We start from the raw sequence: 71,053 nt of genomic DNA, 5'->3' as shown, positions 1-71,053 counted from the left end.
ACAAGTAACCAATACTTACCGAGCCTGTAGAATCTCATTCGGGTGCCACATGGTAACGAGGCTGAAGTAATTCTGCTTTAATTTTCGTTGTTTGGCGGTGCTGCGTACGTGACCATTACGTACAAATATACTCAAGGTGCACAACCGCTTGCAGCCCTGATCATTGAAACGTTGTGACGCAGGCGATGCATATAATTAGTCTCCCGCTGACCGCCGGGTCGTTACGCAGCTGCAATCTTGCGTCGATGCAAGCATAAAAGTACTCGGCTCTTTGACTCCACGTGTGTTGGATAACAATAGGACTTGGGGCTAGCATTTTGATTCTACCCAAGCCACAGAGCTGACTAAGAAAATTGGGTGCATCATTTCTGTATGCAGCGGGGGACACTTTCCAAGTAGACCAAGCCTGTGAACATAACCTGCAGCGTTTTCGTTGATGCATTGGCTTCCACCAACGCGGAGTTACGGCAACGACAAGCCTATCTTACATGGACTCCCCAAAATGGGTAGTTCTGAACTATTAAAAAGCACAAATTAACATTCCTTTATAACAAGTATAACGCCAAACAAGCATCACACAGCATTCCGCTTTTGAATCATACTAAGCTAGTTCCCCGCACATGCTCCTCTGTGTCGCCGGAAAGATGCTTAGGGTTGCGTCAAACATTTAGAAAACAATTTAGAAAACGTTTCGAAAAGGACAAAAGAAAACGATGTGGAGTCAACTCTTCTGAAGAAATATCGTTCGCCAGGTAATACTGGATCGGAAATGTACCCGTTATAGCATTTCCCCAAGAAGTGAATTTGCTGATAAGTTCTTCCTGAAAAGATAAATTTGGGTTGTCGCTTTTAAGTGCGGAGCACATTAGGGGCCCGTCTTGTCGTGGTAGCTCGTCCGAGGTCATGGAATCTAGTCACTGCAGTAATGCGTAACGCGGCTTCCCGCACCCAAACAGGGGTTTCGAAAAGATCATCGCTTCCCCAGGTCGGGATCCGACCTGGGTCCCACACGTTACGAAGCCGAAGTCAATCTTGTTGGGCCGCAGAGGCACACGTTCCTCATATGTAAAGTGTTGGGTGTGATCTTCGCGCTCCGCAGTTTCCACAGAGGCAGCCGTTGCCTGGCACCAAATAACTTCACAGTAGCTTAAAACAAGAAAAAATTCATGAATTAACGCATTAATTCCTCCAAATTAATGAAAACTCAATCCGGTGTCTTTTTATAAGAATTTTCAGGGGCTGCAACGGCCTCTCTTGACTATTTTCGGTGCCAACGCCTGGCTGATACCGCAACAAGCCAAAAGAAGGCGCGACAGCCCCATTGGCTGCATCACTGGGCTGCATTTGACAGCTTTCACGTTGAGTGCAGCGTGTTAAAATTTTGAATCGCATCTGCATCGAACGTGAAGAGTGGAATCTATGAGAAAGTAAGACATTTGAAATTTATTTATTTATTTATTTATTTATTTATTTATTTATTTTTATTTTTTTATTTATTTATTGAGGTGCTCACCACAGCGCAAGGACTTTCGCTGAGGGTGCACTGGATGCATGAATACAAGCCATACACAAGACAACATATAGGAAAAGATATATATCCAAAATAGGTAAGAATAACAGCGTAGATATGTATAGAAGAGAAGAGCGATCAAAGAAGACACAAAATTTTCTGAATATCAAGAGCTCGGGCGTCCTCTGTAGAGTATGCACTAAAGAACACATACAAGTATGAACACATACAAGTACAACCAACCTGGTGTATTTGACGCAGAAACACAAGAGCAGAGGGAAAAGTGCAGGTGCGTCCTCTCCGCAACAGATGCATTCAAAATGTCTAATTTTTCAAGGAGAGTTTAAAAACGACCATGTCATTGCAAAACAAATGGCAATAGGACATAAAAAAAACTGTGAAAAGCATGTCGGTATCGCCTAGCAGGCGCCAGGCTCAGTGTTCTGTCAACAGGAAAGCAGCCATGCGGCCGCTGTGGACTGCTTGGCACTCGCAGGTGAACAGAACTTACAGTGCAAGGACAGTCAAACTTGGAATGAATACAGTTAAGAGAATAACCAGGCCATGCCTGGAGCGACTAATACATAGCTCATCAAGATTGAGAAGCTTGAGAAGCCGACCGTGCCCATAATGGCTTTTTGTTAAGTAACGATAAAATACGGTTCTAGTGAAGCGCTTCTGAATCCTTTCTTATCTAAGGGACGACGAAGGCTTAAACAATTAAAATCGTACTGACAAAGTCAAGCTTCAGTAAAATTAGGGCGCGGTAGTGTGAGACATAGCATGATCGGTCGGTGAATTCACTGGTGGCCCGGGAAATCACCCCAAGCGTTCGGAGACAGGACTTGGTCAGGCAGTTCACATGTGAGTTGGAGAGTTTTACGCCAGACACTACATCCAGATCGAGCACTACAATAGCGCGTTTTACGGGTACACCAAGCAGAGAGTGCGTACAAATGAGCGGGGCAGTATCAAGAGTGTATGATATCGCGATAGTTTTGAATAGATTAAGCTTGAAATAGTTGCTGTCACACCATTCCGAAATTGCGTTGATGTCACTTTGCAGCAGGAGACCATCCCCCGGTGAAGAAACTGCGTGATAGAGCTTGATATCATCAGCATACCGAGAGAGTGAACAGTGCCTAATATCAGGGTGGATGCCATTAATGTGAAAGAGAAGAGAACCGAGTGTTGAGCCTTGACGTAACCCTGTAATCATCGCGAAAGGCCAGGAGGTGACGCCTTAATAACAAATACAGTTAGACCTGCTTTTCAAATAACTGCCGAATTACTGACAGAACTCGCTGGATAGGCCGTGGGCGGATAATTTGCGAAGCAGGAAATCATGGTTAACAGCGTCGAAGGCCTTGCTACATTTGAAGTATACTGTATCTACTGGTGGCGAGAGAGCAATAGAGGGCCGATGTCGTTTAGAAAAGATGCGAGATTTGATTCTGCTTACCTTCCTGGCATGAATCCATGTTGGTTAGAATGAATAAATGGACGCACTGCTGCTAGAAGGTGACGATGCATAACTTTTCGAAGACTTTGGTGAAGTAACACAATAGGGAGATTGGCCTATATTCTCCTGGGATAGCGGTTCTTCCAGATTTGTGCAAAGGGAAGATAGCGAACAATTACCAGTCTGTTGGAAAATATTGCTCAACAAGTGACGTACGTATGATATGACAAAGAAGAGGTGCAAAGACAACACAACAGGCTTTGACGATGAAACCATGGATGCTTTCGCACCCCGCCGACTATATCGAGGGGACTTTGTAAATAGCAGACACGACATCATTCTCGTAAATGTTTGGGATTTACAATACTGCCCTACGAGATTAGAAACCCAGTTCGCTGCAGCTGTCGGAAAACGCCGAGTTGGTCGAAGAAAAATAGCGTGCAAAAAGTTCACATTCGCCTCCCGGGTCAGACACAAACTTGTCACCGTCCTCGAGGGTTATGCTAGTGCGTCCGTGAGGTGTATGGGACTTAATATATCGCCAGAACTAACGAGGGGACTGGTGAGCAATGATTCAGTGCAGTTGGTAAACGCCTTTTTGTCCCGGGCAAGAAGCTTCTTCGTTAATGATCACCATTCCTTGAAGCTTGCAAAAGAAGATGGGTCATTGTGGACTTTAAACAATCGGTGGAATAGACATTTACGAAGCGCGCCTCGCAGCTCCTAACTAAACCGAAATGGAAACTTAGTGGAATGATTTCACCGCTTTGGGATGTGCTGGTCCATAGTGTTTCGCACAATTTTGGTTAGCTCTTGGACGGCCGCATCCACACAGGGCGCGTCGTACCCAGAGGACCAGCCACCGTTGTCGAGAGATTGGTAAAGAAACATGTAATCACCGCGAACAAAGTCGTCTCGTGGAATGGCCATGCTCATGTCGCGCGCCATGGAAATGTGAGCCGTAACTCCAAAAGAAGGGTGCCACGCATCAACGGCCACAATGGGAACAGGGATTGATAAATAACGAGGAAGCTGAAGTTTCTAAATGCGGTGTCTCGAACGTTTCCCGCAGGGTTTTTACGCATGGCAGCAGCAGGATGTCATTGAAAGAAAAATATTATACAAGTGAGCTGCTTTGCACGCTCCGGTGATAGTTTCTGGGGCCCCACCAAGCGCCTGGGACATTAAAGTTGCCAAATAGAAGGATTTTATAGCTTTCGGTATTAGATTCTCGTATATGCAGAAAATTGTAAAGTGCTGGATGTAAATAGTAAACCCCCCAAAAAATGTTTCGCACCTCAAAGTTTCCACTCAACCCATAGGCATTCATTAAACAGCTCAAGATGAGACCGCCCGACCGCACAGAAAGATATTTTCAAAGCAATAAGGACTCCGCCGCCATACTTTTGCCCTGTCGCAACTAAATTTCGCCCATTACGAAAAACGGTGTATTCATCCGTAAAGTAGACGGCAGAAACAATTTGAAGAGGTAAGCAGGTCTCCGTGATGCAGTACACATCGTAATTATTCAAGAGGATGTTGTCATGGCAGGGTTTAGATTTTGTGCGTAACCCACGAACATTTTCATAGTAGATTGCGAAGCTCATTCCAAATGGGTGTTAATAACGCTTATCACTCGGTCCTCGCTTAGAAACCCCAAAAAAGGGTGGAACAAGCATCCGTTTGGCCAGAACGTAGCGTCATTAACTGCAGCGAAAGAATCGGCAGTGACGCTAATGTGAAAGGATGCGTATGTTAGGTACCTGCTTTTTAATTGCTTGCACGCAGCGCTATTGTCCGGAACAACAAAGTTCACAGGCTTCATAACGTCGGGTGCAGAGAGGTCAAGGTGCAAGCGCGACACCAACACGACTTTCCTGCCGGGTCGCGGGAGACACTGAGGGTGTCCGAGCTGTTGTTCACTGTGCCGGGCTATATCACGAACACGTCCGTGCTTGTCGTCGGGGCGCTCTTTACACAAGGAGGGCCAGTTCGTTGCGGCCGGAAGAAGAGAGGTAGGGTACGAGACACCTTCAGAAGCGCTGTTGTCTTCATTGTCTTTCTTGCCGGGTGCATCAGGAGGTTGTTGTGGCATTCTCTTCTTCAGCTCTGAGCGCAGCACATGTTCCTCGTCTTGAAGACAGGAAATTACCGCCGCCTGCAGATCGGAGTTCTTGGCGGTCTCCTCATGCACACGGTCGTTCTACTGGCTCAGTGCGTTAACCTCGTCGGTTAGGAGAGAAATACCCTGCAGGGCGTTCGATAGGAGCTCGCCTAACTCGCCGAACTGGTTCTCAAGATCGCCCGGTTGGGGAGCGAGCGTTTCCCCATCGCGGGGTAGCCGACGCGAGGCAGCCTAAATAGCCCCTTTGGCCGGGACGTCTTCGGTGGGCTTGCGTTTTTCTTCGCACACATAACATGTGAACGGAAGTTGGCCGGACACCAAGAGCTGTAGCTCCTCCCCGGGCGAAGCAATGCAATTGGAGTGTGCTCATTTGCCACATGGCGTACACCGAAGGAGCTGCTGTTCGCTGGTAAACGTCCGTGAGCAAACGACGCAGGTAATTTTGTCGGCCACCATCTTACGGGAGCTCCGTCGCAGGGTAGTTTCGATGCTTCGAAGGCCATCAATTAACTGGGCTCACCTAGTTGGTGGAGGTATCGGCGAGCACCATATGTCCCGTTTTTTCGATGGAGAGGTTCGCTGCGGAATCCGGGGTCGAATTTTGACTTCGTTGCCGTCTTGGGACGGTGCTGTCGGAATGTGCGTGCGTCCCCTTTGGTCCCTTAGTGGCCGAGCCCCCTAGGGGGACCCCCTGCAACTGCACAGCGGAAGAAACTATTCGATTTATATCTCGTAAACTATTTTATGAGCAAGAAAGCTGAAGGCCATTATTCCTGTATTTATCCTGTAAAGGGCAGGTGCAGGTACCCACGCGCAATGCAATTGGCGTACCACAAAACCTCCAATCAAGCGCAGTCATTTCTTGCGGAGGCCGAAGCGATCATGAAATATTTTTGTGTGTGTGTGACGAGAGCTTTTAAACTAAAGCAACTAGGGTTTTTCAAAGTACACTGCCTCCATGGTGCGCCAACCTTGTGACGCCATGCATTTTGAATGTTAATATATTTCTTTCAACCTGCCTTTCGTGCTGTACTGGGTATACCTAGCTGTCATTGTCTACTTTTACTACACTATGTTTGTTGCAATTTGAGCTTGTGTTCTATTTGTAAACATGTTGTGCCCCAACAAGGTAATGCCTAAACAAATGAATGAATATTTTAAAAAAAGTACATGATTGCAATGATTAATTGCGCCAACTCCCTCCAATTTGCATTTTCCCGCCATCCGGCCAGTACAGGGTTGGTCCGTTTTCATGTTTCATGGTATTTTATTCGTTTCTCCCCTTGTCCTTGGGGGGTTCTATTATTTTGGGGTTCATTTCGTGAGGGCGGTATACTTGTAGCTCCAGGCAGTCAACAGTACGCGCAATCCCTTGTTCGTGCCGCGCCGCCTTACTTTGAACATGGGGCTTCGCAGAATATTCGGTTATTTTCGGTTACCGGCGTTCACTCCACCATCCTGAGTTCCAACGTCCTCACCAAACACGGCCTCTTAGTCGACGCCGTGTGACGGCGACTCCTCTACGCGGCAACCATCCTCTTGGTCCAAGACGTCGTAGCGACAGCAGCTGCTGACATAGCGCCTCCGTGTGCCACCCTTCCTGGATGACCGTTTGCCGCCCTCCCGAAGGAGCTCCCCGCCTTCGCTTCTCCCCCCGGCCAGGCTTCGCGCATGGCGCATGACGACCGTCGTCATATTGATGCAAACCATGCCTTACGTTTTGCTTAATTTTCTGTTTCGTCGCCAGCGTCTACCCGCGCCCGGCTGTCTTATTTGTTTTTGAAGCCAGCCACGTGTTCCCTTTTCTTTCTTTTGTATTGCGCACACGTAACTTATTTGATAAAGAGTGTGTTTCACTCTATCTTCACGTAACTCAAATGTTTGCCTTTGATCGCAACTGTGCCGGGTCTAATTCGACGGTTCCAGAAAAAAAAATCTCTTCCCAAAAAAAGTTGAGAGAAGCGCGAAATCTATAAGTCAGTCCAACCTTTGCGGAAAGTGAGTCCAAGCAATCGTCAAACCTTCAGAGACTCAAATCACAGCTAGGTCATCTGGTATACCCCCTCAGGTAACCGAGAATTGCGTCACTAGCACCAATTCGTTCCCGCAGGCTTGGTAGGCCACACTTTCAAGCCAAATAACCACAAAAAATCACTGATGATCCGATGACCATAGAGTTTCTCAATATCACCTAGAGCGGAAAGTGTCGCTGCGATCGCGCGCCGACACGGGAATTGTGGGTAGTGTGCGAATAGGATTGGCAGCAAGTGGCTAGTACAAAGGGCTATGGATTAGGCTTCTGGGCTCGGAAGTGCTTGTTAGTTCTGTTTTCGGTATGCTTTTCCGTTTTCGGGATGTCACTTTCTGGCATTCAATGGCTATCACAGATATGTCTAAATAACAACGTGATTAGCACTTAACGCATGTGATCGCGTTAGCGGCGAGTTTATTAAGATGAAGGAGTGACCACATGCAGTGATGGCGACAAGCGACGCCGACAAAGGAAACTCAAAAGGTACAACAGCAGAGTGCACTGGGTGACAGCGACAAGCGAAAAAATTCCCGCGCCTTCCCGCGAGGGGAACACGAGTAAATGCAGAGCATTGTGGCCTAGGTACTGGTTGAAGGCAGTGTTGCTTCCATCGCTTCTTCCATGATGCTGGAGTAGCAGACACGAGTAAACGTGGGAGCGAGCGTCAACCAAGGAAGGAAGGAGCAACGCAGTGACTGAAGCACGAGCGACCGCTAGCCGCTTTATATTTGCACTGCGCGCGCGCAGTAGAGGGAGAGCAGTACGGGGGGGGGGGAGCGCACATGCGCAAGCAGCGCGCGCCCTTCCACGCCCCACCGCGCTGCTATCACGCACCTGTTACGCCGAGACCGCGACGGAGCGAACGGGCTGACTACGACGCATGCGCGTGCCAGCTGCTGTTGAGAGAGAGGAGGGAAGGAGGAGAGGCGCACCTGCTGCGGACGCGGAGCTGTGGACGCCGTCCGACGCAGGAAGAGGCGAGGCTAAGAAATGCTCTGCATTTAAAAAATAAATTAATACACTGCCGCCAATGTCCTCTGTCGTCGTCGCTCGTCGCTACAGTTCACTGTATCGCCTCTGCCGCTCGCTTGTGGGCTGCTTCTAACCAGCAAAAAGCCAGCGAGGGTCCCAGCGGCCTGTTATATACCGCATCATACCGCTTGCCGCCGCCGCCCAGACTACAGCCACAAATTAAGCTACGCTAGCCCACACTATCCGTTTTCTGCACACATTCAGTTACGATTTTCGCATCGCTCGTCGCCGACGCTGCGTTTACTTACTCCTTGAAGCATGCACTGCCTTGGCCAGGCGCAATGAGGCAACATACATAGCTACTCGACAAGCCAGTATTTATTTGCTATTTAACGCATTCATGACATTTCATAATGCTTTTGCTGGTGCTTGAAGATTTACTTGCGGTAATAGGCTCCGCCTCTAAGTTTATTTATATCTGCCTGGACAAAGCAAATAAATACGACGCGATTGCATCATTCTTGCATCTCTTTGTAGCATCTGCTTCGCCTGCCAAAAAGCATAGCATACGATAATGATACTGTATTGAGAGAAAGCAAAAACACAGTTTAGGGCAACCTCAATATTTTTATCAGCTTATATTACAGGAAACCAAAGAAAACCTCATCCAGTTTGGAGTATGTAATAATTTAAAAATATATCCGCGAACGCCCGCTGTATGTGGCGGTGTGAGCCGTATGCAGGACTCTTGTTTTGTTTTTCTTTCTAATCCTCGAATCCAGTTCCTAATTTAAGCACTAGAACACAGCACTTTGTACAAAGTAAAATTTGTTAACAGCGGCACTTTCGGCAGCAATTTTTTATACAAAAACTCCATTTGCGTAGCCACAAAGTCGTTGCCGACCATGCCACGCCGAAACTTCAGGCCGAACTACACACTATGGCGGCACTCATGGAGGCGTAGAGCGCCTTCGCCGAATCACGTCGACGTTAGCGCCAGATTCCACTCTAGGTGAGTTAGTGAGAAACTCTATGCCGATGCCAACGCTTTAATTCATGCGCGAGGAGGAAACGCCGTGCCGCCAATCGTCTGCTGTGGGCTGAACGAGCGCGACGGTCTTTGTGTGCCGAAAGATGGATTAAACACCCAGTGCTGCCATCTCTAGGGCAATTTCCCTAGATCTGAGGATTTGGGTAGACTTTAGGTAAAAAGCGAAATTTGTCAACATCTAGGGATTTTTTTTTTTCATCTACCTTTATGCCTTCAGTCGTGTAATGGTGCCTTTTAATAATTTTAGCAATCATTATCTTTATATACCTATGCATTTCAGTTTCTCAGTGAAGGGCAGGTATCTATTTCACGTAAACATGCATCCCAGCAACGTTATCGCTCCTTCGTTTGACATTGTTCGTGTAAATTTGAAAAGAACATGACTAATAAATTTTATAAACTTGCTCACTCGAGTATCCCATGATGCACTCCATGCTCGTTGCTATTATTCTTTTTTATACACTTGCGTGGTATTACAAGTGCGCTCTTTTGTAGTGAAAGATTTTTGTGTCAAATATTGTGTAGTGCAAGATTTCCCATTTTTGTGAAAAATGCGCACGTAAAAAACCTTGCAGCCGTGTGTACTTCGATAATCTTATTGGGCGCTGTGCTCCAATATTGTGATCGCGTTTCGCCGTCGCTCGCGCAGTTGCTCTCATTTTGCTGCCTTAGCGAGCGATTGGGACGAGCGATTGCGGATCCCTGCAGAATCTTTCGCCGCGTTGCGCGCAAAAATCGCTCCGTGTGTTTACCGCTAAACACAGTATCTGAGAGAAAACTTCTAATAACCGCATTCAGCAAAAATTTAGGGAAATCTGAGGAATTTCTTCTTCCGAGCTAGGGGAAAGTGGCTGTGTTGGTTGGCAGCACTGCAAACACCGCTTGCATTTTTCTTTTCAGATTGTGTTGCTGCTGCACATCTTGTTTTCGACAGCTTTCAGTTGCTAATTTGCTTGGGCTCTCAGCACGTGCACACAACATTTGTTTGGAAACCTTTCATAGTTCAATACACGCGAGCCAGCACACTTTTAAGCGTGACAATTTTGTTTGGGAAAAAAGCAAGAGGAGGAGGAAAAAGTGGTTTATTCTCTGACTTAATTAGCCACGTATCGCAAACGAAGAAATTCAATACATGCCACAACAGCATACACCTCCGTATCTCGCATACTAAGTAGAAATGTTCGCATTTGGTGTCGGTTACACAAACACAAGAGACATCTTCGTACAATTCATCGTATACAGAAACTTGCTGCAGAGGTCACCGCGTTCATTCGCTGTACACAATACAATTCTACAGAAACGATGTTTCATAATAACACACGTTGTCCGAGTGCAAAGAAGGTACAAAAAACGGCTGCGCCTTAGCTCCGATCACCTTGGATAAGCAAAGCAAAAGCTTCGCGTCGTCTGGTTGAGTCTTGGTTTCCCTTGGTTAACCTACACTGTAAACGCAAACTAGCCGGAAATGGAGTTTTAATCAAGTAATGTGCCCTGAAAAGTACCTATAGCAAAAAATGTACTCCCTAGGCATGATCTAAAGAAGTGGACGAACCTCCATGGTAGTACCGTTGCCCATCCAGGTAGCAAAAGGGAGGATTTAGAACTACTTAACACCATTTGTGAGATGGCGTTCCGTTCCTTATATACTACCACGTCCACAATAAACGCCCTATCTGAGGTAATCATCTCAAGCGGGCGGTCGCCATGTTAGTCTTCTGTTGTCTCCGTGCACCAGCACTTCAACCGTGGCCTAATGCTAATCAGAACGAGTGAGCAGGACGCGACGGTTGCACGCAGCTACAAAACCAATACCGTACGTATACCCGTATAGATGCTTCAACCAGCGCGATCACAGGCAGAGAGCGCGGCCGCGTTGTCTCAATCTGTTTATTTTGGCGATAGGTGTTGTCAAACTCTGCTGCTAACGAAGAGGCAGTTCTCGCCGTTGCAAACAATTGCAATGTTCATCTGCTTCGCTTGCTTGCGCATACAGACGATTTAAATTCTCGTGCCAGCGCGCCAACGCACCCGACTGCAGCGACTCAACTTGCCCTGGCGGCACGACTGGCTGCCCGGATGTAAACAACCTCTGTGTATCAACGCAGCGCGGCCGGTGACTCAGCGCGGCCGGAGCTTCAAGCCTCGCCTTGGGCCGTCGTTTTTTCGTATTTGTGAAGGACTAGTAGTGCCATTTGGTGGAAAGATTTTCATGTGCTCCTGTCACACGAGGAACAGCCGCAAACAGCATTTGGATACGGCGACAGGTGTGGACAGCTCGCTGGTAAGTGGTCTTTCATCAGTCGATGCGTTTGTCAAACGTTTGGATAGGGTTAACAGCGAAGTACCCGGGTACCCGTGCCGCTCACAGCTCGTACACGCACGGGCAAAGAAAAAAGCGCACACTCGTATTATTTTACTTGTTTGTGGGTTTTGGGGTATGCGTTCGCATACTTTTGTAGGCCGGTTTGTAACAGGGCATTCGAGATAAAATCGTTTGTCGCGCGCGGCGTCGTTTCAAAGCAACGTGACGGTTACTTCGTGCTGGCGAAAACCAGCGCAGTCAGACGGAAGCGGGAAGGAAGGTAGAGAGATCGGGAAAGCGGGCGCTAATATATAAAAGAAAGCGTAATGCAAGACGAGAAATATAACACAACCCGCCTGCATTTCTCCGAACTTCAGGACAGAGCCGCACACGGGTACGTTGTCACAAGCTCGAGCGTACGACGTCTAAAAGTACCGTATATTTTTTTTTTCATTTTTCAACGTGACCTGAGCCACTTATCTTCTCATTACCGCGCATGCAGACCTGATTGTGTCCCTGTGTTTGAGCGCACAGCCATCCTTTTGCGACATAAGAACCAGCAAACGCGAGAAATTGTAGAAGCCAGCCACATCAGAAAAGCTGGTTCCGAATGTATCAGTCATCCCCTATCGCCCTGCTTAATCGAGAAGTCGCATATTTAGACGCACATTGAGCGCTATTTCGGTGCTTCTTCTGGGAATGCGTGTTGGGGGTGGGAGGAGGGTCTTCATCCATGTATGATGCGGTTATCTTTGCTGATTTTTCGCCTTTCGTACGCCTCAAAGTTCGTTTTGTGGTTTTGTTGTTACGGTTTTTTAGTATTTTCGGCTGAGTGCGCCGAGAACTGTGACGCATTGGGGGCGCGGCAATTGGGCGCTTGGGCATATAAAGCTTTGAATTGTGCAATAATAAACTAGTTGCGAGTGTGCGCTTGTGCCGTCTTCATGTGTTCTTGTCCTCGTTAATTTGCGCGCAGTTTATTTTTCGCAATGCATAATTACCAACTCGCCCAACTCGCAACCCTTTTACAGATCCTATACTCCGTAAAAATGAGTTGCCTGTCCTTTTAGGTACGGCAAAATCTCGCGCAGCGCATCATTCTGCCAGGGGGCCATATCCTAATGTCAATGCACACACTATGAAAGCAGCTTGCACTGAATGCGTCACATTGTCTGCTGATAAGCATTTTAGATTCGCCCCTCTCATCATCATTCACTTCGTGGAGATGGCGGGATTTTCTTTCATAGCTTGTTGTCACTGCAGTAATTAATAGCAGAATCAGTCCTACAAATCACAGAAATGGTTCGTTTCACGTTGAAAATAATCACAGTAACACACTTTGCACCACACGGAGGAACAATCGGTTGCAGTGATGAGGCATAAGGGTAACTTGTTAAAGGGTCATTGAATACAACCAGCAAGTTGATTTCAAACGGAAGTCGGACCTCCGCACAGCCATTTCAGCATTGCTTTAGTGCCAAGATGCCTTAAGTGCTGAGAAATCGCTGTTCAACTGCTCATCAAACGTGACGCAAACACGACTGCAGTCGCTGTTTGCATCAGGATAAACCGGCAGCAAGTGAAGCAGCAGTGATTAATAGCAGTATACAAGCAACTGAATACAACATTACCACGTACCAAGCAGTTTGGTCAGTTCCGGTCAAATCGCTCATGCTTCCCCAAACTCCCCTGTCATTTGCCGTTCGAGACCACTAAGCAAAATGTTTCTCCATTGGACCTGTGATCAGTATTTACGCTTCACTGAAGAAAAACATTGGCCTTTTGAGGCCCCGCAAGTTTTGGCGTCGAACGATTTTCTCATGCGTAGCTCGCATGCTCCCTTGGAAAGCGGTACTGCCACCCCAAGTATGGACGAGTAGCACCATCCAGCGGCAGCCAAGAAAGAAGTTGTGCGCGTCAGGCCACTTAAGCCCTTCCGGTGAAAACGTGTTTTTGCTAGTTTCAACCTTATTTTAAAAAAAATGCCAGGTGTAAGAGGGATATAATAGTGTTCTCCGTGAGCTAATCTATCAACCTAGAGAGACTTGCATTTTAACTTCACTATCATTTAAAGTTGTGATCGAGTATATTGTGCGGAAGTAATATCTTTTTTATTGCTGCAAAAGCCACCATGGTTAATGTACTGGCACTTGGTTTTATGAAGCCTTTGCATTCCTAATGTAAGTACTGAATCTTCGCAGGGAACCTGGCATAACAATTTTATTACTGTACCGAATTATTAAGTTCATTTAACCATAGTGTCTGTTTTGAATTTTACATGTGGGGCATTTTTTTTTCTGTTTTGCTTTTTCAGGTAGATGTTCCTTTGACTCCCTGTCTGCATTCCGCGAACGGGGAAATTAGCCTCCGCATCGATGGCCAGAGTGTCTTGACTGCATCATCTTTACTGGGAGGACTGTGTAGTCTGTTTGCATCGTTCTGGGTTTTCAACATTCAATATCCCAAGAAGGCACACAGAGCTCTAACGTTTGTGGAATATGTCTTTTTCGACCTTGCGAGCACCAAACCACGTGTGAAGGATTTAGAACTAATTAACCTTTATCGCATCAATATCCCTCACAAATATTTTATTTGTTTTCAATCCTGTAATCATTGGATAGTAGTTTAAAGAATTTCGTATTAGGTTTCTGACGTTTTCTTTTTTTTTACTGAACAGGGGATATTTGATGGGCCCTTCTGTATGCTGATAATACAGCTATCTTTTAGTGAAGCAATAATATTAACCAACTAATATAACTTGAAACAATTATCTAACTAATGTTGGCAACTGGTGCCAAATGAATCAACTAAAAATTATCGGAAAAACACGAATTACATGGCTGCTTCTTCTCACCTTGAAGAAGCTGTCGCGATACCACCCATTCTGTTCTATATCCTTGCAATTAACCCCTCAGACTGGGTCACTTTTCTTGGCGCATTTGTGTCTTTATCAAAACGCACTGGTATTTTCCGCAGCATATTTCTCGTTCTTTATATTACTCATTTATCCATAGCCATCTCATTGCTGTCTGTCTCCTACATCATTTATCTCTTGTACCTTTACCATCTACAAAATGCTCGTTACCTTTCAATATCAAATCGTTACACAGCTCTCGCTCATTTCACCACCAATTGAAAACATTTTTTGTTGTTTTAAACCACTGCAACCATTTTTTTCACTTTGTGTACTGAGTACTGATGCGTACTGATAAGTACTCACGCGTTTTCAATCCTCTAGTATTATATAATGATGTCACTTACCATGCCGTTGTGTTTGTGCCTATATGTTTTTCGCCTATTTCCAGTTCTTGTAGTAATATTGTTTCTACAGTTTGTTCAACTAGCACACAGATCGCTCATTTCACCACCAACTGAAAATGTTTTGTTGTTGTAAACCACTGCAACCATTTTTTTCACTTTGTGTACTGAGTGCTGATGCGTTCTGATAAGTTCTGATAAGTACTGACGCGTTCTCGATCCGCTATTATTATATAATGATTTCACTTACCATGTGGTTGTGTTTGCGCCTATCTTTGTTTTTCGCGTATTTCCAGTTCTTGTAGTAATATTAATTCTACGGTTTGTTCAACTAGCATTCTATTGCTGTCTTCCATTCCTAACTGGCGTGTTTTTAGCAATTTACCATTTTTGCTTTCTTATAGGAGGTCGCCCTAAGTTTTTATTTCGGAGCCTCCTTGTGTACACCATGTACCATGTAAACTTGTATGCGAAAGTTCGTTTGAAATAAACCTGGAACCGAGAAAAACCGTGTGAAATCAGTACTCCCGCAGGGAACTAGAAACTCTCCCTTGTGGCCTTGAAAAAACTCCTTTCGGAAGGCCTACAAAACCGCCCCAACTTTGCAAAACTCCATTCAAAAGAAATATATGCTTCCCTTGAACCTCCTAAAAACTCCCCTCGCGAGGCCTACAAAACGTAAAACTCCATGCCAAAGAAGTAAATGCTTCCCTTCAACCTCCTCAAAACGCCCCTAAAATAACATAAGTACTTCCCAAGGGAGCCATAATAGGCTCCTATTCAACCGCCTAAAAAGTCCATAAACATCACTTAAAAACGCCTTGAGGAAGCAAAGAATACTCCATTTTGATCTCCTTAAATTCTCCCTAACATTTCTTAACACTCCCTAACTACCTCCTTTCTATCACCTAAAAACACCCTGTTTTGAGGAGGTAAACAAAACCTCCCTGTTCCATGTAGTAAAAAACCTCCTACAAGGAGGATCACTAGAGGACAGGCGAAAAAGAACCTCTAGGGAGTATATGGGTGGAAAAAAAGTTTAGAGTGTATGGTTTAGCTGTATTGCCGACCACGTCTCGAAGCCGTTCGGTTCCGTGCAACGCTCACAGAAGGAGGCCGGGTGAACGCGGCGTTCATTCATGGCGAACGCACCGTTACTCATCGCCGGGTGCGAGGCGAGTCACGCTGCCCGAAACGACACAGCGCAACATGAATGGGAGGATGCGGGGGTGGTTAGCTGCTTCGGCCGCAGCGACGGTGGCGACCGCTGTCGGCGCCCGCAGGCGCAAACAGCGAGCCCGGCGAATCACGCGACGCGCTTCGCCTACCTATCCCTATATCACCCCCTTTCTCCTCTATAATCTTTATATACGCCTCCTCCCCCTCCCTCCCCGCACTGGGTTGTATGCAGGTGAGCCCCCAGCTGGGCTCAATAATATCCCCAGTGCATTTCCTTTCCTTTTCTCTTGAACCACTTAGTAGTAGTAGTAGAGGGGTGTGTCACCGGGGGTGTGTCTCCGGTCAAAAGGTCATTTGCATATCCTCCACGAATTCGCTGGACGAAAGTAGTAAAGCTTTTCTTTAAAATTCGTCCTAGCACAGGTTGAAAAGTTAAGCGCTGCTCGGCCGTCGCGCAGGTAACTCAAACTTCTTGTAACACGCAATTCCAGTTGCCAGCTGCTACGTACATAATTTTGGTGGCTTCTTTAGTATTAATAAACATTCAAAGGTGATAATGTCACTATATAAATTTGGTCGTTGGAACGCTCTAAAATCGAACCGGCTCGTCAAAGCAGCATTTAGGCACATTCGTCAAACATAATTTGTAAGCTTTCCTCTCGTGGAAAAAAAGGAGCAACCATCTGTGCGTCCGCTGGCATCAACCGGATCTTGAGAAACTGTCAAGTAGCTCCACATGCGTACAACATTACAGAAACATGCATTGTACCTAACAAAAAAAATTCATTGTAACGCAAGAGCGGAAGATTTTTTTATTCGCCCTGCAGCTTTTTTGATAAGGATAGTGCTTGCTTTTTCATAACTTCGATTGAGTAAGAAGTATCCTTACCTGCCGTCCGCTGGGAGCGAAAAAATTTGCTGTGCTATTCCTCCCCGAGTTGTCGCACCCCACCGCAGCGCATGACGCCTTGTGTCCTTTTCTCAATTTCTCTGACATTTTGAAAACAATCACAGACACCAAAATTTTCACCTTCAAGGCGTACTACAAAACTTCTACACGTGCACACACTAAACGCAGCAGGAGCCGACGACAGGATGGCTGCAGAAGATATAAGAGCGAAAGCGCCGCCCGTCGGCACAACGAATGAAGCGACTAAATAAATAAATAGCCTGTCAGACAAAGGAAATAGCCAAGAACACATTTGATTTCTATACATAATAGCATCACTTTACATTATTCCTGCGTACGTTGTTAAGATAAAACCACATACGCAAAAGATTCTGATTGTTCGCTTGGCTACCAGCGTCATGGCGACACTTTATTTCCAATACCACCCGCCGCGGTGGTTCAGTGGCTAAGGCGTTGTGCTGCTGTGCACGAGGTCGCGGGTTCGCTTCCCGTCCGCGGCAGCCGCTTTTCCGATGGAGGCGAAAAGCAAAAACGCCCGTGTATGCGAGATTTCGGCGCATGTTAAAGATCCCCACGTGGTCGAAATTAATCCGGAACCATCTACTACGCCGCGCCTCATCGCCTGCGTTGCGTCGGCGCGTTAAACCCCACAATCAATCACTTATTTCCAATACCGAAACTAGCCGAAGTGTCTGGCCCCTGCCCAAATCTCAAGAGAAGAACTAAACAATGCGATGATTTTTCGCGCAGTATTCAAACGCATAGTGCATGAAAGATCTAAGTTGTAGGGACTTAGCCCCTACGATAGCATGCCCCGCGCATCGTGATCACAGTGCGGTGAGCACGCATCGAACTCAGATAAAGACGTTGGATGTGACCCGTACGATAGGCAGTGAGCGCGCAACGAACACTTGTGTAGTGCGCAGCAAACCCGGAACAGGCGCACAACCACCAAGTCTAAATTAAAAGTGGCGCTCGCGAGTGCAGCAAGGTGAGTTCGGGACAGACCGACGGCAGCGGATGGCTACGATGAGAGCAGAAAGGGGCAGACGACTGCAACCACGACCCCCGACCGGCTTGGACTAACCAGCACAGATTTGATTGATTGTTGGGGTTTAACGCGCCGACGCAACGCAGGCGATGAGGCGCGCCGTAGTGGAGGGCTCCGGATTAATTTTGACCACCTGGGGATCTTTAACGTGCGCCGAAATCTCGCACACACGGGCGTTTTTGCTTTTCGCCTCCATCAGAAAAGCGGCCGCCGCGGCCGGGAATCGAACCCGCGACCTCGTGCTCAGAAGCGCAACGCCTTAGCCACTGAGCCACCACGGCGGGTGTCCTACTAACGAGCACATGTGGTGAGCCCACGGTGCAGCTTGGAACAAGGGACTCGGACATCGTGGTCACTGTTCGTGGAAGCGCCGTATAATTTTCTGCAAAAGCGGTGCGGTGCGTTATTGAGTGTCGCGTTGCTCGCATGACCGTTCTGCTTTATGGCGATATTTCTACGCACCTCGTTTTTTTTGTTTGCTTGTGTTATTGTCCCGGAATAAACCGGCGATTTCTGTTTCTTTCGTGTCGGCGTTGTTTCGTCAGGCCGGGTCAGGCTGGCGAACCCTTCGCATATGGTGGAGGTTCCTTCAAAGTGTATACCGATACGTGGTTTATCAGATAAATGTTTACTATTGTACTCCTTCTTCAAGATCCATGCATGCATTGAGTGATCTAGCACAGTCCCTTTTTCGCGATTTTCAAGCAACCATTTACACACAATGGAAGACTGGCTTCACGCACGCACCGTGTGTCAATAGATATTATGAGAGCTTTTCGGTCGACCAACCGGTCTATGGAGAAATCATGGAAGTGGGCGGGGGTGCAAAAAGAGCACTTGCCGTCCACCTCTTCTTAAGCCCACTCCTCCCCACCACTTGCCCACTCCTTCCTCCCCCACTTCCCCATCTTCCCCACTCCTCCTTAGCCCCACTGCGTTTTTCGTGCTTCCTTTTTTCTGTAGTGAAATTGCTGATAACAAATCCGAAATGTTCATAGCGACCCTAACTTCAAGAAAAGGGCTGAAAGAGTGGCGCTTCTGTTGAGGTTTTCTTCATCAGGAACGTAGACAGTGTAAACAAAGATCTAAGCCAACCACCCCTAGACGCCTTTACCATGGGAATTCTGCTCGTGGCATTTTTCCTGGAAAGCAGAGGTTTTTTTAAGGAATTCTGTGCCTAACTTGTACACCCTGGTTTAGCTATGCCTCGGTTATTTGTTAACGACCCCTCTCGCCTAACGGCGGATGCTGTGCCCATCAAGGGTAGTGTAAAATGTATTCAAAAAGCTCGCTTCTGTGCGTTTGCTGCTGGAAACATTCTGGTCGGAAGCTATTATTTGAAATCAGAACGTACAGGTCCGGTCACTCTTGGTGGGAAGCACTGCGAACACGATGCAGCGTGGCCGTGCTCGGCGGAGCACCAGCTCACAAACGGCGGCCGCACATCGAAGCTAAGCGGCGCAATCGCGCAGGGGCTGGGAGGCGGGGCTTCCTGACGTCTGCTAAAGCGCGGGAGCACGCCGTGCTTGCTTTGCTGCGAAGCACGCCTAACCCTCAGCATGCTTGTAGCGTCTTAGCGCGCCGCCACCGAGTTGCGGGAAAGTGCAATTAACTCGTAAGTCAACTGAGCGTAAGTCAACTGAGCGCTTCCTCTTTTCAGTGCCATGGTCCCCAATAAGTGCATGTATTGTTGCAAACATTTCAGGGCTGATCTGGGTAGCGTTATAGGGTTAAACGCCGCAAAACGACTGTGTCTATTAACGCTAGAGGACGGCTCCGAAAAACCACTTGAGGCTCTGATATCGCCAGCTCTGATATCGTGCACTGATATCGCCAGCGAAGGCACTTTTTTGCATTTCGCCTCCATTGAAAAGCGGAACTGCTACTGGGATCAAAAATCGGTCTCTCGGCTCAGTATAGCCAACCACCCTAATCACTGGGCCACCGCAGCGAGCCATTCTCAGGACTTGATTGCACCATAGAAGCAAAGAGGGTCACAGCGCACGGCTTTATTCGATAACAACGTCACACCTAGTTGATGACCGCTTCACTTGCCCCACACCCCTCCGTGCAGACGCTTTTGCCGTACGTTACATTTCAGGATTAACTTCTTTCTGTACGAAGGATGCGAGCTATTTGCCACTTCCTTAGAGATTACATACAACACTACAAAAATTATTGGGGCGCAGCCCTCGGGCAGCCGTTACCTGAGTTTCGCGGCGTGGGCGATTATGTTTTCGTAACGGAGTGAGCGAACGCAGCAGCGATGGCAGAAAGAAAATGGAGAAGAACGTCTGGCGAGGAGAGAGGAGGAGGGCGGGCCGCACAGCTATGGCGTCATCTCTCTCACTGCATCCCCCTCACTCTTGTTTCATGCGTCGCCACTAAGGCCCACCACCAGACGCCACCACCAGCGCCACCAGACGCTGTTCGATTTGCCGCTAATCCATAAACCTGACATTTGAGAAAGGTTCAAACACGATTTGCAACATGCTCGCTGCACCTCCGTGCGTGGCTAATCCGAATCACGTGACATCTGCTCGGGAGGCTAAAACACGGCGACGGGCTCCGAGATAACGGCAGAGTAGCGTGCGCCGCCTTGCATTCGCTGATCTCTCGATTCCTTCCTCAGAATATGCAGATATACGCCGTGACCCAGATGACCGCAGCTCACGCTGCGCCCAAATTTCGCATTAGGGAGTACAATATTCGTCAATGCGTTTTATTTGATCGGAGGGTAACATGCTCTCTCTACCGCGAAGGCGCTCGCAGATGGCTCGAAGCAACTTGGAATGTGATCAACGAACCAACGGAAATCGACAACAAATGACGTAAATATGAAAAAAAAATCACAGTATGTTCAGTCCACATTACAAGCGTTTGTTTATACTTAAGGCTTTGGTTGCAATAATAAGCGCATTGAAAACATAATGAGCATATTGGTGATTGTTCTGTTCGTAGCGTTTGCTAGGGCCTGCGTTTGACGATGGTAAAGAAGAGAATGCAGGAATAGTAGACTTCAAGAACGGGGAAGCTGTTTCACAATAGTGGGGCATGGATCTGGTGAACACAGCTTCATTACTCGCGTGGGCCCATGGCGAGGAAGTACTGGACCAAAAATAAGGATACGTAGCCGTTGGCAACAAAAGTTAGGGCCACTGTCTCTAAATAACTAGCCAAGTAGGCAGCTCAACCAATTATACATGCATAATAATGCAGCGGGCTCGAGTGAGGCCAGTCCAGGAAACTGCCGGCGAGTACGACAATCGTGCTGGGTGCGCGAGACCCGCTTGCTGAGCGACTGCTTGGACCGTCTCAACAATGCGGGATATCAATATTGTAATCAGGAATCGGTGCGACCACCGCCCACCAACCAGCCCGTATGGTCTCTCATCAGTCACTGTCACCCTCGCCAGCAGTGACCTCGAGACAGTAGAGACCGAAGACTAGTCTGTCCGAAATAACCTGGACAACTCATTCCGGTGTCTGCGCTTCGCTACCAACAAACCCCCTTCCAGGCATCCTAAAATCGGCAGCACCAGGATCCAGCAGTTCAGCTGGCCTGGCGCCCAAAAACCAATCCCTGTCACCTAGCTAAGCCAGTCGTGGCCGCAATGTGTACCTCGTAGGGTAGAGAGAACGGGAAGAGAAAAGTCCGGCTATGTCACCTCGCAGCTTCCGCACGCCAAAGTGCCTGTGATGATCTCGGAGATGTTTTAGAGAAGGGCGAAGCTTCTCGGAGCTGTTTTAGACAAGTGCGACGCTCGTCCCTTTTAGCTTTTTGCAAACCTGAAATGTACCTCATGCTGATTTTCCTGACGATCCCAAATACGAAGACATTTCTACCACCATTGTCACATCTCAGCAGCCTCCACCATCGCAGGGCCATCTCCACATAGCTTCGCCCTGAAATAATCCGTTACAGGGGAAACTCCATCAGACACAAAAGTCTGGCACGAGTCTTCCGCGTCCGAAATTATTGGCTACACCCAATTTCGGGCAAAACACTAATCACAGCTAATTCATTAGTGATTTCTTGTTTTTGTTATTTAACACAAATTTACTTGTACCGCGTAACCCTGGCTTCAGCATGACTAATAAAGTTGGGCCGTTACGTGAGAGGGACATGCTTATTGGATACATTACTGAGGTATTTTGTTCTAACCCTATACTCGAGAAAGCATACTCAGGATTGCTTCTCGAAAGCTGCATTTTAGTTTTATCCTTGCATATTGGCAGGGCGCCCATCAGGTTCTCCCAGGGAGAGCTATTTAATGAGTCTCGCGATGTTCTCCGAGCTAGAGGTAGGTGTTCTACATATCAAGAATGAATCAGAGAATCATTCAGAGAATCGGGTGACAGCAGAACAGCTTGGCACAGAATTTGGTGTGCTGCGAATCATTGCACTTGAAATACAGGCCGTCCAAACACTGCGAAAGTCCGGAAGAATACGCGAAGCATCTTCGTCTCTTAATTGGACTCGCGGCTATCAGAACAAGATAAAAAACGTGCAGATACCACTGTATTTGTTTTATATTTAATGCACAACCTAAAGGGGCCGAGGGAACGAGCAAGATTTAAAAACGAACCTCGGCGAGTCAGTTAAGAAATACTACCATTTGGACAACTTCGGCCGTGGAGTTAAACTTTGCCGTCGATCGGGAAAGAACGACGACTTCAAAAAATACCCCGTAGACTTCCTGGCATTCGCTGAGGAAACACGTCCTGATATCAAACCACCGCGGTTGGCTCAGTGGCTATGTCGTTTCGCTGCGCCGCCCATGGGCGCGGGTTTGATCCCGGCCGCGGTGGCTTCTTTTCTGATCGAGGGGAGAAGGAAAACGTCCGTTTTTTGACATTTAGGTGCACGTTAAAGCTCCCAAGTTGGTCAAAACTCATCCGGGGCCCTCCACTACGGCGCGCCTCATAGCCCATGCGTAGCTTCGGAACGTTAAACCCCACACTCAATCAAGTATACCCGATATAAGTCGCGCCCGGCAAAAGGCCTTCATACTCCCCGCCATGTGTGGTCCTGCTCGAGCGTTCGTTTAACGTGATCCGGCGTGTGAAAGCCTGGCTTCGTTCTACGGGGTCCACCGGTCGTCTGAATGGACTCGGCATTCTTCCGCAGCATCGCGAAACGAACGCAAAAGGAGAATCAAAGGGCACCCACAATGATAGCCACTTTAGAATCCGCGTGCCTGTAGACGTTTGGTGCTTATCTTTAAGTATGAGTGACTGTATAAAGTGTTTTCACAATGAAACTACAAATTTTTCTCAATCTTTCTCTACAAATAATTTAATTTTACATGATATATATCTGGTCGGTGCGAGACAATTGTTTCAAAAACCTGTGCCTTCTTATAAATGTTGCTCTAATGTAACGGATGCTGCAATAGCCAATTGTGATGTACGACTGTTAAAAGAAGTCTTAAAACTGAACGCTTAAAATTGTTTATTTCTAAAAACGTACTCGCACAAACGAGCATTCGACGTTACATCCTTCGGATGATGTGTAATTTTACTTATATCCCCCCTTGTTCCTACGGCGGGGGCAACGAGTTTGTTCCCCTTCAAGACAAAATCCTGCCAAAGCCCATGGGGGAAATGCATTAGTTTTTTTCACAGAATGCCATCGTTCTCATTAAGAAAGCTTTCGCCGTAATATTCACACGGCAAGATAAATGCTCGCAGGGCAAACCCCACGACATTCGATTCGCCTACACTCGCCTATTCCCGTCATTTTTTTACTGCTCCTTCTCCGCTCATCGCTCGTGTATACTTTGAGTTCTTAGAAGAGCACAAGTTTGATCCAATAGATTTTGTTTCTTGAAGAAACCCGCGCCGTCCTTCCTTCGCTTCGTGGAAATGTCACAACTACCATACCACCCTTTTTCTTCTACCCACGACGTATCGCTCCCGACAGACAGAAGATCGCCCGTGCACACTGGGAGAACCGCAGGAACTTGGCATTACACGAGCTTCCTCGAGCCGTTACGTATCCCCCCTTCACATGGTGCCCGAAAAGAACGGCCACAGGTAGCCTCTTGCTACGGAATGTAACTTTACTCCTTGGAACTTCACTCACGAGCGGTGCTGCCGATTGGAGGAAGGTGCTGAAAACACTAATTAATGTTCGTGCATGCACGTTAGTGGTCTTCATTGCATAGTACACCCCCTTCAAAAATTGTTACGACTATAACAAAAGCATCGGTAGTTAAACCTATTTCTCCTAAGAGAGATAGGTAGCAGCCTCCAAAAAGTAAACCTACCGCCATCATTAGCCAGCACGAACACCCATTAAAAATGCAACCACCGGGCTCCCGGGCTGCCTATGTCAATTTCTATGTTTTGAATTGGTCCAGAACTAGCCGAAGGCTAAGGACCCGGACGTTGTTGTTTGTATTTTCTACCTGTGAAACCTTCACAATAAAGAAAGTTCAAATTTCAATTTCAATGATTAAGAGCACATGCACAAACGTTTTCATACCGGGGTATTAGAACTTCGTCAGTTTGGAAGCTCCGGCATGCCTTTTGATGTGAACTTTATACATGTCCCATGCGATCTATTTTGTACCCATTCGGGGTCCTTGCCAAACACCGTACAGTACTTCCATAAAAATTGCTCACTTCGTGGAAAATAGTTTGGTTTCGAGAAGCTCAGGGTTTTTTATATAGTGGTGTCCTGTTTAAAACCTAAGTTTCTCTTATTTTCCAGAAGAAGACTTAAACGTTAATCAGAACAGGGCCATCTATGGCCGTCGATCACATGGAAGTTGTTAAAAATCGGTGGCATCATTTTAGGCTGGGCGATCTTATGCGACCTATATTATTGACCAGGATTTTTCTTGCTTGTTGATCATCGATTCAAAGCTTGGTGAAAGTCAGCACGGGTTGTCTCTGCACTGTCGATAATTAAAATTGAATGGGTGAGCGGGATTTGCACGCTTATGTCATATCAAAGAAAATCCAGGATTTACCTATTGCTCAAAGATTTTTTAATCCCAACTAGATAACTAAGGCTTAAATTTGGGCTAGTTGATTCTTAATACTACAAAAACAGTGCTTAAACGTGTACAAGAAACGTTCGAAAACACGAGCGCTGTGTTTGTGGACTCCTTTCTTCGTCCCCGTTTAAGCGCTGTATTTTGTCATATTACAATAGTAGCATTCACTAAGGGGTTCAAAGCATTTGACCCTTCATTTTAGGAGACTTGACTACGCCACAAGAGATCACAACGGCTGCTGCATTGCCCTACGTCCGGGTGCTGTCACATCAATTCAGATATTGTACGAACTTTATGGGTTACTAAAACCCACTTCGCAAAGCCCTGGCACATTAAAGTTCCTTAAATTTCTCCTGTAAGAGTATAGCCACTATGATTGTTAATACAATAATACAAAGTCTCAACACTTAAAAAAAGAACCACATTTCTACCCTTTTTCCCGTGCTGTTTGTAGCATGGTGTGAAGTTGCTACACCACGGTCTAACATGGTGGTAGTTCTTATATTGCGTAAGTAAGCGTAGTAATTGCACTTGAACACGTTGATGCATGGTAAGGTGGGGACATCTCTTGTAGAGCGACAAACTCTGTCTCGTATGATTACACCGGCAGAGTGCCTGCTCTTACATTTCATCGCGTGCACTACCGGAATACAGCCATGGGGCAGCGCAGGTGTCGCACATCCGTCTAAAATATTTTGCTGGTGAATGTGAAATATCGCTTCCCCAACAGATTTCCTCATGAACACCAATCCTCACATGCACGATGACGTCGCCAGTTTAAGCGGTTTAGTAAGCTCTTGTTGCACTATATACACATGGTGTTCGCTAAAGCCGAAACGATTTCTAAAAGGCTATACGGTTTGTGTAAGAGTATAAGAATGTGTTCTTTTTGCTATGCTATGTGCTGTTTCGTTTGTGTAAGAATGGGTCCATCAACCTCACTTTATTATCTCGTGTAATACCACTAGTGTATCTCCTTTACTGTTGCGATTGTCTATTCCCAAGAAGGTCCCACTGACCATTCTCCCATTTAATTCTTACCGGCGTTCGCGTAAAAGTCTTCCATCACAATGGTTAACTGTGGTGCCATCTTCATTGCTGATTCGATGTCCTCGTAGAAGCTATCTGCGGTTTCGTCATCGTAGCTGGATGTGTGTGCACAGGCCTGTGCTATCTTTAACCTGTTTCGCTTGATCACAACGGCCGCGACTCCCTCGCTAATGCTGAAAACCTCCTCTGCGTTATCTGCTATTTCTCTGTGGATAAATATCCCACCCCGTGTTCGTCCTTTTGCTGGGGTCCATGTAGCACAGAATATGCCAGCTAATAAGCTCTTCGAAGCCGTCTGCTGTCCTTCTAACTTCGCTTAACCGTATAATATCGCGCTTAACGTCCTAGAGTTCTTCTGGTAGTAGCGCTAAGCTTCCCTCGCTAGGCAGCGTACGTGCGTTGACCATTGCCATGGTCAAGTTCCAAAGACGGTCTGTGCGGACCCAGAGATTCTTAGTCTCATCCGCTGAATCACGGTTCTTACCGCCACCGTGGACAGGTTCTCTATAGTTCTTGGCGACTGAGGGCCGAGAGTTAAGTTGGTCAGTCTGGGAGGTGGCGGCCAACGACTACATCAGGGTGGCCAGATCCTTCACTGGTGAGGAAAGGCTCCTTGCGTACCTAAAAAATTTCCTAGCAGGATTGAACCTTTCTAGTTTAACCTCTAAGGTATCCGGAATGATGGTTACTTCCGGAGCAGGCAGCACTCCGTACCTGCATGGGTTGGGCTGAGAGAGCCAGGCGAAAAAGAGAGAGAGCGAGAGAAGTTTCCGCTGCAGGCGTTGCCGCGCACTGCTGCAGCGCTATTGAGATTACGTTTCTCGGTTTCGCTTTTTTTATACGCGTGGTTCTGAAGGAATAAGCTGAGACGCAGGCTTAATGGTGACCGGTCCACTGACTACTGGGAGTTTTAAAGTGAACTACAGGTATGCTCAAATATATACCTACGATATAAAAGTGAACTACAGGTATGCTCAAATATATACCTACGAAAAAGTAGCTAGTTTAAAGCTCAGCTGGCCAAAAAGGCCGCTGAAGGTGTATTAGCATTATTCCTTCCCCTTTTAACCCTATTCTAAGCCGAAAAAGTGTTTATCGTGAGCTCCGCCAACGACGCTGACCTTTTGGCAGGGCTGCGCACTCGATAGGCAACCCTGTTCTCTCTAAAATCCGGAAACATTGGCACCACAACACGGGGGCAAAAACTGTATTTCCTATTTTCTACATGAAAACCGACTAGATAATTCCGTAGACGTTGCTCGGGCGGTCACAGTAAGTGGTACTTTTCTGTGCACCCAGCGGTTGTCGAGTTATTCAAATTTAACGATGCTACCTGTGTCACCCAGGGTCGGCTCACTATTTCTAGCCCGACGTGGACACAGCGTTCGTGACGTAGCGCTGAACTTGTTTGTACTTTCCCCCCTCCGTAACCAAGTGTCGTAACTTAGTGTCCGCCATGACATCATGATGGACGTATTTGGACGGAGCTGGGCGAAATATCATATTTTCGTTAGGAAATCTGCCGCGTAAGTTCTTATACTTTCACACTGCTCTTTCATAAAGTTCTACAGCAACTTTGTACCGAATTTGAACCCCCTAGCACCAATGGGTGTACAAATATAAACGTGTAACGGCCAGGGTTAGTTGCCAAGGCAAGTAAAGCAAGCCTAGTTAACTTCCGTGACAGGATGGCCCCTTCAAGGCCATACTTGCGTTATCAGGAGACAGTTCCGATAATTTGACCTGTTAAATCAGCTCGCTAGGCGCATTTTCGGTAAATTTGAAGTAAAAAACCCCATGTGAACAAACCAGTCATTATAGCCCTAATCGGCGAATTCGCAGGGGCAAAATCGCAGAATAAGCAAGTCATTCACCCACGGTGCCTTTCGACACTCTTCTGCTGCATTGTACAGACACTTATAAACGAGCAAAGGCCGAGTAGTAGCAGCGCTCGTCGGAACGTAAAAAAAACGCCGTTACAGCAAGCCTCACACGCCCAGATGGCGGGGTTAAATTAAAAAAAGGACTTTATTCACTAGGCCGGGGTCAAAGATTGTTGTAAAAGCTAAGATCTTCCCCAGCATCGGACAATAGGAGGTTGTAGACAGCCGCCGAAAATTGGCGCTTATAAAGCAACACGGAAACACCAAACCCGAAGATTCCAAGAAATGTGAGCTGCGCATATAAGTGGAGGCAATTTATTAGTCTTCAGGCAAGTAAGGTTCAAAAGTGGCATTTTCGGGACCGGCGTCCAGCATCGATACAATTTGCATAGCTTTAATGAGTAATCTCCTACACAATTTATACTGCCTAATTTTACTATACTTCACCAATATCATGCTGTCAGTCTGACAAATCTTGAAGGAAGTCGGAAACCTAATCTCCTTGTGGCACCACCACGCAGTTACGGGCTGTGCTGCATTAGCGCGAGTGCATTGTCGGTCATTTTAGCGCACAAGTCATGCAAGATGTCTTGGTTACTTTCGGCATCTTCCAGGGAATATTTGGCGGTGGTCTCCTTCATGAGATCGGAAACAATTTCCAACGCTTTTTTAGTCACTTTCTCCTTGGCTACCTGGGCAAGATCCACAGCAAGCTCCTTGGCGACCTCCTTGATGATGACCTTGGCTTTCTTTCCGTATTTCTTAAGCTTCTCATTCACCTTTTTAGCATACTTTTTTGTGGCATTCTTGGTTTTCTCCCAAAACTTGCGAAAGAAGTATTCATCCGTCTGAAAAGAAAGATTGCGTTGAAAATATGAGTCAATCTGCGTGAAAACTCAGCCTAAGTTCCGGATATGTCTGGAGGTAATGAGCGGGGAACTTCTTCCGTTGTGTTATTCTTTGCGAAAAGATAAGTTTTACAAGCTAGTACGAGTCAAATGAGGAGTTAAATTATATATTGAGGAGCCCAATAACGACCTCACAGAGCGCGATGGGGTGTACGACGAAATTAAAAGGCACTGCAACGATAGCCGGTATTTCTCCAAACTTAGCGCACGCTTTACAACTGCGAAGCCGAAAAACCGCAGATTCTGAGGCTCTGACCTCTGGTTACTTTTGACCTACGCTTGGCGGCGCAATAAAGAGCGGGAGTCTCTTGACCTGTGTGCTTCCGCGACTATGGACCGCACTATATGGGCTCCCCAACCACTCCTCTACAATTCTTTTGGTATAGAATCTCTTCACAAATTTCTTTAGAGCGCAGCTCTTAAACGCTGACTCTTGTGGTTTTGTGTAGCCGTCTGCCCCATCGTAACCGAGCAAACGAAGAGGACAATGAAGATAGACGAGATAGAGTGAGCAGAAAAGCTGCGGAGGAAGGTATGGCGGAAGTGTGAGGGGAAGAGCAGTATGCCGAATACGCGCGAGACATGCTGCTCAGCAGTGGTGACGCGCTGTGAAATAACGTCAGAGTAGTTCATGCCTTCGTGCTTTCGACTATTACGCAAAACAGCTAAACAGCTGCACTCAAATACCGCATTATGGAGTATCGTAATCGTCAGCCATATCTATGTATAGAAGCCTAAAAATGATCTTTTTTATATGCTCTAGGATAATTTGTCAAGACTTTTCGCTTCTCTTCGTACTGTTTCTGCGCATTGCAGACCGCATAATATCAGTAATCTACATCAGTATCAGTAATATCAGCATCAGTCAATATCAATATCAGTATCAGTCAATATCAGTAACAGTCTATATCAGTAATCTAGTCAATATGAGTTTGTAGGTTTCTTGTGTTGACCTCATCCGCCATTTCACGGCCTTCTTGCGAGCATGTTCCTCTCGAGAGGAGTGCGCGAAAGTGCACCACACGCACCTATTTGGTAGCTTCAGGCACTCTCAGGTAGCCAGGACATCGTCTGATATTTTGTCAACCTGGTTATTCGATACAAATCACCTCCCCCCCCCTCGCCCAAAAAAAGGAACCGAAAGTATATCTTTATCATTAAGAAAAAGAACACCAAACTTACAAGAATGCACTAGCACCAGGAATTGTAACAGGTCAGTGGGGCGTCACTCACTCCCTCGTTCACTCACTCACTCACTCACTCACTCACTCACTCACTCACTCACTCACTCACTCACTCACTCACTCACTCACTCACTCACTCACTCACTCACTCACTCACTCACTCACTCACTCACTCACTCACTCCTAAGATCGGCCCTTCCTCCTAATTTCTCACCTCGCTGTTTAGCTCATCATCTTGTTCAAGGTCGTGTGCCACTTCTAGCAGGAGGACGGCCACTTGGAATGCCTCTTCATTTGAGAGTGCTTCTCCGGCATCAGCCTCCTCACCGGAAGTGCTCACAGGTTCGGGAAGCGTGTGCGCAGTGGCTGAAATAAAGCAAACACAAGGGCATGGGATTTCATTCTTGCAAGCGCGACAAAGGCCAAAGAACGCCATAATAATGGTTTGTGACCGTGGATTTTTAGGAATGAAAAATAACGACGACGATATCGAGTTTGCAAAAGAGAATTATTAAAACAGGAAATCAATTTTAGTTCCAAGCAGATATGACCCATAAATTCGTGAACCATAATACCGTCACGGAGTTGAAATATTACAAGAATTTTTGTGTTTGCGTTTCTGCGTTTGGTATTGCTTGTCATTAACACGAAGTTGTTCATATTTTCACCCCGTCACTATGAATATCATGATAATGACGAGGGACGTAAAGCTTTCATTGAGTCTCAAGCCATGAGCCTTGGGTGTACAACAGTTGTAATGACCCTCGCCCACTCCTGTCACGTCTGAGCACCGCCCTTATTGCTGTGGTCCTCGCAGTCTGCACACAGCAATAGATGAGTTTAAAAGATGCGTGCAGTCACGTTTTTATGTGAGCGTAAGTTGGCCTGCTAAATATAAAAAAGTGGATGTAGAGTGTTCTGCGACTGCGAGACCTCTGAAAGGGCTGTCCCTCCTCGTTTGTACCGGCCGAAGACATAGCCAAGGCATAGATGACCCAGATTCGGTTTTGCATTGACGGGAACTCACTTTGCTCGAATGGGGCCAATTCTCTGCTGATGTAAAGAGACGTCAGTTAATTTGTGTCGCTTTTTTTTTGCTGTGCTCCTTGTAGTTTTTGGTCTTGTGATTTATGAGTTATTGCCTGCTATTGTCACTTCATTTTCTACCTCGAAATATAAAATCATCGTCGTGTACTTATAGCTCATTTCAAAACCTTATTGCAGCGCTGCGGAGGCTACACTGTTGTCAAAAATCCTCCCCCTGAGCTCGCCTAACTCGCCGTGAAAGAAAACCTCAAAGGATATTTCCGTCTCCTTTCTCGGCAGGTGTAAATGCGAAGCCCCAGCGTCTGCTTCACGGCACGTTAGGCGCCATCAGTGGACGGCCCGTGGACAATAACGTAGCCTCCACAGTTCTTGCTGCATGCAGCTTTTGAAATGAACTATACCTTCGTTTTGTATCGTGATACGTGTCGTGCGAGAAGTTTCCACCAGAGCTGCCTACGCAACAGCGGTGTTCTAGACAGAGACGTTGATTTCCTCTGCATTGCTGAGTACAAACAAGACTACCAATTGGTATCGAAGTTTTTTTATGCGCAAGACAAAAAGTTAGTTTCGTGAAATAGTTGAAAACAGCCTGTTTAATTAGGTTTTCTTAAACAAATTTCAAACTTCCTTTTCTTTAACGTGTTCTATTGCTATAAAAATTAATTTCTCTTTTATTGTAAATGCCCACTTTTTGTTGATTTCTCTTGTAAAGTATGTGTCATTATAATGAAGTGTACGGCAGTAGCATTATTGAAATTTTTGCAGACAGCTTTGTGCAGATTTGTTTGAACTATCACGCTACCCTAAGATAATTGTCTCTTGGCACGTACGCAGTGAGAGCGTCTCTGAAACACTCATCAAAACAGACAACAGATTAGCGTCACGATAAAAGTTTGCAAGGACCTCAAATGGCACTTTTATTTCCAGACAGGAAGTTTCTGGAATAGACGTATGTTTTAATAATAATCCGGAAGACCAGGTGCTTTCGAGTACAGAGTCGTGACGGTCACTTATTACCCTTGCCTTATTTACGGCGCACACAAAGTCTTTTTGTCTGATGTTTTTTGAACATCACTGTTGCATTCAGCTCATTCTACCGCCGTAACAAATATTGCAGCCTTCCACCTAACAGTTAAGTGGCAGGCCACACGGGTTAAACTGCGCATTGTGCCAGAAACGACTTCGACAAACACACCTCCCTATGTTTTCTAGCATTTGTTACCACTCGGAATTGTTGCGAAGACGGATCCTTCGATTCTTTCCAGGAGGATAGCAGAACTTACGTTACCATTGCAATAAATTATGGCTAAATATATGAATACAACAATTTTACACAAGCGAATCATTAAGCCATGACGAAAGGGAAGGAGATAGGTGGGTCATCACGTGTGCAGTAGTGCTGTCAAAAGCCAAAGCCCATGCCACATTTAAAAAAATAATCTGAAAATAAGGAGCTTTAACGACGCAGACAGCTTGAAATTTGCCAGTTGCTGTTGGGAATAGCGCCGGTTTTATAAATATACCTATTTTATTCGACTGAATGAGCTTACCTGCGACAGCACAAAAACCCAGGAGGCAAAGAACGACTTCAAATCTTCCCATTGTGGTTGCTCCTGTGAAAAACAGTAATGTTCAACAGGGAACTTTAACGTCATATCACACGGCATAGTACATGCCATAAGATGTCAACACTACTGGTTTTTTGCTAAGTAACCCCTTTAGCATAAAGTTTGGATGAGACACGGCGAATGTGTAGAGTATAAGCCACAACTGGATGAAATTAAGACTTTATAAACAACCGCTTCTCTTTAGGTGCGAATAGAGAGATATGGCGCAATAGAATAGAAATAACATCGATCAAATGCTGGCACCTAAAATTCTTTACCATAGATTTGCGAGACCGTGCCAATACTCCTGGAGGGTCGATAAGAATATACAACGCGGCGTTCTCCAGAAACAGGCAAGCACTTAGGGACAAGTGTAGATGGAGGGTCATGCGCGCATACAGAGCATGCGCCAGTGAAGGTAAGAATGAGGAGGAGAAGATGGTGAAGGGAATGCACGAAGGGAGATGGGCAGAAGATTATTGCAAGATAAGAAGATGGAAAGTGGCCTCATGGGACCGGAGACAGTAGTAGTATGGAAGAGAGATGGGTTACCGAAGGTGGAAAACGAGTGACAGTGAGAGGGGTGGAAGAAGTAAAGACGGTTGGGAGGAGTTAGAGTGGAAGAGAGGGGAAGAGATAGCAGCGGAGAGGGGATCATAAGGAAGAGAAGGGGTGGTACATTGCACGGTCGGAGAAAGGCTATTATATTTCAATATCATTTGCAGCCAAGTGAGCAGAATGTTGGGACATTTTTCTTGTACCCATTGCTTCATGCGAGGTTGTTCAGGCTTTCGATATGCGCGATCTTACAGCATAAAAATATAGGCTAGGCATTGGCATATTTCTTATTGTTACCACTTCAAAACCACATTACCTGGCTCTGTTTTGCGGCCAAAACGCGGAACATTTACTCGTTCTTTCACTGAGTACAGGAAAGATTGTGAATAAGAGCGTCTTTGTTTTCACACGCACTCAAGTTTAAGAACACTTCTGTAAACTCTACCTGACTTACGAAGCAAGCTGCAGTTGAGCCGGGCTGAGAAATTGCAGCCAGAACAATGTCTTTCTCTGCGGTAAAATCTAGAAAGGGTGCAGCTAAGGTCTAAACAAAAAATCCGCTATCTCGCGCGCTTCAGGAAGATGCCATAACCAACAAGTTGTCGAAGATTCAACCTGTTCACCATACGCCGTCATCGCATACAAACTAAGCTCTCTAGACGTCCCGAGACAGGAGTGAACATACAATGGCTGTCTTCCTTTAATGGTATACGCTACGCGTATACCTAGAATTCAAAGCGGGTTTCAACTCTCTACTGGGAAAAATTAATGTTGCACTACGATGGCTGTGGAGGCTTTGTTTGTGTTTTTTTTAATCCAGGGAACACTGACAATAATGGTTTCAGCAGCAAAGAACATATCTCGTTTACATTAAAAATATTTGCGGGCCACAAAACACCGTTACTATCTCACTTGTTGGTTGCTTGCTCGACGTTCTAAATTCTGCTTTAAAGCCCTCTGGGACTTCTGGGAGAATTAGTTACTAAATAAAACCGTCTAGGACTGATTTTAAAGAATGACCAGGAATTTCGCAACAGTATCAAAGAAGTGAGTGAATACAGTACGTTACCTCCAGCTGCGATGCGGCTTGCAGAGTACCACTCCACGTCGAAGCTGTATTCGCTTTTATAGCGTGAAACATTACAGGTCTGTTTTTTTTCTTTCAGCTCTGATAAGCAGGGGCCTATGATAAGCGATACTCGCTGGAAAGGCTTTCAAGAAAAAAATGCGCTCATACTGACAATATCGTAGGTGTTATCTGCTGTGTCGAACAAAGCAATGCATAAGCTATTAAATCAATTTGTTCTGGAATGATCTGAATTTGTAGAAACCTCCTTACTCGGTCAAACCCGAATTTATTTCATCTAACGCTGATATGAATAGGTCCACAAGGTCGACAGTGCCAAGCGTGCTCAGGTAATTCATAAGAGTTCCTATTCCCCCAACCACGAACAACAATGAGCTGACAGTGAGACAAAGGGGAATTCTTAATATGTTCGCTCATATCTGACTAGCTTATGAAGCCTAAATCAGCAGTCTCGAGTGTCGAACGATAAAAGAACTCGGATAATGCTGCTTCAGTTTTACGTGTTACGTGGAGCTGCATAGTTGACTAAGTACAGCAAAAAATATTCAAGGTGCACAACCACTTGTCCCTTTGAACTTTAAAACATTGCGGTCCTGGCCATAAATTTAATTATGTTCAAACTTGAATAAATCTGCATAAATTCAAAGAATTGCCTACTAAACTTTATCATTCTTATGCGGTTTTTCTAGAGTCGGAGTTTTTCACAGCTAAATATGGCTTTGATTAGCGAAAGACGTTGGATCATTTTAAATACGGAGCATTTCTTAGGCTCGCCTGGTTCTGCGTCGTTGATGGCGGCGCCGTCCACACGCTCACTCCGCATGCGCAACTCTCCTCCTTACACCCACAGGTCCACGATACTACACTATAAAAAAAGAAATAGTTAGCGGCGTCCGGTTTCGATCCCACGACTCTCTGACCGCAACGGGAGGTACGCGGTGCTCTTCCCACTACGCTACAAATCCGGGACAGGATAAAGTGCTACGAACGCGCCTGATGTCCTTGAGTCATTCAAACTACGTCAAGAAGCTACTGATACAACGAAGGCACGCGAAGCTGAACGTCAACGGAAACGACGAACTGAAAACTTTAGAGGGGGATGCTTAATTTCCCTTGGGAAAGCTGTGGCGGGAAGCGCCACGCACCTTGCAGCTCAACCAGCCCCGTCCGCAGCGCCTCTGATGCTGATTGTGGCAGGATGCCCCTAGGGATTGGCCAACCAAAGAATCCATCACGAGATAGGTTCGCGTTCAACCACCGTCGTCATCTTCCCGTAGGGGAACCGCCGAAGAAGAAGAAGAACGAGAAGACAAAGCTGCGAAGAGGAGGGAGTGTACATTGCTCTCAGCCGGTGCACCAATGTCAACAACCTTTACCTCACCAAAGCTGACGGAGACTACCGATTCTACCACAGAGACAACATCGACAAGAACATGATGGACGAGTTTCACCGCCTCGAGAACCACCGTTTACTCACCGTAACACAACTGCACTTGCGTGCCTTTGCCACCGGTGTGGACCCGGACGCGGAATTCCCTCTGGCGCTAGTAAAAACCAGATCACTCAACATAACGGCAACACAATGGAACCACACGGAACCGCCACGATGCTTCGCATCCTCATCAGGCTTCCCTACGGGAAGATGGTGTAATTTTTTTTTAAATTTCATTTTGTTTCGTTTCGGCAATGATCTAAATTTCTACCACTATAGCGAAGAAGTGTCTTTACTTCTTTAATTATACTTTTTCCTCGAACATGCAAGGAGTTTTCCAGAGTTGATCAGTTTAGGCTATTTTTATACGGATTTTCAACGTTTCTTTTGCGGGCTTTTATTGTTTACTCTTAGGTTTCGGAGGAAGATGTTTAAAATAGATATATTCGACCTTGTCTGAACATTTTTGGGAAAGTTTTATGTTTGTGATACTTTTATTTTTCGGTTTTTCAAAATTCTGCCTGACCATCTCCATTTGGGCTATGGTAACCATTTTAAAAGTGTTGCTTTCGCCCAATCTGCATTTTTGGGAAATGCTTGGCGTTACAAGGTTCACCAATTTCGCTATTTTGCATTCATATTTTACACGTCTGTTGCGGACCTGTTTTGTTTATTCTTCGATTTTCGGGGTAGATGTATAGGATGCATATTTTCGATTTAGCCAGATCATTTTTATGAAAATTATATTTTTTCTCTGTTTCTGAACTTTTACCTTTAGAAAATTCGGTTTCACCAATTATCTCCATTTACGCTAGCTATTAAAGGTGTTACGTCCGGCAAATCTGCATTTTTATGGATTTCCAGGGGGTTACACGGCTCGCCATTTTCGCTTATTTTGGTGGTATTTTGAACATCTTTTAGAGTATTATATTTAGGGCAGCTGTATAAGAAATATATTTTGCATCTCGTAAGGTCATTTCTTAAATTTTATTTATTGTTTTTCACATTTTTCTGGTTTATCACAATTCTGTTCTACCAATTGTCTTCATTTGCCCTATTACAACGATTTAAGGTGTTATTCCGCAAATATGCATTTTTGCGGAAATGCAGGGTGCCTGGTCCTAGCTGTGTGGGCACTCTGAAAAGAATGCTACGCATTAAAACAAAACCAGAAATCAAAATCACATCCTCGTCTAGTCCTTCCATTGTCCTACATGGCATGCGTAGTCACCCAAGTAGTGCCGGAGTAAACTACAGCATCAGATCAACACTTGGTATGTGGCAACGGCGCTTAGCGAAGTGAACATCGCTTTATTCAAGGTGAGATTGCGGTCGTGCAGTATCCAAAAGCTTTCTGTTAGATAACGCACACACAGGTACACACACAAACGCATGCGCATGAACGCGCACACACACATTCTTATATATATATATATATATATATATATATATATATATAGTGCAGAACAGAAAAATACGGGACGAGGGACACTCGGTAAGGCCGCATATCAAGGTTGCAGTCGTCATTGCCAGTGCTATTCGGCTGTTTCCGAAATACATGAAACATTGCGAAGCAAAAGCTGAGAGCAATGTCACCGGCCAATTTACTACGAAACCAAGAAAGGCAGCCGCCGACTGGAAGCGAAGCAAGAAAAAGAGCGGAGCTCGTTCAAAGGCAGAATAAACATGGAAGCTTGAGAGGAGGACGAGTTCCTCTCAAGTGGCGTAGCCGACAGGCCTTCCAGCCTCGAGGCTACCCAACTTCCGGATATGCCCTTCCATGCGGCGATCTAGCCGCACAGACGGCCCTCAACAACAGAGAAGGCCCAGCACCCCTTCCAGGCCTGCGGCCTGAGTTCATCGGAGGGGATGCGGTCCCAGAACGAGCGCCTAGCGCAAGTAACGACCAGCACTCAGGCGAGCCAGCCTTGGGTGCGTCCTTCCCCAGCGGTCGACGTCTTCTGGACTAGCCGCTTCTGCCCCTGTTCACGCCATGATTACTGCGGACTTTGGATTCTCCTCCAAGGATGGCCAACCTTTCCCGATGCTTATCTGTGCTGCGCATGGCGGCCACCTTTCTTGGGCGGTCCAGGCCCTTTCAGATGTATGCCGGAATCTTGGCGACGTCGTTCCCACCCCGCAACACGCAGCGCGTTTTCATCGCCTACCCACGCTGACGTGCCGGAGTCTCATGGATTTCAGGACGACGCTGTCCTCTCGGTGCAGCTCATTGACATCCTTGCCGCTTGCCCCGAGTTGCCGGAGCCCACCAATAGGTCATTCACTGAAGAACGCCTGCGCGACGCTGCCCGGGCATGGTATCTGTACGAAGGACACACGCATTCAACCTGGGCAAAATAGAGCGGGACGTTGATCGCTGCGTAACTTATCAGGTGCCTATCACGCCCGCTACAGCCGCTACCCGCTACAGCCGCTACAGTGGGTAGCGCAGCTGGTACCAAGGTCGCGTATAGGATATCAAGGTTTACCTCTATTAGAACATGATTGACAATCCAGCGGTGCAGCGCTGGATTGTCTAACGTGAGTGCAGCGCTGTCCTGTCTAACTCTCGTTCTTTTTGTGCCGTGTTTTCGCGCGCTGGATTGTCAATCATGAACTTTCACCAACTCGCCCAAATCACAGTCCTCTATTAGAACCTCCGCCTGCTCGTAGGTTGCGGCCTCCCTTGGCTGTGTCCCGCAGTAAGGCAATATGTCATAGATGTCCTTGGCGCCCCCGTCCAAGCTGCGTACTTGTTGGTGCAGCCGCCTGATTGGAGCCTGCAAAATTTTATCCTCCTGGCTGCAGAACTGCAAACACAGCAATACCCGGAATGCAGAGGGGCAGGGGGGGGGAACATTTCAGGGCTGATCTGGGTAGCGTTATAGGGTTAAACGCCGCAAAACGACTCTGTCTATTAAGACGCTAGAGGACGGCTCCGAAAAACCACTTGAGGCTCTGATTTATTGATTGATTGATTGATTGATTGATTGATTGATTGTAGGGTTTAACGCGCCGACGCAGCGCAGGCGATGAGGCGCGCCGTAGTGGAGGGCTCCGGATTAATTTGGACCACCTGGGGACCTTTAACGTGCGCCGAAATCTCGTACACACGGGCGTTTGTGCTTTTCGCCTCCATCAGAAAAGCGGCTGCCGCGGCCGGGAATCGAACCCGCGACCTCGTGCTCAGCAGCGCAACGCCTTAGCCACTGAGCCACCGCGGCGGGCGAGTCTCTGATATCGCAAGCTCTGATATCGGGCACTGATATCGCCAGCGAAGGTACTTTTTTCAATTTCGCCTCCATTGAAAAGCGGAACTGCTACTGGGATCAAAAATCGGTCTCTCGGCTCAGTATACCCAACCACCCTAATCACTGGGCCACCGCAGCGAGCCATTCTCAGGACTTGATTGCACCATAGAAGCAAAGAGGGTCACAGCGCACGGCTTTATTCGATAACAACGTCACACCTAGTTGATGACCGCTTCACTTGCCCCACCTCCCTCCGTGCAGCCGCTTTTGCAGTACGTTACATTTCAGGATTAACTTCTTTCTGTACGAAGGATGCGAGCTACCTGCCACTTCCTTAGAGATTGCATAGAACACTAGAAAAATTATTGGGGCGCAGCCCTCGGGCAGCCGTTACCTCAGTTTCGCGACGTGGGCGATTATGTCCTCGTAACCGAGTGAGCGAACGCAGCAGCGATGGCAGAAAGAAAATGGAGAGGAACGTCTGGCGAGGAGAGAGGAGGAGGGCGGCCCGCACAGCTATGGCGTCATCTCTCTTACTGCATCCCCCTCACTCTTGTTTCATGCGTCGCCACTAAGGCCCACCATTAGACGCCACCACCAGCGCCACCAGACGCTGTTCGATTTGCCGCTAATCAATAAACCTGACATTTGAGAAAGGTTCAAACACGATTTGCAACATGCTCGCTGCACCTCCGTGCGTGGCTAATCCGAATCACGTGACATCTGCTCGGGAGGCTAAAACACGGCGACGGGCTCCGAGATAACGGCAGAGTAGCGTGCGCCACCTTGCATTCGCTGATCTCTCGATCCCTTCCTCAGAATATGCAGATATACGCCGTGACCGAGATGACCGCAGCTCGCGCTGCGCCCAAATTTCGCATTAGGGAGTACACTAATCGTCACTGCATTTTATTTGATCGGAGGGTAACATGCTCTCTCTACCTCGAAGGCGCTCGTAGATGGCTCGAAGCAACTTGGAATGTGATCAACGAACCCGCGGAAATCGACAACAAATGACGTAAATATGAAAAAAAAATCAGAGTATGTTCAGTCCACATTACAAGCGTTTGTTTATACTTAAGGCTTTGGTTGCAATGATAAGCGCATTGAAAACATAATGAGCATATTGGTGATTGTTCTGTTCGTAGCGTTTGCTAGGGCCTGCGTTTGAGGATCGTAAAGACGAGAATGCAGGAATAGTAGACTTCAAGAACGGGGAAGCTGTTTCACAATAGTGGGGCATGGATCTGGTGAACACAGCTTCATTACTCGCGTGGGCCCATGGCGAGGAAGTATGGGTTGGACCAAAAATAAGGATACGTAGCCGTTGGCAACAAAAGTTAGGGCCACTATCTCCAAATAACTAGCCAAGTAGGCAGCTCAACCAATTATACATGCATAATAATGCAGCTGGCTCGAGTGAGGCCAGTCCAGGAACTGCCGGAGAGTACGACAATCGTGCTGGGTGCGCGAGACCCGCTTGCTGAGGGACTGCTTGGACCGTCTCAACAATGCGGGATATCAATATTGTAATCAGGAATCGGTGCGACCACCGCCCACCAACCAGCCCGTATGGTCTCTCATCAGTCACTGTCACCCTCGCCAGCAGTGGCTTCGAGACAGTAGAGACCGAAGACTAGTCGGTCCGACATAACCTGGACAACTCATTCCAGTGTCTGCGCTTCGCTACCAACAAACCCCCTTCCAGGCATCCTAAAATCGGCATTACCAGGATCCAGCAGTTCAGCTGGCCTGGCGCCCAAAAACCAATCCCTGTCACCTACCCAAGCCAGTCGTGGCCACAATGTGTACCTCGAGGGCAGAGAGAACGGGAAGAGAAAAGACCGGCTATGTCACCTCGCAGCCTCCGCACGCCAAAGTGCCTGTGATGATCTCGGAGATGTTTTAGAGAAGGGCGAAGCTTCTCGGAGCTGTTTTAGACAATTGCGAGGCTCCTCCCTTTTAGCTTTTTGCAAACCTGAAATGTACCTCGTGCTTATTTTCCTGACGATCCCAAATACGAAGACATTTCTACCACCATTGTCACATCTCAGCAGCCTCCACCATCGCAGGGCCATCTCCACATAGCTTCGCCCTGAAATAATCCGTCACAGGGGAAACTCAATCAGACACAAAAGTCTGGCACGAGTCTTCCGCATTCGAAATTATTGGCTACACCCCATTTCGGGCAAAACACTAATCACAGCTAATTCATTAGTGATTTCTTGTTTTTGTTATTTAACACAAATTTACTTGTACCGCGTAACCCTGGCTTCAGCATGACTAATAAAGTTGGCCCGTTACGTGAGAGGGACATGCTTATTGGATACATTACTGAGTTATTTTGTTCTAACCCTATACTCGAGAAAGCATACTCAGGATTGCTTCTCGAAAGCTGCATTTTAGTTTTATCCTTGCATATTGGCAGGGCGCCCATCAGGTTCTCCCAGGGAGAGCTATTTAATGAGTCTCGCGATGTTCTCCGAGCTAGAGGTAGGTGTTCTACATATCAAGAATGAATCAGAGAATCAGGTGACAGCAGAACAGCTTGGCACATAATTTGGTGTGCTGCGAATCATTGCACTTCAAATACAGGCCGTTAAAACACTGCGAAAGTGCGGAAGAATACGCGTAGCGTCTTCATCTCTTAATTGGATTCTCGGCTATCAGAACAAGATAAAAAAATTAGGAGATACCTCTGCATTTGTTTTATATTTATTGCATCACCTAAAGAGGTCGAGGGAACCAACAAGATTTAACAACGAACCTCGGCGAGTCAGTTAAGAAATACTACAATTTCGACAACTTCGGCCGTGGAGTTAGACTTTGGCGTCGATCGTGAAAGAACAACGACTTCAATAAATACCCCGTGGACTTCCTGGCACTCCCTGAGGAAACACGTCCTGATATCATGCCACCGCGGTTGACTCAGTGGCTAAGGCGTTTCGCTGCGCAGCCCATGGGCGCGGGTTTGATCCCGGCCGCGGTGGCTTCTTTTCTGATCGAGGTGAGAAGGAAAACGTCCGTTTTTTGACATTTAGGTGCACGTTAAAGCTCCCAAGGTGGTCAAAACTCATCCGGGGCGCTCCACTACGGCGCGCCTCATAGTCCATGCGTAGCTTCGGACCGTTAAACCCCACACTCAATCAAGTATATCCCGATTTCAGTCGCGCCCGGCAAAACGCCTTCATACCCCGCGCCATGTGTTGTCCTGCTCGAGCGTTCGTTTAACATGATCCGGCGTGTGAAAGCCTGGCTTCGTTCTACGGTGTCCACCAGTCGTCTAGCTGGACTCGGCATTCTTCAGCAGCATCGCCAAACGAACGCAAAAGGAGAATCAAAGGGCACCCACCATGATAACGACTTTAGAATCCGCGTGCCTGTAGACGTTTGGTGCTTATCTTTAAGTATGAGTGACTGTATAAAGTGTTTTCACAATGAAACTACAAATTTTTCTCAATCTTTCTCTACAAATAATTTAATTTTACATGATATATATCTGGTCGGTGCGAGACAATTGTTTCAAAAACCTGTGCCTTCTTATAAATGTTGCTCTAATGTAACGGATGCTGCAATAGCCAATTGTGATGTACGACTGTTAAAAGAAGTCTTAAAACTGAACGCTTAAAATTGTTTATTTCTAAAAACGTACTCGCACAAACGAGCATTCGACGTTACATCCTTCGGATGATGTGTAATTTTACTTATATCCCCCCTTGTTCCTACGGCGGGGGCAACGAGTTTGTTCCCCTTCAAGACAAAATCCTGCCAACGCCCATGGGGGAAACGCATTAGTTTTTTCACAGAATGCGATCGTTCTCATTAAGAAAGCTTTCGCCGTAATAATCACACCGAAAGATAAATGCTCGCAGGGCAAACCCCACGACATTCGATTCGCCGGCACTCGCCTATGCCCGTCATTTTTTTTTACTGCTCCTTCGCCGCTCGTTTATTCCTTGAGTTCTTAGCAGCGCACAAGTTTGATCCAATAGATTTTGTTTCTTGAAGAAACCCGCGCCGTCCTTCCTTCGCTTTTTGGAAATGTCACAACTACCATACCACCCTTTTTCTTCTACCCACGACGTATCGCTCCCGACAGACAGAAGATCGCCCGTGCACACTGGGAGAACCGCAGGAACTTGGCATTACACGAGCTTGCTCGAGCCGTTACGTATCCCCCCTTCACATGGTGCCCGAAAAGAACGGCCACTGCTATCCTCTTGCTACGGAATGTAACTTTACTCCTTGCAACTTCACTCACGAGCGGTGCTGCCGATTGGAGGAAGGTGCTGAAAACACTAATTAATGTTCCTGCATGCACGTTAGTGGGCTTCATTGCACAGTAGACCCCCTTCTAAAATTGTTACGACTTTTAACAAAAGCGTCGGTAGTTACACTTATTACCCCCAAGAGAGATAGTTACCACCTTCCAAAAAGCAAACCTACCGCCAATATTATCCAGCACGAACACCCATTAAAAATGCAACCACCGGGCTCCCGGGCTCCCTATGTCAATTTCTATGTTTTGAATTGGTCCAGAACTAGCTGAAAGCTAAGGAACCGGACATTGTTGTTTGTATTTTGTACCTGTGAAATCTTCACAATAAACAAAGTTCAAATTTCAATTTAAATGATTAAGAGCACATGCACAAACGTTTTCATACCGGGGTATTAGAACTTCGGCAGTTTGGAAACCCCGGCATGCCTTTTGATGTGAACTTTATACATCATGTCCCATGCCATTTATTTTATACCCATTCGAGGTCCTTGCCAAACACCGTACAGTACTTCCATGAAAATGGTTCAATTTGTGGGAAAATGTTTTGTTTCGAGAAGTTCAGGGCTCGTTATATAGTGGCGTCCTGTTTCAAACCTAAGTTTCCCTTATTTTCCAGAAGAAGACTTAAACCTTAATCAGAACAGTGCCATCTATGCCCGTGGAACGCATGAAAGTTGTTAAAAACCGGTGGCTATATTTTGGGCTCGGCGATCTTATGCGACCCCATATTATTGACCGGGATTTTCCTCGCTTGTGGATCATAGATTCAAAGCTTGGTGAAAGTCAGCACGGGTTGCCTCTACACTGTCGATAATTACAATTGAATGGGCGAGCGGGATTTGAACGCTTATGTCATATCAAAGAAAATCATGGATTTACCTATGGTTCAAAGACTTTGTAATCCCAACTAGATAACCAAGTAACAGAGTAGTGAGCTGGGCAAGTTGTTATGGCGTCATTCTGGGCAATAGCCCGTAAAAAGACGTGGACGAAAAAAATGGACAGGACGAGCGCTGAGGCAGCGCTCGTCCTGTCCATTTCTTGCGTCCACGTCTTTTTTCGCGCTGTTGCACAGATAACCAAGGCTTAAATTTGGGCTAGTTGATTCTTAATACGACAAAAACAGTGCATAACCGTGTACAAAAAACGTTTGAAAACACGAGAGCTGTGTTTGTGGACTCCTTTCTTCGTCCCCGTTTAAGCGCTGTCTTTTGTCATATTACAAAACTAGCTTACACTAAGGGGGTCAAAGCATTTGACCCTTAATTTCAGGAGACTTGTCTACGCCACAAGAGATTACAACGGCCGCTGCATTGCCCTACGTCCGGGTGCTGTCACATCAATTCAGATATTGTACAAACTTTATAAGTTGCTAAAATGCACTTAGCAAAATTTGGGAAGCATGAAAGCCCTGGCACACTACAGTTCCTTAAATTTCTCCTGCAAGAGTATCGCCACTAGGATTGTTAATACAACGATAGAAAGTCTCAACATTTAAAAAAAAGAACCATATTTCTACCTTTTTTCCAGTGCTGTATGTAGCATGGTGTGACGATGCTACACCACGGTCTAACACAGTGGTAGTTCTTATTTTGCGTACGTAAACGAAGTGATTGCACTTGAACACGTTGATGCATGGTAAGCTGGGGACATCTGTTGTAGAGCGCGGAGCTCTTTCTCGTATGATTATTCCCGCAGGGTGCTTGCGGTTACTTTTTATCGCGTGCGCTGCGAGAATACAGCCATGGGGCAGCGCAGGTGTCGCACATCCCTCTAAAAATATTTTGCTGGTGAATGTGAAACATCGCTTCCCCAACACATTTCCTCATGAACACCAATCCTCACATGCACGATGACGTTGCCAGTTAAAGTAGTTTAGTAAGCCGAAACGATTTTTAAAACGCTATACGGTTTGTGTAAGAGTATAAGAATGTGTTCTTTGTGCTATGCTATGTCCTGTTTTGTTTGTGTAAGGATGGGTTCATCAACCTCAGGTTATTATCCCGATAAATACCACAAGTCTATCTCTACTGTAGCGATTGTCTATTCCCAAGAAGGTTCCCACTGACCATTCTCCCATTTAATTCTTTCCGGCGTTCGCGTAAAACTCTCCCATCAGAATGGTTAACTGTGGTGCCTTTTTCATTGCTGATTTGATGTCCCCGTAGAAGCGATGTGCGGCTTCGTCATCATAGCTGGATGTTGGGGCACAGCCTTGTGCTATCTTTAACCTGTTTAGCTTGATCACAACGGCCGCGATTCTCTCGCTAATGCTGAAAAACTCCGCCGCGTTATCTGCTATTTCTCTGTGGATAAATATCCCACCCCGTGTTCGTTGTTTTGCTGGGGTCCATGTAGCAGAGAATATGCCCGCTAACGAGTTCTTTGAAGCCGTCTGCTGTCCTTCTAACTTCGCTTAACCGTATATTATCCCACTTAACGTCCGAGAGTTCTTCTAGTAGTACCGCTAAGCTTCCCTCGCTAGACAGCGTGCGTGCGTTGACCATTGCCATGGTCAAGTTCCAAAGACGGTCTGTCCGGACCCAGAGATTCTTAGTCTCCTCCGCTGAATCACGGTTCTTACCGCCGCCGTGGACAGGTTCTCTATAGCTCTTGGCAACTGTGGGCCGAGAGTTGAGTTGGTCAGTCTGGGAGGTGGCGGCCGACTACTACATCAGGGTAGCCAGATCCTGCTCTGTTAAGGAAGGGCTCCTTGCGTCCCTAAAAAAATTTCCTAGCAGGATTGAACCTTTCTAGTGTAACCTCTAAGGTATCCGGAATGATGGTTACTTCCGGAGCAGGCAGCACTCCGTACCTGCATGGGTTGGGCTGAGAGAGCCAGGCGAAAAAGAGAGAGCGCGAGAGAAGTTTCCGCTGCAGGCGTTGCCCCGCACTGCTGCAGCGCTATTGAGATTACGTTTCTCGGTTTCGCTTTTTTTATACGCGTGGTTCTGGAGGAATAAGCTGAGACGCTGGCTTAATGGTGACCGGTCCACTGACGACTGGAAGTTATAAAAGTGAACTACAGGTATGCTCAAATATATACCTACGAAAAAGTAGCTAGTTTAAAGCTCAGCTGGCCAAAAAGGCCGCTGAAGGTGTATTAGCACCATTCCTTTCCCGTTTAACCCTATTCTAAGCCGAAAAAGTGTTTATCGTGAGCTCGGCCAACAACGGGGACCTTTTAGCAGGGCTCCACACTAGATAGGCAACCCTGTTGTCTCTAAAATCCGGGAACATTGGCACCCCAACAGGGGGACGAAAACTAAATTTCGTATTTTCTACGTTAAAACCGATTACATATCTGTGTGGACGTTGCTCAGGCGGTCACAGTAAGTGGTACTTTTCTGTGCACCAGCGGTTGTCGAGTTATTCAAATTCAACGATGCTACCTGTGTCACCCAGGGTTGGCTCACTATTTCTAGCCCGATATGGGCACAGCGTTCGCTACGTAGCTCTGACGTATACTTTCCCCCTCCGTAACCAAGTGTCGTAACTTAGTGTCCGCCATGACATCATGACGGACGGGTTTGGATGGAGCTGCGCAAAATGTCAAATTTTCGTTAGTAAATCTGCCGCGTAAGTTCTTATCCTTTCGAACTCCTCTTTCATAAAGTTCTAACGCACCTTTGTACCAAATTTGAACCCCCTAGCACCAATGGGTGTACAAATATAAACGTGTAACGGCCAGGGTTATTTGCCAAGGCAAGGAAAGCAAGCCTAGTTAACTTCCGTGACAGGATGACCCCTAGCTTCAAGGCCATACTTGCGTTATCGGGAGACAGTTCCGATAATTTGATTAGTTAAATCAGCTCGCTAGGCGCATTTTTGGTAAATTTAAAGTAAAAAACCAATGTAAACAAACCAGTCGTCGTAGCCTTAATCGGTGAATCCGCCGGGGCAAAATCGCAGAATAAGCAAGTCATTCACCCGCGGTGCCTTTCAACACTCTTCTGCTGCATTGTACAGACACTTATAAACGAGGAAAGGCCGAGTAGTAGCAGCGCTCGTCGGAACGCTATGTAAAAAAACCGCAGTTACAGCAAGCCTCACCAGCCCAGATGGCGAGGTTAAATTAAAAAAAGGACTTTATTCGCCAGGCCGGGGTCAAAGATTGTTGTAAAAGCTAAGATGTTCCCCACCATCGGACAATAGGAGGTTGTAGACAGCCGCAGAAAATTGGCGCCTATAAAGCAACACGGAAACACCAACCCCGAAGGTTTTAAAAAATGTGAGCTGCACATATAAGACGAGGCAATTTATTAGTCTTCAGGCAAGTACGGTTCAAAAGTGGCATTTTCAGGACCGGCGTCCAGCATCGATACCATTTGCATAGCTTTCATGAGTAATCTCCTACACAATTGATACTGCCTAATTTTACTATACTTTACCAATATGATGCTGTCAGTCTGACAAATCTTGAAGGAAGTCGGAAACCTCATCTCCTTGTGGCACCACCACGCAGTTATGGGCTGTGCTGCATTAGCGCGAGTGCATTGTCAGTCATTCTAGCGCACAAGTGATGCAAGATGTCTTGGTTACTTTCGGCATCTTCCAGGGAATATTTGGCGGTGGTCTCCTTCATGAGATCGGAAACAATTTCCAACGCTTTTTCAGTCACTTTCTCTTTGGCTACCTTGGCAAGATCCACAGCAAGCTCCTTGGCGGCCTCCTTGATGATGACCTTGGCTTTCTTTCCGTATTTCTTTAGCTTCTCCTTCAACTTTTTAGCGTGCTTTTTTGTGGCATTCTTCGTTTTCTCCCAAAACTTGCGAAAGAAGTATTCATCCGTCTGAAAAGAACGATTGCATTGAAAATATGAGTCAATCTGCGTGAGAACTCAGCCTAAGTTATAGATATGTCTGGAGGTAATGAGCGGGGAACTTCTTCCGTTGTGTTATTCTTTGCGAAAAGATAAAAAGTTTTACAAGCTAGTCCGAGTCAAATGAGGGGTTAAATTATAGATCGAGGAGCCCAATAACGACCTTAAAGAGCGCGATGAGGTGTACGACGAAATTAAAAGGCACTGCAACGATAGCCGGTATTTCTCCGAACTTACCGCACGCTTTACAAGTGCGAAGCCGAAAAACCGCAGATTCGGAGGTTCTGGCCTCTGGTTACTTTTTACCTCGGCTTGGTGGTGCAATAAACAGCGGGAGTCTTTTGACCTGCGTGCTTCCGCGACTATGGACCGCAATATATGGGCTCACCAACCACACCTCTACAATTCTTTTGGTATAGAATCTAGTCACAAGTTTCTTTAGAGCGCAGCTCTTAAACGCCGACTCTTGTCGTTTTGTGTAGCCGTCTGCCCCATCGTAACCGAGCAAACGAAGAAGACAATTAGACAGACGAGATAGAGTGAGCAGAAAAGTTGCGCAGGAAAGTATGGCGGAAGTGTGAGGGGAAGAGCAGTATGCCGAATACGCGCGAGACATGCTGCTCGGCAGTGGTGACGCGCTAAGAAATAACGTCAGAGTAGTTCATGCTTTCGTGCTTTCGACTATTACGCAAAACAGCTACACAGCTGCACTCAAATACCGCATTAGGGAGTATCGTAATCGTCAGCCATATCCATGTATAGAAGCTTAAAAATGATCTTTTTTATATGCTCTAGGATGATTTGTCACGAATTTTCGCTGCTGTTCGTATTGTTTCTGCGCATTGCAGACCGGTCAACATCAGTAATCTATATCAGTACCACTAATATCAGTGGCCGTAAATATCAATAATCTAGTCAATATCAGTTTGTAGGTTTCGCGTTTTGACCTCATCCGCAATTTCACGGCTTTCTTGCGGGTATGTTCTTCTTTAGAGGAGTGCGTGCAAGTGCCCCACAGGCACCTATTTGGTAACTTCAGACACTCTCAGGTAGCCAGGACATCGTCTGATATTTTGTCACCCTGGTTATTCGGTAAAAATAATCCCCCCCCCCCAAAAAAACCGAAAGTATATCTTTATCATTAAGAAAAAAATATCAAACTTACAAGAATGCACTAGCACCAAGAATTGTAACAGTCCAATTTCAGTCATAACAGGGCAGTGGGGCGTCACTCACTCACTCACTCACTCACTCACTCACTCACTCACTCACTCACTCACTCACTCACTCACTCACTCACTCACTCCTAAAATCGGCCCTTCCTCCTAATTTCTCACCACGCTGTTTAGCTCATCATCTTGTTCAAGGTCGTGTGCCACTTCTAGCAGGAGCACGGCCACTTGGAATGCCTCTTCCTTGGTGAGGGGTTCTCCGGCATCAGCCTCCTCACCGGAAGTGCTCACAGGTTCGGGAAGCGTGTGCGCAGTGGCTGAAATAAAGCAAGAACAATGGCATGGGATTTCATTCTTGCAAGCGCGACAAAGACCAAAGAGCGCCATGCTAATGGTGTCTGACCGCGGATTTTTAGGAATGAAAAATAACGACGACGAAATCAAGTTTGCAAAAGGGAATTATTAAATCAGGAAATCGATTTTAGTTACAAGCAGATATGACCCATACATTCATGAACCATAAATATCGTCACGGAGTTAAAATATTACAAGAATTTTTGTGTTTGCGTTTCTGCGTTTGGTATTGCTTGTCATTAACACAAGGTTGTTCATATTTTTACCCAGTCACTATGAATATCATGATAATGACGAGGGGCGTAAAGCATTCATTGAGTCTGAAGCCATGAGCCTTGGGTCTACAACAGCTGCAATGACCCTCGCGCACTCGGGTGACGTCTGAGCACCGCCTTTATTAGAGTGGTCCTCGCAGTCTGCGCACAGCAATAGATGAGGTTAAAGGATCAAGTTTATGCGTGCTGTCACGGTTATTTGTGAGCGTAAGTTGGCCTGCTGAATATAAAAAAGTGGATGTAGAGTGCTCTGCTGGTGTCAGACCTCTGAAAGGGCTGTCCCTCCTCGTTTGTACCGGCTGAAGACATAGCCAATGCATAGATGGCCCATTTTCGGTTTTGCATTGAAGGGAACTCACTTTGCTCGAATGGGGCCAATTCTCTGCGGATGTAAAGTCACGTCAGTTAATTTGTGTCGCTTGCTTTTTTTTTTGCTATGCTCCTTGTAGTTTTTCTTCCCACGATTCATGAGTTATTGCTTGTTATTGTCACTTCATTTTTCGGCCTGGAAACATATAATCGTCGTCACGTACTTATAGCTTATTTCAAAAGCTTCATGCAGCGCTGTGAAGGCCATACTGTTCTCAAAAATCCTCCCTCTGAGCTCGCCTAACTTGCTGTGAAGGAAAACCTGAAAGGACATTTCCGTCGCCTTTCTAGTCAGGTGTAAATGCGAGGCCCCAGCGTCTTGTTCACTGTAAGTTAGGCGCCATCAGTGGACGGACCGTGGACAAGAACGTAGCATCCACAGTTCATGCTGCATGCAGCTTTTTAAGTGAACTATACCTTCGTTTTGTATCGTGATAAGTGTTGTGCGAGAAGTTTCCGCTAGTGATGCGTACACGACCGCGGTGTTCTAGACAGAAAATTTGATTTCCCCTGCATTTCTGAATACAAAGAAGACTTTGGTGTCGAAGGTTTTCTTGCGCAAGACAAAAAGTTAGTTTTGTGCGATAGTTGAAAACAGCTTGGTTAATTAGGTTTTCTTAAACAAATATCAAACTTTTTTTGTTTAATGTGTTCTACTGCAATAAAAAATAATTCCGCTCTGTTATTGTATAAAGCTCACTTTTTGTAGATTTTTTTGTAAAGTATGCCTAATTATAATGAAGTGTACGTCAGTAGTATTCTTGAAATCTGGGAAAAAATATATGTATAGATTTTTTAAACTATCGATGTACCCTAAGATTATTGTTTTTGGCGCGTACGCATGAGAGCTTCTCTGAAACACTCGTCAAAACAGACAACAGATAAATGTCCAGATTAGCACAAAGTCCACATACACGTGCACGTTTTTTTAACCTCATAGTTGCATTAAGCTGATAAGGTCTCCACTCTGGACGCCATACTTTTGTAATGCTGGGATGCTAGGCCTAACAATTTTAATGGCTTCCGAGAACTTCCTGCTGCATAATGCTCTTCAGCTGCACTCGAGACCCAACGAAGCTCTTCAAGAATCAGGAAACATTTGTGCGTACTTATTATAAATAGATCCCAAGTGCCTTGGTGGGCTTCACTATTCTTGAATAAACGTTGAGTGAAGAGCAAACGTGAAATGTTTATCTATGCAGTAAAACGTATGGTATGTAGTGCAGAGTCTATTTCCTGGTGTTATCTGCTGATTTACATGCAATATAATAAGTGAAGTTTGTTTTCCTGCTCCTTATTCTACCCCGCACCACCATTACCCCGTTTGGCCACTTTGGCTATGACAACATACTAGCAAGTTCAAAGTTCTCACTTTCCCAGACTGGTATCATCAATCAATTGGGTAAGGTCTTATTCTTGAAGGCTTACATACAATGAGACCAATTTGACAACCAGCATAACAGCCTTGACGTGTAATGCAGCGCAGACACGAACGGCGCATGGTATCTTTCATTCCAACCCCGTAACGAATGATGTAGCCTTCCCCTTAACAATCAAGAAGCAGGCTACACGGGTTAATCTCCCCACTGTGCCAGAAATAAGAATTCGACAAATAAACTTCCCAATTCTTTTCAGGATTTCTTATCACTCAGGATTGTTGCGAAGGGGGTTCTTCCGATTGTTTCCAGGAGGATTGCAGAACTTGCGTTACCATTGCCATAAATTCTGGCTAAATATATCAATACAACAATTTTACAAAGGCGAACGATTAAGCCATGACGAAAGGGAAGGAGATGAAATGGGTGGGTCATCACGTGTGCAGTAGTGCTGACAAAAGTCAAAGCACATTACACATTTTAAAAACGTTTATGTGAAAATAAGGAGCTTTCACGACGTAGACAGCTTGACATTTGCCAGTTTCTGTTAAGAATACCGTCGGTTTCATAAATATAACTATTTTATTCAACTGGAAGTGCCTACCTGCGACAGCGCAAAAACCCAGGATGCAAAGAACGACTTCAATTCTTCCCATCGTGCTTGCTCCTGCGAAAAACAGTATTGTTTAACAGGGAGCTTTAGCGTTATAACTCATAGCATAGTACACGCCAACATACACCAACACCACTGTTTTTTTTTTTTTGCAAAGTAACCGCTTTGGCAAAAGTTTGGATGAGACACGGGGAATTTGTCGAGTATAAAGCCACAACTGGATGAATGTACAACTCTATAAAACAGCTGCTTCTGTTCAAGTGCGAATACAGAAATGGAACACAATAGTATGTAAATAACATCGATCAAATGCTGGCGCCTAAAATTCTTCTTTGCCAGAGATTTGCAAGAGCGTGCGACACTGCTGGAGGGTCGGTATCACTGTACAACGCGGCATTCTCAAGGAACAGGCAAGCGCTTGAGAGAAAGTGTAGATGGAGGGTCTTGCGCGCATAGAGAGAATGCGTCAGTGAAGGTAAGAATGAAGAGGAGAAGATGGTGCAGTAAATGCAAGGAGGGAGAGGGGCAGGATATTAAAGCAAGATAAGAAGATGGAAAGTGGCCTTATGGGACCGGAGAGAGTAGTAGAATTGAAGACAGATGGGCTACAGAAGGTGGAAAACGAGTCAGGGGGTGAAAGAAGGGAAGGTGGTTGGGAGGAGGTAGAGTGGAAGAGCGGGGAAGAGATAGCAGTAGCGAGGGGATCATAAGGAAGACGAAGGGTGGTACTTTGCGAGGGCGGGAGGAAGGCTATTGTCTTTCTATATCATTTGCAGTCAAGGGGGCAGAATATCGGGACATTTTTCTGGTACCTATTGCTTCATGCGACATTGTTCAGGCTATCGATATAGGCGCAATCTTACGGCATAAAAACATAAGCTACGTGTTGGCATATACGTTATTGTTACCACCTTAATATCACGTTACCTGGCTCAGTTGTGCTAACAAAAGGCAATACATTTAATAAATCTTTCACTGCGTACAGGATTGATCTGTGAATAACTTCGTCAGTGTTTCACACACACTGAAGTTTGCCACGTAATTCTGTAAACTGTACCTGACATGCGAAGCAAGCTGCAGTTGACCCAGGCTGAGAAATGGCAGCCAGAACAATTTCTTTATATGCGGTAAAATCTAGTATAGGTGCAGCTTAAATCTAAAAGAAAAATTCGCTATCTCGCGCTCTTCAGAGAGAAAGATACCATAGCCAAGAAGTTATCAAAAAGTCAACCTGTTCACCATACGCGATAATTTCATATAAACTAAGCACTCTAGACGCCTTGAGATAGGAGTGAACAAACAATGGCTGGCTTCCCTTAATTGTGTAAGCTACGCGTATTCCTTAAATTCAAAGCAGGTTTCAACTCTCTACACACAAAAACTAGTATTCCACTACAATGACTGTCCGGGCTTCATTTCTACTTTTTTTATTAAGGGAACACTACCAATAATTGTTCCAGCAGCAAAGAACAAATCTCGTTTACATTCAAAATATTTGCAGACCACGAAAAACCATTACTATCTCACTTGTTAGTTGGTTGCTCGATATTCTAAATTCTGCTTTAAATCACTCTATAACTTCTCCGAGGATTAGTTACATAAACAAAAACGTCTAGCACTGATGTTAAAGAATGATCCGAAACTGCGCAACACTATCAAAGAAGTGATGACATACAGTACGTTACCTCGCCAGCTGCGCTGCGGCTTGCCGAGTACAACTCCACGCCGAAGTTGTATTCGATTTTATAGGGCGCAACATTGAAGGTCTGGTTTTTTTTTTTTTTTTCATGCAGCTCTGATAAGCAGGGGCCTATCATAAGCGATACTCACTGGAAAGGCATTCAAGAAAAAAAATGCGCTCATATTGGCAATATCATAAGTGTTATCTGCTGCGTCTAACAAAGCAGGACTGGCATATTGTTCGGAAATTATCTGACTTTGCAGAAACCTCCTTACTCGGTCAAACTCGAATATGATTAATCTAACGCTGATATGAATAGGCCCGCAAGGTCGAGACCTTAATAGTGCCAAGCGTGCTCAGATAATTCATAAGAGTTCCTATTCGGCCAACCTCGAACAACCATGAGCTGACAGTGCGACTAAGGGGAATTCTTAATATGTTAGCTCATATCTGACTCGCTTATGAAGCCTAAATCAATAGTCTCGAGTGCCGAACGATAAAGGAACTCGAATAATGCTGATTCAATTTTATGTGTTACGTGGAGCTGCATAGCTGACTAAGTACAGCAAAAAATATTCAAGGTGCACAACCACTTGTCCCTCTGAACTTTAAACAATTGCGCTCCTGGCCATAATTTTAATTATGTTAAAACTTGAAAAAAATCTGCAGAAATTCAAAGAATTGCCTGCTAATGCGCGGCATTCATATGCGGGTTTTTTTCTAGAGTCGGAGTTCTTTACAGCTAAATATGGCTTTGAGCAGCGAAAGACGTTGGGTCATTTTAAGTGCGAATGCACTTCTTAAGCGACCCTGAACCTGCGTCCACCGGCGATGTCCGCATAGCATACCCACGTGGAGGATTGGCCAGGAATCTCCTAGTCTTCCTTGGCAACGGGGGGAGATGGGCGCACGCTGCCTGGCCGCTGACATGGCACATACCCACGTGGGGGATTGGCCAGGAATCGGGCGTGAGAAGGGCTAATGCACCCGCTTAAAGGAGTACTGACACGAAATTTCAAAGCTGAGGTCCGCTCTAGCAATCAAGTACAACGACAACACAAATAGGTGTCTGTGAATAAATGCATCTTTCTTTCTTTGTAGTTGTGTGTGTGTGTGTGATCTCTCTTTCACGAACATTACCGAACCACGCAAATTCAACTCGTGCATTCGCACTTTCACATTCTTCCCCTCGGGGAAATGCGGGGAATTTTTTTAAAGTTTCCTCTTGTTTTGTTTCGGCAATGATCTAAATTTCTACACCTTTAGCGAATAAGTGCATTTTCTTCTCTAATTATGTTATTTCCTCGAAGATGGAAGGCGCTTTCCAGAGTTGATCAGTTTAAGCTATTTTTATACGTATTTCGCACGTTTCTTTGTGGGCTTTTTTTTTTGTTCAGTCTTAGGTTTTGGAAGAAGATGTACAAAATGCGGATTTTAGATTTTGACGGATCATTTTCGGGAACGTTTTATTTTTCCGATACTTTTATTTTACGGTTTTTCAAAATTCTGCCCGACCAGTTATCTCCATTTGCGCTATGGTAACCATAAAAAGGGTTGCTTCCGTCCAATCTGCATTTTTGGGAAATACAAGGCGTTACAAGGTTCACCAATTTCGCTATTTTTCATTCATATTTTACACGTCTGTTGCGGACCTGTTTTGCTTATTCTTCGGTTTTCGGGGCAGATGTATAAGATGCATATTTTCGATTTAGCCAGATCATTTTTTCGAACATTATATTTTTCTCTGTTTCTGAACTTTTCTTGTTATAAAATTCTGTCTCACCAATTATCTCCATCTACGCTAACGATTAAAGGTGTCACGTCCGCCAAATCTGCATTTTTTATGGATATGCAGGGTATTACACGGCTCGCCATTTTCACTTATTTTGGTCGTATTTTGAACATTTTGTAGCGTATTTTATTGGTTTATTGGTCGGTGTTTAGGGCAGCTGTATAAGATGTATATTTTGCATCTTGTAAGGTCATTTCTTAACTTTTATTTCTTGTTTTTTCTATTTTCTGGTTTATCACAATTCTGTTCTACCAATTGCCTTCATTTACCCTACACTCTTAGGCAAAAAGGACTAAAAGTTCGTCCTTTCGGGGACTAACGGCCTCTGCCACAATCATTAGTCCCTTTGGGGACTAACTGCGAGGGGACGAACGGTTAGTCCCCCACCCGGATGGTCCGTTCCGATACTCCCCAAGGACGAACTGCGTAGAGTGCAGAAAAAAGAAAAAAACGCCAGCACCGGCAGGGATCGAACCCCCGACGCCCGGAATTATACACAAGGAACCCGACGCGCTAACCGCTAGACCACGCCGCCGGATGGTTCCTGCGGCAGATAATATTCAAGTGTACAGGGTGTAGTTCTGTGCATAACGCAACAGATCCATTGCAACTGGTGCCCGAATTTCTATCTGTGCAAGCGAACGTGACCGCGTTTTGCGCCTTGCGCTTAGCGTTTTGCTAGGTTTAGGGACTATTGCTCAGTTCGATTCGAAGTAGAGCCTCACAACCATAGTTTTTTCGTAAATAACAATCAACTCGTCGTCGCCTAGTTGAGATAGGTAGCTGGGCGATCGGACGACTCCTTTGTTTCCGCACAAATTAGCGCAAGCTAAGTGCTTTCTTAGTGTTCGATACATATGTTAAGTGCTCTATGTAACGTATGTGAAAGGTGTCGTCTGTGTGAGTGTCAGAATAAGGAAACATGCCATATTTTCCTGCATCGGCGAAAGCGAATTTGGTGTTGCTTAGCCTGAATTCTCCAAATTCGCGTCGCTAGACGATTGCGACCGCGAAATGCAAGCGGGTTTTACAGCAGTTGCAGCATTGTCATAGCTTTGGTGCCCAAGGCAATTATGTACCGAGTGTAAAAGATAACTTCGAGACGCTTACCTGTAGCGAGCATTTTTGTTTTGCAGTTGTCATCAGCAATATGCGTTTTTTCTAGTCTGTTAAACATATACATATTTATTACGCTCAGGAATCCACTTTTGCTACTGTCACTAATTTTTGAGTTACTGTTAAGGCGCTTGAAAGCTTTCATTGGCCGTTATTATCTCGCACGAATCGAATGCAACACAGCGTATCAACATAACCTCGCCGAGAATGACAATCGCGCTTCGCCGCTCCTTGCCATTACCCGCCGCTCTACTAACCCTAGGCGTTTTTCTTATAACTAACATCAATATTTTCTCCCGTGGCACCATCTAAAGCACCCAGTGACTGCAATGCCTTGTGTTTTGGAAATATAAAACTGTTCGCAGACATATGCGCGAAAGGGCAACGACGACGCCATTAGGGGATTAACGACGGAGCAAAGAGACTAACTGCATGCGTTTCGTCTTCCCGTTACTCCTTATAGATCGGCGGGGACGAACAGTTAGTCCGAATTTATGCACACGGCACGTACTCTGCCGCAGATACTCCCTTTGAAGATGAACGGTCGCCCGCGAAGACTAACGGCTGTATTTTAGTCCCTATTTTAGTCCTTTTTGCCTAAGAGTGTATCACAACGATTTAAGGTGCTATTCCGCCAAATATGCATTTTTGCGGAAATACAGAACGCTTGGTCCCAGCTGTGTGGGCACTCTGCAAAGAATGCTACGCATTACACAAAACCAGAAATCAAAACCACATCCTCGTCTAGTCCTTCCGTTGTCCTACATGGCATGCGTATATATATATATATATACGGATGCCATATATATATATATATATATATATATATATATATATATATATTAGTAGAGGCATGAAACATTGCGAAGCAAAAGCTGAGAGCAAGGTCACCGGCCAATACACTACAAAACCAAGAATGGCGGCCGCCGACTGGAAGCGAAGGAAGAAAAAAAACGGAGCTCGTTCTAAGGCACAATCTCCTCGATAAGACGAAGATACTTAGAAAGTACATGCAGCCGGCTAAACCTTCCGCTATCTGCTACAGTTATTTTGTCATTCGGGGCGAAGGAACTGGGATTCTGCCACGGGAATCTTTGCAGTGTGTTGCACTCATTCATCCTGGAATCAGGCCGTCTGCCGTGCTAGACAGCATTTAGCTTAACTGGATTTCTTGTCAAGAATATGCGCGTCAAGCTCCCTGCTTCATCTGTGCCACTTTCTTCGTGTTTCTGACTTCCAATTTTCATTAAATGGTGTTCGTTTTTACCGTTTTTTGTTTCTTTCTCTAATCTCCTTACTTTTATTTCTCTACTCATATACTGCTAATTCATCCTAATAATTAAATTTTTTTTCTTTCCCTTCAATGCGATGAGCCTAACACCACAGCTCATCTCGTCTGGACGTGCCCCACCAACCCTCCACCACCCAGATCTCCTACCTTTGAGCAGTGGGAGTGCGCGTTGCAGAGCTGCCAGCTCGAAGACCAGGAGGCCCTGATCTCTCGGGCGAGGATGGCAGCCGCGGCACGCGGCCTACCGGAATAGGATGGCCGCCCACAGCTCCTAACTCTTTTTCTCCCCTACCCCGTCCCTGATTTTCAATAAACGTTTTCTCTCTCTCTCTCTCTGTCTCCCTTCAAAAATTGCCTAATTTCTTTCGGTAAGGCGCCCATTTCCTGGCCAATCCCAATGAGTGGGTACGCGCCATTTCATTGGAACCACCAGCACCACAATAAGCCTGGAAGCTTGAGAGACGGACGTAGTTCCTCCAAAGTGGCGCAGCCGACAGGCCTTCCAGCCTCGAGGCGACCCAACTTCCGGATATGCTCTTCCATGCGGTGACCTAGCCGCAGAGACGGCCCTCAACAATGGCGAAGGCCCGGCACGCCTTCCAGACCATCGGCCTGAGTTCATCGGAGGGGCTGCGATCCCAGAACGAGCGCCTAGAGCAAGTTACGACCATCACCCAGGCGAGCCAGCCTTGGGCGCGTCCTTCCCCAGCGGTCGACGTCTTCTGGGCTCAGCGCTTCTGCCCCTTTTCACGCCATGATTACTGCTCACTTTGGATTCTCTTCCCAGGATGACCAACCTTACCCGATGGTGATCTGTGCTGCGCATGGCGGCCATATTTCTTGCGCGGTCCAGGCCCTCTCAGATGTGTGACGGAATATTGGCGACGTCGTTCCCACCCCGGAACACGAAGCGCGTTTTCATCGCCTACCCACGCGGATGTGCCGGAGTCTCATGGATTTCAGGACAATGCTGCCCTCTCGATACAGCTCATTGACATCCTTGCCGCTTGCCCCAAGTTGCCGGAGCACATCAATTGGTCATTCACTGAAGAACGCCTGCGCGACGCTGCCGGGGCATGGTATCTGTACGAAGGACACACGCATTCGACTTGGGCAAAATAGAGCAGGACGTTGATCACTGCATAACTTATCAGGTGCCTATGACGCCCGCTACAGCCGGTACCCGCTACAGCCGCTACAGCCGGTCGCGGAGCCGGTACCAAAGTCGCGTATAGGATATCAAGGTTTACCTCTATTAGAACCACCGCCTGCTCGTAGGTTGCGGTCTCCTTTGGCTGTGTCCCGCATTAAGGCAATATGTCATAGATGGCCTTGGTGACCCCGTCCAAGCTGCGTACTTGGAGGTGCAGCCGCCTGATTGGAACCTGCAAAATTTCATCCTCCTTGCTGCAGAACTACAAACACAGCAATACCTTTAAGGCAGAGGGGCCTCACCTGCAAGCCTCGACGCAGACCCGGGCGGAGACTCCTGGCCCTGGTCCCGAATTGAGTGATACGGCGGGGAAAGAGGAGGCATCCAGCAAGATGGCCCCAACTGTTATTGAAGAATGAGCCCCGTGTGTCGAGCATCCGTACCAAGCCTGAAACCGGTCGCTGTAACCTTCATGCTGACACGGTACCTCTCTCGTGATCGAGCCCCCTTCTACTTACGTAGCTCCGCAGAAAGCGTCTCCGGAGAGGTGGCCACCACCTTCGTTCGACCGCTGCCCGCTGGAGGGCTAGCAAAAACCAAAGGTTAGTTTACGTTACGTTACCATAATGGAGGCGAAGTAGTGCCAAACACGGCATTTATTGATAGGAATGCCGATGGACGTCGCTTTAGTGCGGTACTCATAGTACCATCCGACGGCACTCCAGACACAGCCTTTTCAAACGTCAAGAATACGCTCCCTCGAGTGCTCTCACGATTAGCAGTTTCACAGCGTTATCGGTTTCAGCACGGCACAATTGATAGCGTGTGCTCGAAATCAGCGTCTGTCAGGTTGAAGATTCCACAAGGATGGGTTATTCATTGGCTTTTGTTCTCCGCTGTTATCAATACATGTGAGATGACATATCAGCAGAAATAGGGCTTTTATTCAGATGGCTGCACCCTTTACCACGATATCCTAAGACCCGTTGGCCCCATCATCGCGGTTATTCCCCCTACCAATATTCTCGAACCAGCCACACAACATAAAAACAGAAATACAGAAAAAAACTGTAAATACATCCAATAAATAAATTGTAAGCTCAGTACCCAGAGTAAGAAGAAATGCTGAAGAATTACGGAAATTACTTTCGCACACACACACACGAAAAGATGAATTCGGGATTAATTACTATTAATTCCAATTGAAAGGAAGGGATCTTAACAACATAAAACAAGCGAATCTGTGAACTCAGCAAGGATAATCGAACTGAAAGGTATTATTTCATAAACATGACATGATAACAAAGCTGGAGTATGTTTTAAGGGGTGTAATATTTTGAGCCTTGCAAAGTCCTGGGTAAGCATTTCTACACAGTATTTGATCAAAATGGAGAGTTTTCCGTAACTAGTTCGGACTTGCGGATAATATTTCCCATAACTTAAAACCTATTACTACTCAGATAATTTTATTGATACTCGATAAAAATACAGAACGGAGGTCTTTGTTTATATGCGAAAGTAATGTAAAAATGAATTACCACGTTTCTTTTTCTCTATCCCGTCCGTGTGGGCAGTTTCACGTTGAAAGATGCAAAATCAACAAGCCCAACAACATGTTTATTGACTGCTAATGAGTTGTACAGGCGTTGCCCCAAGAGGCAATAATATGTGATGTGCAAATAATAGCGCAATAAGTAACTGTGTCACAAAAAGGAATAGGAGTGGGGTTTGATTGTGCCCGTATGCCCTAGGATTTCTTCTCTTTTATACCTGGATTGCCATACTTAAGGTTAGAGTCCAGCTATCTTACGAATAAATATCTTTTTAAGATGGCGCTGCAGACAATGTTCTCGCGGATCGGCTCCGCAGACGTGCTGCCTCCACCACTTCGATGGCCTCCTAGTAGTTTTATTGGCATGACGAGTGGTGACAGTGAAGTACTCAAAGCAAGGCTCGTAGCTGCAGTCGCAGCAATGACCGCCGAAGTGCCTTCGTAGACCTCATGCTCGTTCAAACCAAGTTCACGCAGTCGGTCGTTCCAGCAAGGACCGGCCTGCTCCACACACGTCCTGTCACTCTTTCGAGAGATTACGTGCACGACTTTATGTGAACGTGACTACCACGTGAATGCACTTTAATTGCTCGACAGTCCGGTGAAACATCCAGAGGAATCCCCGAAGTGGTGGAAACAACTTGCCTGTGGTACCGATGCGTAAGAGCCTTATCGGTGTCGATATCAGAAAAAAAGATTGATTATCGATTGGAGAGGGACTTAACGTATTTAACACCCTCGAGTACCTGGTTATAGGCCTCCACATTCTACGTGTGTATCTTCTCTTGTGTACGTATTTAGAGCTGTTTTGACTTTTTCACTTAGGGCAGCAGCCTGACTGCATTTTAAATTCTCACCTGTTCGAAGAAACATCAGTTGGAGCTTGCGGTTCTGCACGCTTCATTTCTCAGTGTTTCGCCTAGTTTTATTGGTGGATAAACGAAGCCATCGATCACCTACAACTAGTTTAAACTTGCTTCCTAATGGTTCTTTCTAGGTTCTCCCAATTGTACTGACAACCGAACTCACTGCCTTGTCCACGGGGCGGCTGGGTCCCCGATTCCGCAGAGGGTACTCAGAATATCTGGGTTTGAAGAGACTGCCACTTGAACGCGAACTGGGCAATATTTACCACTAGGACTTTTTAGAGTAAGTGTAGCTTAGCTGGGCTACTAGAGAAGTTTTCTGGCGGGAAATGAGCTGTCATTAGATTAGGCGGGGTTAGAGGAACAAGTGAGGTCTTTAAGTTTTGATAAGCGAGGATGATTTAGGCTGTAAATATTTACCGAGGACACAAGAAAAAAAGAGAGTTCGGGGTAGAATTCCTGTTCTACAATGCGACAACAGGGTACGAGGAAGGATTTCACAGCATTAAGGAAAGACTCGCAAACTTCTTGGCGGAGCTGCCAACACGTATAGGCTAGTATAGCACAAGCCTACCCTACCAACTCTCAGACACCAACCTCGGCAAAGTACACGATAGTGATAGAAGACTAAACGCAAAGGTATATAAAGTGTTATGTAGGTAAACGGGCAGTGGCGGAAACTTGAAATAGGGTAAGGGAATAGCCGAGGAGATGAAGTGGTGCATTTGCGGAGGGTAACAACCTGGAGATAATGAATACATTCTTCCGCAGTCCTAATAATAGTACCTGGACACGCAAAAAAGCCCAAAATGGAAGCTACAATGAAATCGATGTCATTCGAAGCTGCAACTCAGGTATTGCGTATGATGGCGTGGTGCTAGTGAAGTTCTATAGCGGGCACACACGGAAGGCAAATCCAAAATAAGCTGGCAGCCAAGCTGATCCGAGTTCACCATACCCCCCCCCCTCGTCCCCAATAAGAAAAACAATTCTGCACAGCAGCAGATAAACCTGTTAATTTCATCCAATAGATGTCTTCTAGCATGACAGCCCATTCTCAGCCATGCGGACTTATTATGTAATTTGCAAACAGCTCTTAAAGATGGCCTTTCTGAGCCGCGATATTACGGCTACTTTTCGGGATTCAAGGCCGCACCTGCCTAACTAATTCGAAAAAAAAAGGCGACTCAATTAATAAAACTCATTATTATAACGAGATGTTTCAAGGCCCTGGGCAAGTGAGGATTAGCGACGGGGATGGCCATAATTCCCCCACTGAGTGCTTCGTCCATTCTAGCAGTTTAAGACGTCCAGCCAAGGCAACCAAAACAAGGCCTTCTAATGAAAGACCGTCGTGATTCTCTCGTGTGTAAAAACAACTCCATATGTCACCAATCTCCATCAGAAATCCTAAGCACGGCCGTTCGCGAGGAGCGGTGAAGGCTAGGACTGCCTGCTTCGGGTACGAAGCAATGTCTTTTTCAACCCTGAGTATCGTAGTGATCCCTACAACACTGCCAATTTCCTTGCGGGTCTTGTAGAAGAAATTTTTTAAAGCGATGCTTTAAATGGCTTAAGCAAAAGGAAACTCCGGCGGTGCCACGTACGCACAAAACTATTTCGGTCCAACCTCATGCGAATGCGCAAGAAATCCGCTTGGAGGGGAGTTTGAAGTAAGAGAAAAGCGATTTGCTGGGTTTTTAGATTACTTCCGCATCTAGCGAGACCTTGCGAGGAAACGGCGCATCGGAGGAAGCAAAAAAGAGTGTCCCTTTATGCGCGGAAAATAGTTTTTTCATATTACCAGAGGCTGTGCACCTTTTGTAATTTCTTGAGAAAATATTCCAAGGTCTTGTTAACTAAGGCGAGTGGCACTTACTCAGTTCTGCCAGTTTACGCTTTGCTTTCCACAACAACTGTCGCAGGTGGCTCTTCGAAATTTTCAGGCTGTCAGTATTTTTGCACTCTGAATTTCCATTCTTGATAACCACAAACCAGCCTCTTTATATTTCCTCTGGTTGCATTTCGTCTCTGTTTTCTTATCTCTGCCTGCTTGAAGCTGTTCTGGTGTGTTCAGCTTATCGGTTTGTTTGTTCATTTCTTTCATTTTTCATCGGTAGCTTTGTTCACTTCCATTTAGTGTCGGCTGGCCCGACACCCCAGAGTTTCGCATTAAGCTTTGTAATTTTACTTTGCTGCAACTTACACTACGGTTTCCTGTTTTAGACAACGAAACATGGTCGGTTTGCCGGTAGCAGAGAGCACATTTCCCTTTTCCGTAGAGTTGCAAGCCGCCCCGTATATAAGAGTGACTTCCCCTTTTCTCCCATATCGGGGACTGATTTTTTCAGCACATTTTTTTTCACGCTCCATTCCTGCGGATTTTCGCTGCTTCTGTTTTTAAATTCGAACAACGTGGTTCCAGAGAAAAAAGACCTTGCGTTTAATTTCGGGATCTCGTTATGAGCTCTGGCCAGAAAGCTTTCTGCTTCCCTAGGAATGAGTTTGAGTTTGTGACTCCATTGAACGATTTGGAAAAAAAAGGCGATGACTATGATTCTCCATAAAGCCACGATATTTCCGCCTAATTTTATTATCTGTGAGTAAGGCCGGTTTCAGACTGTTGCCGCAACTGTCTAATAACTTTAAAGAAAGACGTCATTTTACGTCTCAGCCAACCGAACTGCGTGACATGCCATTTTTGACGTCTATTGATCACGATATGGCGTTTGCGTCGGTAATCTGAACATCGCATAAAAGCCAACTTCCGCGCGGTATTTCACCTGAAGATAAAAACAAAGCTTCGTCATTAGAATAACTGGTGCGTTTCGCTCGTTTCAACACTGGCGAGTAATACATAACTAAGAAACAGCTTCGGGTAAATAGTGAGTCTGAACACCTCAGCTACTGAAATTACACAATTACACAATCCCAGGTGAAGCATGCTATGGGAATTCCCATTGCCTCACCAATCAACGAACCAACCAAACAACCAATCAATCAATCAATAAATCAATCATTCAATCAATCGATCGATCAATCGATCGATCAATCAATCAATCAATCAAAAGCTTCATTATCACTGTGATGAAAGGAAGTTCACAGAGACTTGCTGGACAAATAGCTAGAAGGCGATTTGTCAGTCCAATACAAGTTCGCGACACGTAACAACCAAGGGTAAGCGTAAAAAACAGGAACAATCTGAAGGTATCCACGAGCGCTCCTTGGAACTCTCAATAAAACAAATTTTAATTGGCTCCCACAGGAAGCTGTCATCAGCTCAGTTTAACGATTCTACATACATTTGTGCAAACCCAACGCAGGCCTGAAGGTTGCTGAGTGAGTGAAGCACTTTATTGAACACGAGAGGCCATGAGGCCCTGCGGGGAGGTGGGATGGAGGGAGAGGGAGACGAAAACAAAAGGTCACACGTCACACAATGTACACAGTTCCAGTCTTCGGGTCCGGTTCCCAAAAAGCACAGTTCAGTCAGTCAGTGGTACCAAAAAATGTACAGTTGACACTGTACACATTCAGCGTGGATAGATATGGTCAGTCCGGTAGAGTAGGTCAGACTGCTACACCAATTTATAGGGATCATTTTCAACGGCGTACCGGATGATTACATCTAGAGTAGCGGGATCGCCACAGACACGACTAATATGCTTCAGTTCTCTCCTGGAAGCAGGACCTAAAGTTATACCTCGGTGGAACGGGAAGGGTTTCAATTCATGAGCCCGTTTAATAAAGTTACGTTAAGAGATGATGGCAGATACGGGCGTATACAGGTTTCTGTATGTTTTCGATACACGTATTGTCCTCTATTTCCCTTGTTATGCTATCGGTACTGAAATTGCCTGTAAGCAGCGGGGTTTTGGTGCAGGCACGTAGTGCATGCCTGGAGAGCCGCGTGCAATTTTTTTTCTCTCCCTCATAAGTGGCATTTCTTCAACCAACGAAGGCCATCGAGGAATGGTGTCACTGAACACGGAACGTGTTTCCTAGTTCCGTTAGACGGAGCGCCACAGAATCAATGCGCGAGCACAAAGCTTTGACGAAGTCAACTCGAGTCTCGTACTCGTTCAGGTCGTAGCCTTGGAAAGTATTGCTCAGGATCTTGGACAGTAATATCGTGGCTTGGTCGCTTGCCTTGCGTTGGGCTTTCTTCACTGCCTCTTTAATTTGCTTTTTGGCTTCTTTCGCGATGCTTTTACCACCCACTTTTAGTTGTCCACCGGCGTGATTCAAAATCGCTTTGGTCTTGTCCCAAATTAGGCCGAGGATATACTCTTCGCTCTGAAAAATATAAGACGATTGCGCACACATTGTGTAAATGAGCCAGCATTGTTTTAACAACGTGACTTTGTCGTTCATTTTATCACTGTGTTTACTTCAAACGCGGTGCATATTTCCGCCAATCGGGCTCCTTGTATGTTAAGTGCTCGATTAGTATAAGCCATGGTTGGTCCCAATAACAAGTGCCGAAGGCCGAGGTTGGACTGCAAACGTCGAAACGAGATTGTAAGATGTTGAGCAGACTTTCACTACCATTCTATCTAAAAAATTCCACACTTCTCCAGAACGGCTACTTGTTTGATAGGATGTTTAGAATGCGTGGCCCTTGCTCGAAGTTTAAAACTTTATTTTTTACTCAGCAATCGCGCACTCGGATAAAAAGTGGGAAAATGAATGTAAATGTTAAAAGTACGGGAGTGGGCCGCTTTATGCTTTTTTTGTTGTTGTTGTACGTGTGGGCATACTTTTCAGATACTTGGAAATATTGACCAATGCACGTGATTCCATAAGCAAGTACACATCCTATAATAAACCTCCGTTTCCTTCTCACCTCATTGTACAACAGCAGGTGGTCTTGTTTCAGTTCCTTCGACACCGTTTGCAAAATCTCACCCACAAGAAGGGCTTCTTCGGCAATCATTTGCGACTGGGCGTCGAATTTCGCATCAATGTTCGCCTCTTCTTCGGGAAGGACATAAGCAGAAACTAAAAGGGAATTTGTATTTATTATTACGTTGTAACCGCTGCACGTCTACGGGCACAAAATAAAAGACGCAGGAGAAAACGCCACTAGCTCTCAAGTGTCAAAGGCGATAGGGCAGTCACAGCCTTCTGAAAATTTAAACGTGCTTAAGAATATACCTAAAACCCACTTATGTTATAATATCAAGAATACCTAGTTTTCGCTCGCACAAAGTATTTACAGATGTTTTAGAGCAACTTAGCACTCTTTAGCATTTAAAATGAAACTAATTGCAGTGCCTCTTGACAAAGACTGACAATTGAATAATATATCTAAACATCCCAACAGCAAGTGTGAAGAGGACTGAACATACAATAACAGTACCAGGATCGCGCGCTAGTGGTAAAGTCGTGGTTTGGTCTTGTGGTGGTGACAAAACTGCATCATCATGAAAGACAGAATTTGAAATGCAGTAATATCCCAGGAGCGCTTCAGGCATGCTGTTTCAACGTCAACTGGGGCAATTTAGACACGACACAAGTTTTTCAAATACCAAAATCGGTTCGCTTACCGTGTTACGAAATTAGTCTCATTTATGTTACTACGGCATTGACGCGATCTCAACATTCCCGGAATTATTCATTTTTGCTGAGGCCTACACATGTAGGCATTTACCTGACTCACCTGCGACGCCAACGAGGCCGAGGACGCACGTAGTCAGAATGAGGTGTTTCATGGTGCCTGTAATCAAATACGACGATGCACTGACAACCCTGTGAATGGAGCAAAGGGTGCATTCGGGCTGCACATCTGCAAGATCTGGCCGTTCACGACCTAAATGCATGCTCTCAGGCTTACTTTATTTAGGACCATCTTATTACATGTATTGATGAATGCAATTCAAATGTAGGAAGCTTTTAAAACTAGAAGTACAAAAAAAAGACATACCGTGAAGAACAGATGGCATATTTTTATAGGCCATGCTACCCAAGCCCATTTCCCATAGCCGGGGGTTTTTGGATAATATATCTAAACATCCCAACAGCAAGTGTGAGTAGAACAGCAAATACAATAACAGTAGCAGGATCGCACGCTAGTGGTACAGCGCGCAAAATTTGGTACAGCGTAATAGGCTTACACATCAGATTAAACTTGAAGTTTTTGTTGTATTCACGCATTTAAGCTGAAAACTGTGCAAAGCCCAGTGGACAGCTACATAGCTATTTTCTAATTAACGACAATCTGACTAAACGAGTGAAATTCTATTTTTACGCCAGTTCTAAGCAGAAACAAAAAGCGCCAACTGAATGTGCTAGCCAAGAACTATGCGTTGGTTCCCCAGTATCAATGCAGGCACCGACGGCAATCAATCATACCCCAAGAGCATAGGTGAAAAAAACCGTTCTTATCGCGAAACTATATATCACTCACCGCTCCTTTCCGCCCTCCTGTGATGATGATGTGCGCAAGGGACCCGGCACCTAGAAGCGGGTTCCATCTCAACTTTTATACAGTAGGATTCCCACCTTGCTTTTCATTATCCACATTCGCTCGAGATAACGTTCAGGGTGGACTGCTCGGTGAAAGCTGAGGGAGATAACACATACTTTGATCATCGCGCTGGCGAAGGCGTGTCCCGCACGGAATATTAGCACAGCCAAACCAGGTATACATTGTTCACCGACTGCCCCACGTACGAGACGTAATCACTTGGAATCGCGGTCAGTTGGACTCTAAACACCCGATCAAACGTATTTTGTTGTCAACAGCGGCAATGGAATCTAGATAAGACACATTAGGGCATAATCAAATCGGATGAGGAACTATTCACATCCCATTGTATGCAGCTGATAAAAGTTAACTCATATTGGTAGTTCGGAGAAAAGCTTTTGTAAAATACGCGAAACGACCTCATGATATTGCACTTGATTCGTGCGTAAAATTAATCAGCGGTTAAAGGTTACCGTACCACGATTACACGTGTGAAGTTCAGCAAAGCGTTCCGAAGAGAAAACTGCATATTACTCTAGAAAAAGCTTTAAAGTAATTCCAGTTCGGGTTTGGCACTGACTGATTCTCTGTTTCCTCCAAAGTTAACAATCATTTGCATCCGCCAAAACAGTAAAGAGTAATAATTAATGCCCCGTACGGAAAGAAATTTTTGCAACCATAAAAGTTGCATTAACTGAACGTTGGCATCTGCGCGCCCATAGTTGTGTGCTGCTTCCGCCCTTTCATTGCGATAAACCTTTTCATGAAACACGATTACTCGGTATGTCAATCCTGGGCTTTTTGAGCTTTCCGCGAAATCGCTGGTTCGCAATCTTTTAAGGTCGGGTTCTCCCGCACACTAAGTTATAAAGCTTCTTGTTGGGAAAGGAGGACCACCGGTCACGATGGGGAAAAGGGGGGGGGGGGACAAATAGGACAAATACGCTCCAAAGTCCAGCGAATGCGGGAATCACCTAGCTATTCAACCTAACGTACTTTGAAAGGCACTCGTGCTGACCACTATAACAGGATTGGGAAAGTACTTACGAGATTTCATACTGGGCTGTGAAACACTGAACCATCTCTAATTACGCCACACAGCCTCAACACACACACGCATCATTTACATGTCATGGGAGGACCATAACCACTAAAACGGCAACGTTCAGTTTCGAATGACCACAGACTCACCTCTCGCTGCGTTCAGGCCTCTCGAGCGTACAAGCATACAGGCGTACAGGCATCTCGAGCCTCCGCAGCGGAAAGGAAACAGCAACGGCAGTAGACGGTTGTTTCAATGCGTGCTTACGCGAAGGATTTTAGAGCAAAAGCATTCCATGAGCCATTAAGAAAACACGTTCAATCGTACCATCACGTGTTCCATCGCGCTTGCTGCTTCAGAACAAAACAGAAAAGACAATTATGAGTATTATGCCACGTCTTCGCAATGGCTGGGCCGCCTTCAATGGCGCATGCCTCAGCAAGCAAAAGCTAAAAGAAAAGAGAGCGCGCATGGCTGCCGGGCGGCTTTTGCTCACCGGGTGATTCGTGTTGCGCCGTTGCTCAACCAACGGCGCAACAGTCGTCAGCAGGCCGAAGTGTTCTGCTTGGCGCAGAACAACTCCCTGCAGCATTCGCGCTTGGACACTCAGCGATGTTCAATAAATAAATAAATAAATAAATAAATAAATAAATAAATAAATAAATAAATAAATAAATAAATAAATAAATAAATAAATAAATAAATAAATAAATAAATAAATAAATAAATAAATAAATAAATAAATAAATAAATAAATAAATAAATAAATAAATAAATAAATAAATAAATAAATAAATAAATAAATAAATATTTTGGAATACACAACTTATAGAAGCGCTTAGGCCTCCTCGGAGTTTTGATACGATTTCGGTCATCTCTGCAAGGTTTTGTAACGTCGGTTTCTTTATGTCCCTTTTTGTCAAGGGTATTATGACGGTGCGTAGCAGGTGTTTATTACTGTTTATTTTTGGCGTCGCGGCTTAGGAGATAGTTCACCGCGATGAAGACCGTACGCTGCGAAAAACTCAGCAGCCACACTAGTGTATTGAACCATGAGGCGATGCAGAAAAAATTTCAAGATAACAGCACAAACAATAATGTAACCAGAAATCGTCCCAGATGTGCTGCTCACAACTACTCCCATGACCGATGCCCCCCATAAGTACAACTTGTCTTAAGGCGGTGTCGGTTGCCTAGCTCCGATAAAGTCCGCCAATTTGGTTGCTGTCAAGTTGCCCGTGCATCCATATCAGCTCAGACGAAGGATTCGGCGACCTTATCTGAGGCTCGTACAAAATAATCGAGGGCACTGATGTCATTTTTACGTGCTTTGAAAAAAAAAGCCTTGTGTCTAATTGGGAAGAGTACATTTTATATACCCGCCGAACCGTCGACGCTGCAACCACACATTTTTACCTTTTCTAATCTTTCCTAATACATCTGAATCCCATTCAATTTATCTAAATCCACATTATTGTCCCTTAATCCATTTAAGTTAACTTAATCTTGCTTGATCTACCTGAATTCATCTTAATAAACGTTAATCATACATTACTGATCATTTACAATCACTAATCACTAATCAATCAATATTAGTTTTCAGTCATCTTAAAGGCCAACGGCACTCAAATTATTATTTGTCCAAATTTAATCCAAATAAGCAGTCTAAGTACATAAAGTCACCTTGGCGAAATCCTCAGCTTCGTAAGCACAGAGTACACTAGGTACCGTCGTTCAAAGTAGCTCCGTGCAGATGACGTTTGCACCTGGCGGAGAGTCGCCGAAACAAGTTCTGAGCGGCCTGTGACGGAGGTTGGGGAACCTGTCCCGTGGAGCTCGCGCTTCTCCGGCGACATGCACGGCGCTCCGCCTGGCGCAGAAACGCGTTCGCCCGGGGTTTCTCTGCTACACCACCGCGCTGTACCGCCGTCGCCATCCCACGCTTCAAACTAACCGCGTGGGTAG

General features: G+C 45.8%; 3 protein-coding genes across 6 annotated transcripts; all 3 read right to left on the bottom strand.

Annotated features, from left to right (window-relative positions):
• Positions 1-28,068: 28,068 nt before the first annotated feature.
• LOC144169464 (uncharacterized) lies at positions 28,069-34,461 on the bottom strand. The gene is made up of 4 exons (XM_077698645.1): positions 34,166-34,461; positions 32,482-32,544; positions 30,099-30,250; positions 28,069-28,640 (listed from the first exon to the last, which is right to left on the bottom strand). The coding sequence occupies exons 2-4, from the start codon at positions 32,531-32,533 to the stop codon at positions 28,314-28,316; spliced, it is 531 nt and encodes a 176-aa protein (XP_077554771.1). The 5' UTR covers positions 32,534-32,544; positions 34,166-34,461; the 3' UTR covers positions 28,069-28,313.
• Positions 34,462-47,388: 12,927 nt separating this feature from the next.
• On the bottom strand, positions 47,389-59,329 carry LOC144169463 (uncharacterized). Of its 3 annotated transcripts, none has more exons than XM_077698642.1 (4): positions 59,257-59,329; positions 52,118-52,180; positions 49,305-49,456; positions 47,389-47,937 (listed from the first exon to the last, which is right to left on the bottom strand). In XM_077698642.1, exons 1-4 carry the CDS (start codon positions 59,312-59,314, stop codon positions 47,611-47,613), a joined length of 600 nt encoding a protein of 199 aa, XP_077554768.1. In that variant the 5' UTR covers positions 59,315-59,329; the 3' UTR covers positions 47,389-47,610. The 3 variants fall into 3 exon arrangements, with proteins under 3 accessions (XP_077554768.1, XP_077554769.1, XP_077554770.1); XM_077698643.1 differs by lacking the exon at positions 59,257-59,329 and adding an exon at positions 53,812-53,890; XM_077698644.1 differs by lacking the exon at positions 59,257-59,329 and adding an exon at positions 53,802-53,844.
• Positions 59,330-65,410: 6,081 nt separating this feature from the next.
• Positions 65,411-68,104, bottom strand: LOC144169461 (uncharacterized). 2 transcript variants are annotated; one of them, XM_077698640.1, is made up of 4 exons: positions 67,987-68,104; positions 67,240-67,296; positions 66,424-66,578; positions 65,411-65,873 (listed from the first exon to the last, which is right to left on the bottom strand). In XM_077698640.1, the coding sequence occupies exons 1-4, from the start codon at positions 68,051-68,053 to the stop codon at positions 65,556-65,558; spliced, it is 597 nt and encodes a 198-aa protein (XP_077554766.1). In that variant the 5' UTR covers positions 68,054-68,104; the 3' UTR covers positions 65,411-65,555. The 2 variants fall into 2 exon arrangements, with proteins under 2 accessions (XP_077554766.1, XP_077554767.1); XM_077698641.1 differs by having other exon boundaries at positions 65,424-65,873; positions 67,240-67,328; positions 67,987-68,043.
• Between the last annotated feature and the right edge of the window lie 2,949 nt (positions 68,105-71,053).

Source organism: Haemaphysalis longicornis, unplaced genomic scaffold, assembly GCF_048455015.1.
Source record: "Haemaphysalis longicornis isolate Haplotype H1 unplaced genomic scaffold, Haemaphysalis longicornis Haplotype H1 scaffold_2, whole genome shotgun sequence".
NCBI lineage: Eukaryota > Metazoa > Arthropoda > Arachnida > Ixodida > Ixodidae > Haemaphysalis > Haemaphysalis longicornis.
The sequence above is the reverse complement of the archived record's forward strand: the minus strand, read 5'-3'. Positions and strand labels throughout refer to the sequence as shown.

What these genes read in the sequence shown, in the direction of transcription:
- LOC144169464 (XM_077698645.1), bottom strand. Translation starts at nt 32,533, where the DNA reads ATGGGAAGATTTGAAGTCGTTCTTTGCCTCCTGGGTTTTTGTGCTGTC. An exon ending in GGGTTTTTGTGCTGTCGCAG is followed by an intron (nt 30,251 to 32,481) that starts GTAAGCTCATTC and finishes GCTTTATTTCAG; the next exon opens with CCACTGCGCACACGCTTCCC. An exon ending in ATGATGAGCTAAACAGCGAG is followed by an intron (nt 28,641 to 30,098) that starts GTGAGAAATTAG and finishes CTTTCTTTTCAG; the next exon opens with ACGGATGAATACTTCTTTCG.
- LOC144169463 (XM_077698642.1), bottom strand. Translation starts at nt 59,314, where the DNA reads ATGCGGGACACAGCCAAAGGAGACCGCAACCTACGAGCAGGCGGTGGT. An exon ending in AGGCGGTGGTTCTAATAGAG is followed by an intron (nt 52,181 to 59,256) that starts GTAAACCTTGAT and finishes TGTTTTTCGCAG; the next exon opens with GAGCAAGCACGATGGGAAGA. An exon ending in GGGTTTTTGCGCTGTCGCAG is followed by an intron (nt 49,457 to 52,117) that starts GTAGGCACTTCC and finishes GCTTTATTTCAG; the next exon opens with CCACTGCGCACACGCTTCCC.
- LOC144169461 (XM_077698640.1), bottom strand. Translation starts at nt 68,053, where the DNA reads ATGGAACCCGCTTCTAGGTGCCGGGTCCCTTGCGCACATCATCATCAC. An exon ending in CGGCCTCGTTGGCGTCGCAG is followed by an intron (nt 66,579 to 67,239) that starts GTGAGTCAGGTA and finishes ATTCCCTTTTAG; the next exon opens with TTTCTGCTTATGTCCTTCCC. An exon ending in ACCTGCTGTTGTACAATGAG is followed by an intron (nt 65,874 to 66,423) that starts GTGAGAAGGAAA and finishes TATATTTTTCAG; the next exon opens with AGCGAAGAGTATATCCTCGG.